The 72,089-nt window shown below is 35.6% G+C and overlaps 3 protein-coding genes across 5 annotated transcripts; 1 reads left to right on the top strand and 2 right to left on the bottom strand.

Moving 5' to 3' along the window:
• Positions 1 to 31,886: 31,886 nt before the first annotated feature.
• On the bottom strand, positions 31,887 to 36,290 carry LOC136200736 (14-3-3 protein 7). 2 transcript variants are annotated; one of them, XM_065991164.1, is made up of 7 exons: positions 35,995 to 36,290; positions 34,701 to 35,007; positions 34,466 to 34,553; positions 34,234 to 34,343; positions 33,979 to 34,127; positions 32,970 to 33,004; positions 31,887 to 32,198 (listed from the first exon to the last, which is right to left on the bottom strand). In XM_065991164.1, exons 1-7 carry the CDS (start codon positions 36,059 to 36,061, stop codon positions 32,193 to 32,195), a joined length of 762 nt encoding a protein of 253 aa, XP_065847236.1. In that variant the 5' UTR covers positions 36,062 to 36,290; the 3' UTR covers positions 31,887 to 32,192. The 2 variants fall into 2 exon arrangements, with proteins under 2 accessions (XP_065847236.1, XP_065847235.1); XM_065991163.1 differs by having other exon boundaries at positions 31,887 to 32,184; positions 35,995 to 36,287.
• An 18,986-nt stretch (positions 36,291 to 55,276) lies between these two features.
• On the top strand, positions 55,277 to 58,254 carry LOC136236086 (uncharacterized). Of its 2 annotated transcripts, none has more exons than XM_066026191.1 (6): positions 55,277 to 55,465; positions 55,591 to 55,871; positions 56,894 to 57,046; positions 57,162 to 57,267; positions 57,383 to 57,497; positions 57,810 to 58,254. In XM_066026191.1, exons 2-6 carry the CDS (start codon positions 55,592 to 55,594, stop codon positions 57,846 to 57,848), a joined length of 693 nt encoding a protein of 230 aa, XP_065882263.1. In that variant the 5' UTR covers positions 55,277 to 55,465; position 55,591; the 3' UTR covers positions 57,849 to 58,254. The 2 variants fall into 2 exon arrangements, with proteins under 2 accessions (XP_065882263.1, XP_065882262.1); XM_066026190.1 differs by having other exon boundaries at positions 55,278 to 55,465; positions 55,588 to 55,871.
• A 671-nt stretch (positions 58,255 to 58,925) lies between these two features.
• LOC136236072 (5'-adenylylsulfate reductase-like 4) lies at positions 58,926 to 62,136 on the bottom strand. Its single transcript, XM_066026180.1, has 4 exons — positions 61,690 to 62,136; positions 60,433 to 60,620; positions 60,193 to 60,317; positions 58,926 to 59,710 (listed from the first exon to the last, which is right to left on the bottom strand). Exons 1-4 carry the CDS (start codon positions 61,903 to 61,905, stop codon positions 59,256 to 59,258), a joined length of 984 nt encoding a protein of 327 aa, XP_065882252.1. The 5' UTR covers positions 61,906 to 62,136; the 3' UTR covers positions 58,926 to 59,255.
• Positions 62,137 to 72,089: the final 9,953 nt, after the last annotated feature.

Raw genomic sequence — 72,089 nt, 5'->3', positions numbered from 1 at the left:
TCAGGTGATAAGGTTTCCATTGGAGCAGAGGGTTGCGTGTTCAAGAGTTGCGTGTTCAAGAGTTGCGTGTTCATTGCTGAAACATTCATCTTTCCCATTGTTTTGACCAGCTGTTCCATTTGTGAAGATAATTTGCTGATCGCCTCGCTATTTGCGGTATTCGTGATTCTCTTGCTGTCGGCTCTTACCGAATGCCAGTTGTAACTAGTGTTGACCACTCTCTCTATTAATTCGTACATGGCTTGAGGTTCCAGTTCCTCCGGATTTCCATTGGCAACTAATTCAATTTGTATCTTGTAGGCATTGGTCACTCCATTATAAAAGTTCTGCACCTACATCCACATGGGTATGCCATGATTCGACACTCTTCGCAATAATTCTTTATATCTTTCCCACGCTTCAGATAGTGATTCGTCCTCTTCTTGAACGAAGTGTGAAACCTCATTCCTCAACTTGATTGCCTGTCTAGGCGGGAAATATTTCATCAGAAATAGGGTAGCCATTTCCTCCCAGCTCGTGATAGATCCTGGTTGTAAGTTCTTCAACCAGTTATTTGCCTTGTCTTTCAAAGAGAAGGGAAACAGCTTGAGCCGCATGACCTCGTCATCGTCATTTCTATGGGATCGAAAAGTGTTGCACATTGTGATGAAATCTTGAATATGAGCATTAGGATCTTCATTTGGGTATCCCCCAAACTGCACAGTTGTTTGTAACATCTGAATCATCGGGGCTTTCACTTCGAACATGCGGTTTCCATCGTTTGGTATGATAATGCATGACGAATGCCCTTCGGTGGATGGTTTGGAGTAATCCTTCATCCTCAACCTCGGGTTGACATTATTGTTGTTATTTTCGTTTTCACCATGACCTTCCTCATGGTTCTCACCGTGTATTGGGCCAGGTATCTCAACTTCACGGTCCATTCTGTTGCGTCGAGCTTGTCTAAACAGTCTTCTCCTTCTTCTGTACGTTCTTTCTATCTCAACGTCTATAGGAAGGATAGGAACACCTGCTCTTCGCATACAAAACTAACAATCAAAATGCACAAACTGGACAAACAGGTGGTTATCAGGTAACAAAATAAGCATACAAATTCTTCGATATTTCAGTTTAAACAATCCCCGGCAACGGCGCCAAAAACTTGGTGTATGGAATAAGGACGCTAGCAAGTGTACTAGGTCGTGTGTAATATTGGCAAGACCAAGTGTCGTATTCCACAGGGATTGAACTTAAACAAGAAGAATAAGTTACCTTAAGTGTTAGATGTAAATTCTGAAGAGTGATAGTGACTTAAATCATAAACAAATATCAAACAGGCAGGTAAAATGTGCAATCAAAATAAACAAACACAGGCCTAACCATGCGCCTAACGAACAACTGTGCCTATCCTTATTATATGAAGAAGTGAATCAATATTCCTGAGTTGGGTCTTTCCCTCATTGGTCACTAAGGTCAGGTATCCCATTTCCAAAGTTCCTAAGTAAATGATATTAACCAAGTCTCCTTGTGCTAACTCAAGAACAAGCATTAGGCCTAGGGGAACATTCATAAAGAAACCCTAATATGTGGTGGTTTTTATCTCCATCCACCACAACATATGTCGATTAACTGTTTCCATCATATCGGAGCACTCTCGTGTCATCCTCAATAACTATCAAATAGACTCGATCATAATCTATTCTTAAAGCAAGTTAATAACACTCAATCATGGATAAAACACTTCATTCATTTAGATAAAGATACTTACAGTTGCCGTTTAAATGGCTGGCTAGGCCTACTGAAGAACTACTCACCCATTACTATGAGTGAACAGCTTCTTCCCAAAAGCATCATCGTTCCAAATAAAAAACATAGAAATTAAAAGCTAAAGGTGGCGCTAAAGTCGAGAGATCCTTCTTCCTAAAACATTCTTCCTATTTATACTCTTACATCAACCCTAATTACAAGGGCAAAGAGTCACAAAAAGGTACAAAACAAGGACAATGTGATCTTCATACACTTGGCGCGAGATGGAGGACTGACTTGCCTTCCATATCTTTCTCCCTTTCTCTCTCATGTGACTTGCTCGACCCGCGCTATTATCCGTTTTCTTCCAACTGACCCGAAAAAGCTGCATTTTAAGCTGTTCTGTTCTACCGAGAGGTTGTTGTTGAAGATTCCTGCTTGAACTGTAATTTCTGGCTGTTTCTTCCATTACTGGTTGAAAACTGGTACTTTAAGGCTCTTTTCCATGAATGCTTGTCTTCAAAAGTCTGCTCTTTTCACTCGCATCAATTTCACTTACAACATGAATTCTAATCATAAAAATTTATACTCTAAGATATAATCTTGACTCAAGCTTGTATTGAAATAACGCAAGATCCTATTTCAAGAAACCAGCAAAAACTCGAAATTTTTTGGGAAACAATTGGGGAGATATTCAAACAAAAATGCAATAGGGGCATCAAGTGTACCATAAGATCGCTTCAGTGTAGAATGAGTCTGATTAAATTAGAGGTTAAGAAGCTGAAATGTTGCATAAAACGAGTTGAACTTTTCACTCCTAGTGGGGCAGCAGACTTGGATATGGTTAGTATTTCTATTACTTTTTTTTTATCATATATCATTGTTAAAATAGTAATCTAATTGTCTATTTAATTTTATTTCAAATTGAGCGTGCAAAAGAATTATTTGCTCAAGTTAACAATGACAAGAGTTTCAAATTTGATCATGTGTGGAATATGTTAAAGGATTTTGAAAAATTTATAAATAATGAACTAGTTCGAAAACATAAGGTTGCGAATAAGCACTCTACATCTATGTTTCATCAGGATCTGCTAATCTACCTTTTGAGATCCCTGAACTGGAATCTCCTGGTTTGTCTTCTTTTTCATTAAACTTAAATGATAATTTTTTTTGTTGGAAACTCTTCTGAACGATCTATTAGGATTAAAAAAGCTAAGCTGAAAATGAAAAGTAATACAAACATAAGTGACGTTAAAAATATTGTGAAAGAGGACCATACTGAAATCATTAAGTTATTAAAGGGCACAATGGGAGTGGAGAAAGAGAAACTTCAACTTCAAAAGGAAAAATTTGACCTGTGGAAATGTCGTTTAGCCATGCAAAAAAACAATATATTGATGCAAGATCCAAATTAAATCCCGGACCCAATTTTACGTGTTCATCTTCTCCAAAGTAAAAATGATATTTATGCAAGAAGATTGGCGGCAATGTAAGATATTCAATCACAACCACCACCTACCTCATCTCATTTCGAATTTTTCAGGGTTTTCAACAATCTTGGTGGAATTGGAAATGATTTAGCACCTTATTGAGTAGTATATCATCTATGTTATTTTATGTCTTTGTTGTTATTCTAGTTCGTTTTTGTTTTTTTTCTAATTTGTGTAATGTTTTTATAGTCAGTGTAATGTTTTTATAATTCATGTAATATTTGAACTACAAATCATGTCCATTTTTTAATTCGTGTCCATTTTCTAATTCGTATTTTGTAATTCGTGTCCATTTTCTCTAGTTTGTTTGAGCTACAAAATAATAAATATACATGAAATTAAAACAAATGCTACAAAAAATTAAAATGAAGGCCATAATAAATAAATAATTAACATACTTTATAATGCAAAAACAAATAATATAAAATAAAACAAAAGGTTAAGATTTAAAATAATAATAATTATTATTATTATTAGAATAAATATGATTATTTGCCCTGCGACAAAGAAGCGTAACGCAAAGTGGTCCTTTATCTTTAGAGTACCACAAACCTTACATCATCTTTGTTGTAAGGTTATCCAGCTCCATTAGAGCTGGATTTTTCAAGGGCTCTCTATGTTTAGAGAGCCTCGGAGACGGTCTTAATACTCATTTCTTTCAAATTATTATTGTATGGCTCCAGATATAAAGAACATGACTATTATACTTTTCATCATTGTCATACCCGATCCTAAACGATATCGGTATGAAGGAAAGACGATAACAGACGGATAAGTCTAGAAGGCGAACCAATTTTCTAATAGATAAAAATTTATTCGGACTAAAAAAATTATTTATTTATTTGGAAAATTGGTTCGCCTTCTAGACTTATATGTCTGTTATCTTGTCTTCCCTTCAGACCCGGTGTCGTTTAGGGTCGGGTGTTGTTGAGCGATTTCTGCAAGTGCACGGTATACGCTTGTAGTAGTAAAAGATATCGAACCCACAGGGAACGCTTTTTAACTAAAAACTTATTTAATTCAGTTTTATTCTCATCTTTAGGTTTAACTAAAGAAAATCGTTTAATTAATTGTATTGGTTTGGATTAATTAGGATTAGATGATAATATTATATTGAACTTAGAGTACAACTCTGTCTTGAGAATTAATTATAAGACAGAAGCTTTCGTGTTTAGAATAAAAAATGTATAAAACTTATTCGCATTAAGCAAAGAAAGCAACTATAACTTTGGTAAGATTATGAACATGTAATAATTCAAGAATTTATGCAATTAAATGGCTTTGAACCGTAGAAATCCCCCTGATGTTGAGTAGATTTCTACCTTAATCAAATTGGTATTTTATATCCGATAAGCCGCGCTAACGATCATATCATCCATAAAAACTAATTCTTTCAAGTGTTCAACAAAGTTTCCTTGTAAATATATTTGTATAAAACGTTTTAATGAAAACACCAGTTTATTACTTTGAAAATCATTTTGTCAGAACAACATCAAAATAACAACAGAAAGAATATATTGAATAAGATAAATGTATTATTAGTGAATTGTGAATCTTCATAAGTTAACAAAGAGGAAGAAACATGGATAGCATTTTAACGAAAACTTTGAGATCCGGGTTGTCAATCTTTCCCTCAAACTCCGTAGGTTTGTCAAACCTCTTTGCGCTTCAGCCGTTAGTTCTTCTCGCTGAATCTCCGGAATAGAGACTAGTCAGTCCACTACCAGAATGAAAACTTGTTTCTGAACAATCTTTAAAACTAAACTAATCACTACTGTGTTTATAACTAATCTAAGAACAACTTGTGTACAGCAAGTTTGCTTTTACAGAAATGTAAACTAATCTGACTCATCTCTGAGTCAGAGTTTCTTCAACATAACAACTCTCATAACCCTTAATCCACATTGATTTCTTGAAATGGATCACTTATTTATAGTTGGTGAAGGGTTGTAAATGAAGGGTCGTGTCTGCTGGTGAAGGGTCGCTTTTATCCAAACGAACAGACGCGTTTTTTGGATTAAAACATGTGAAAACTGTGCAGAATTCTTCGCTGTCACATATGAGATTTCGAGAATCTCAACTGAGACAGGGGGCGCAGAAAAAGGCTGAAAAACTTCAACTTTGGTGTTTGAGATTTAGCATGTCGCGACTGAGATTTTGAGAATCTCAGTCGCGACAAGGATGTTTTCCCTTGTCTCTCGGCTGCTTCTTGGCTCCTTGAGTCGGTCTTCTGATTGGTACATATTTTTGGCACGTAATTTAGGTTTTTCCTCCGTTTTAGCTCCTATTTGGATTTAACCAAATAATTAAGTACCTTGCATCAAAGAAGTAAATAAAGACGTAAAAGTACTCTAAATGAATATAATTAGCACGATTTCAATGTAAATTTAACGTATTTATATATGATATTTTAGGTATATTTTGGGCTTAACAAACTCCCACACTTAAGCTTTTGCTAGTCCCGAGCAAAATTTCACTGAATTTATTCTTTAATCAATCTCTTTATAAATAGAACATATATCCATATATTCCTCTTTAAATTAGTTAAACCGAAAGAAAAACTTTTCATGGTACATTTATACGCAAAGTATCAAACTAGCTAGTGTAAAAGAGATATATCATTCGTCTTGTATCTCAATTTTTATATTGAAGTATTCGGGACGGTGTAAGCACGCATGTTTTTGAATCTTTCGTCTCAAGGCATTTAAAAGCACAAAATTTCCTTTCCCAAACCTAAACAATTACAAATATAGATTTATTAAGGACTGTAGGTTTAATATATTTACTTAGTCACGCTCGTGATAAGGGTGGTCTCGTCCGTGACTTTATATGAATTAATTTGCTTTTGTGTTCGTTTAAGAGGTACCGACCATGCCATGGGTGGACGCAATCGTTACTTAAAACTTGATAACATTGGGATATTATCCAAAGGATCAAAGCAGATATTCGCCCTGAACGGCCGTGTATTGATCACCTGATATCGGAATGCCATGGCGTATCAAGCGAGGAGATCCGACAGGCGGATCACCAAGACGCTGCCACGTGAGATCCGCAGTCAAACCTATGTGGAGATCCGCCATAACCCCTCGGTCCGCCAGCTGAGCAGAGGAGCCGATTCCATAATAAAGGCCATTAATGAGCTATTAATAAGCTAACAGACACACCTAAAGGAAACCAGTAACCGCCATTAACGAAGCATTAATGGAGACTTTCTAGTTACTAAAGGTTACAACTTCATGACTATATATAGCTTGCATCTCAAGCTATCAAGGTACACATTCACACAATCCTAGAAACCCTACTTTGTCAATTTAGTTTACTCTTTCATACTTTATACTAACTTTGGCATCGGAGCTTCCCCCATCGAACCCAACGACGCCCCCACAGAGACGGAAGCTAATCGGAAATTCTCCACAAGTCATCAAAACTTTAAACACGTTTAATTTTGCTTTAATTTCTAACGTTCCTTTCATACCTCGACCGTGATAAGGGTGGTCGCAATCGTGCCCAAAGTAAACGGTACTTAATGTTCTTCCCTTTCATACCTCGATTGTGATAAGGTTGGTCTCAATCGTGGCCAAAAGTTAAGAATACGACTACTTGATTAAATTAACACGAAAATAAAATTGGGAAAGAAAAATAGCACATTCATCCTATATTGACTTGAAATTCAACATGTATTATGGCTAAAGTTTCCTTAAAAACTTCAATTGGTTTTTAATGTAAGACGAAAAATCATACCGAGCTAAAAAGCTAAAGTTGTTAGTTCGATTTATGCCTATAAACCTAATTGAAAATTGAAAATAAGATTTATATTTATCATGAATTCATGATATAAAATAGAGATTTGAAACTAAAGAAATTTTACTTATATACATTTACTCGAGACGTTTTTGATAAAATCGTATCGGAGATTTGTAAAAATATTTGTAAAAATATTGCCCATATAGAAATATTATTTCTAACAATAATGATAACCTTAAAATATGCTTAAACATTATTTTGAAAGTTAAATTGTTTGAAACATATGAAATATATAGTTAACAAAAAATTTACGTTTATGAAAAATTGCTATTATTTTTGAAAAATGTTGCACTTTATAAAAAAATGTTGCATTTCTGTTTTGAAAATGTTGCATTATATATTTTACTTAAACAACATGCATTTATACTTAAATAAACAACATTCATTCTCATTCGTTGCATTCATTCGTACTTAAAATTAAAACGAATATGAAATATCTCCTCCCACACTTAATTTGGACCATGTCCTCATTGGTGCAAAAAGCGATAAAACACGAAAAATAGTATGAAAGTAAATCATACGAATGTGAACTAAAAATATGGTACGATAACATTCAAACATAATAATAAAGATAATGGTACGAAACAAAATCAAACTTGAACAAAACATAATAACGAAAATAAGTGAAAGATAGAAAGGATAAAACCTATCAAGGTGAACTCGGTGGTGATGGCGTAGTCTCAACTCCTTGGCGGCGGAAGAAAGATAGCAACCGGCGATGAGTAGATTTGTGCTCACATCTCAAAGTAGTGATATTGGCATCCACCGTGTTTATCCTCGAACTCATTTCGAAATTGTTGGCAACGACTTCATCTAACCGCAAATTCATGTGACGGTTATGCTCGTTCATTTGTGTCAAAACACGTTGCCATCCAACTTGTTCTTCAACATTTGGTTCCACATTTGCTTGCTCATTGGTATTAACATCAACATTCTCCTCCTCTTCCTCTTCATCAAATTCCTCATCATCCTCTTCATCATCATCTTGGGCACCTAAACCTTGAGAACTTGAAGCTTCACCACCCAAGGTAGCAAAAACACGTCTTGTACGATCTTCATAGGAGATAAATGAGGCTGGTCCCAATTTCTTCAATAAATTGGCTCTTTGAAGTGCCGTGATATTCAATGAAGGTAAACCAACATGAGGCATATTTTGATAATCCGCTAATTCACCCCGAGCACCCAAAATAATGCCGGTAATTAAATTACCCATTGGCACTTGCTTATTGCGGGACTTGGAAGCTCGAACTAAATTAGTAAATATCATCTCAATACTATCAATGGTCAAATTCTTAAAAATACTATCCAACACAAACAAATCACGGACTTACACCTTTGAACTTTCAACCCGACCAAATAAAGAAAAGGATAAAAATTTGTGAAAGAAAAAGATACAATTATCCTTAATTAATTTGCTAGACGTGTTCTTTGGACGAAAAACATCTAGGTCGGTCAAAGATTGCCAAACCGTGTGTGCATTAAACTTCTTTGGTTTAGAGTAAAAATCGTTAGTAGGAAAACCAAACCAACGGCCCATTGCCGCATACCCGACTTCAAAACGAACTCCATTATTTCGAAAAGAAATAATACCTTTCTTCTTATCATAAGTTAGAATGACCAAAAATTCAATAATATGCGATTTATTACTAGGAAAACGCATACTAGCAAATCTTGTCCAACCAAGAACGGATAAATATTCATCAATACGTTCGGTAAAAGAAAAGACGTTTACCGTGTCAGTATCGAGAAAAGGCATGTCGACGAACTCTATTTGGGTATGTGAAAAGTGGCGAAATTTACGTCCTTCGGCCTCCGTTGCAATATCAAACGGTGCTCCATATTGAACCCGTAATCTATTGACTTCAGTGGCTTTGGTTTTGTTAGCAACTTTCTTTGTCTAGGCATTTTTTTTGTGAAATTTGGTGAAAGAGATGAAGAAATTTGAAAGAGATAAATTGTGGAGTAAAGATAATGGTGGTGATTTAGGGAAGAAGAAGATGAATAGGGTAAAGATTTATGGGGAAGGTGAGTGAATCTTTGTGTTGGGAAGAGTAAAAGATGATTGATTGGTGTAAATAGAGGTGATATAAATAGGTGTAAGTAATAGGTATTGAAGTAGAGTAGGAATAGGATTAAATGCAAAAAACCGTCCAAATCCCGTCTTAGCATCCGCGTGTCGCGACTGAGATTTTCAAAATCTCAGTCGCGACAGCAAGCTTGCTAGGGGGCGGATTTTTCCTAAAAATTGCTCTTTTGCTGTCTCAACTGAGATTTTAGAATCTCAACTGAGAATCTGGAATTTCTAGGTAAAAATTGGACTGTTTTTTACAATTTTAACATGACTAATTCAACTCCTCTTGTAATTAAGTGACATTAATGCTAATTTTAATTCCTGAAACTGAGATAAACAAAACTGAAACATTAAATTAAAGGAAAACCAAAGGTTTTGCCTTAATAAATAAGAAATTAATGAAAGATTTAATGCACTTTATTAATCATAATGACCTATTAATTACTTATCAAACATATGTACACAAAAACAGAAATAAATCTATATACATGAACATCAAACATATGTACAGTATATATATTTAAAATCAATCAAAGACCATAAATGAAATTTAAATGGTATCCCGGTGAATTGGAATACGTCGTGCATTGGCCCTGTTAATCTTCACTTGTATGAAGATTTGTCTTTCTTCAGGAGAAAGAAATTGTGGACCAGAACGAAAAACTCTTTTTACAAGACCCTCATTTTCCAAAAACTCGTAATTAAGAATAGGGAAATGGTTCCTTATCAGTCCAAGGAACAGAAACCGATCCCTTGGTTCCTAGGATTATTCCATATATAATATTCCCAAACCCTATTGTCCGATTCTTCGAACGGGAAGCGGCAACTAATCCCTCCATTAAAATCTTTGAGGAATTAACTATGTTGCCTTGAAAAATATCCCCTAAAACATACAAATTTGTATCTTGGACGACACTGCTTCTGACTCGACCAAACAAACTATGACAGAGAAATTTGTGAAGATACAACATGGAGTTAGAATTTATTGATTTGTTGTAGGCAAGACTTGGATTGAATCTCCAAAATCCCGTCAACATTCTCCAGATATCTGTAGAAGTGATATCTCTGCCAGGATGGTGCGGAGTGGTGTCCCGTGGTGGAAAACCAAACCAAGCATGAAGTTCAGGATATCCAAAAGTGAACATCTTACCCTCACATCGAAAACTGAGACAAACACGCCTCTTATTGACGAAACGAACGGTAGACAGAAACTCTAGTACCCAGTTTCCAATAATAGGAAACTTCATGGAAGAAAACTTGGTCCATCCCAAATTTGTCAGATAGCGATTCATGTCATCGCTTATCCCGAGTTCTTCGTTCACGAACTCGTCCAGATACAGCATGCCACAAAATTGTGCATATTTAAACTGCAAATATCGTTTCCCCTCATCATGATTGTAGATTGGAAACCATGCTCCATAGCGTGAAGAGATATCAACTCACTTGCTTCGAGCAGAAGTGTTCTTCCTAGCATTTTTTAGAGATTCGATCATGTTTATGAAATAAAATTGTGTCTGTAGGATTTAGAATTGAAGAAAGAAATTCAGAAATCTGAAAGAGATGAAATGAAATGGAAGAATTCTGAACATACAAGAATATATAGGTTACATAAGTGAAAAGTTGTGTCTGTTTAAGAATTAAAGATGTCTAACTGATACCTTTTGGATAAAACTGACTGAATTTCTTTGAAATGAGATGTCTGCAATCTCTTACAGTTAATTTCAAAATGTTTAAAATACTGAAAATCTCAACTGAGATTTCCGGAATCTCAACTGAGAATTTCCAAATCCTGAAACATGGAAAATCTCAACTGAGATTTCTGGATATATTTTCTCAAAAACACTTAACACTTTATGAAAATTTTCAAAACATGACTAGATTAGAATTTAATTTTACAAAAACTTATTTGTACACAAATTCAAAAATAAAGATAAAAATAAAAATAAACAAAAATAAAAACAAAAATAAATTAACCTAAAAATTAAAATAAAAATAGATTAATTTAAAAGGAAATAAAAATAAAAATTATGAACAAAAGATATGAAAAACTAAAAATTAAAAATATGAAAACTAAATAAATTAATCTTCATAGAATTCGTCCATGAATTCAATTGCTTGAATTGGAGCTCCTACGTAATAAATTTTGCATCGATTACCGTTAACCTTAAATCGATCGCCTTTGGAATTTTCTAACTCTAAAGCTCCATAATCAAACGTTTTATTAACCACAAACGGTCCATTCCATCTAGACCTGAGCTTACCTGGGAATAATTTCAAGCAGGAATAAAAGAAAGTAGAACTGTATCCCAAACTCTGAAATTATTATTTTTTTTTTTCTTTTTTTTAGCATTTTTTTAAGCGCTTTCTTTTTAGCGTTTTCTCAATTTAAGAATCTAATGATTTCGGTTGAATGTCCGAACTTCTGGTTCTGGCCTCGAACAAAAACTACGCACATTAACTGAAACTTTCAAAACAATATTAAAAGTATACAATTCCTTCCTGACGGATAAGGTAATTTCATCCTACTTCTCATATATCTTTCTTTGATTAGCTATTTCTTAGAGAGATAAATGTAGGTGTTTGTAAGGAAATGATAAAAAGGGAAATTATTTGGGTTTAGTGTAGGAATTGAATAAATTTCTTAACAAAGAGATATGATGTTTTGGTGAAGGACTAAGTGTATAGAAAATAGGTAAAGGTTTCTGGGAAGATTTTTTTTCCTGGGAAAAATTATCTGTCTTGTTCCTGATACTGCAGTTGCGGAACCCGATATGCAATTTGAAAAATTTCCATTCCCTTCTGATGTATTTGCTAGCCGAATTTCTTTTCTGTAGACTCCTTCTGTGAATTTCATTGATAATCAAATCTCCAGTCTATCTTTGAAAAAAACTTGAATTTTTTTTTATCTGCAAACATCTAATTGCAAACGTTAAATAACAACGAGGATTTAGTCTTAGCGACCATCCTCAAAAATAAAAAACTATAAAATAAATAAATACATATATTATAAACCAAGGTTCGGAATAAAACACGAAAAATATAAATTTTTGTTAAGAATTAGGCGTTCCCTAGCAACGGCGCCAAAAAACTTGTTAAGGCGTTGTTGCAGGAATGGCACCATATACCGTATACTTAATCATTGTATCCCCGGCAACGGCGCCAAAAACTTGTTGAGCGATTTCCGCAAGTGCACGGTATACGCTTGTAGAACTTAGGATTAGATGATAATATTATATTGAACTTAGAGTACAACTCTGTCTTGAGAATTAATTATAAGACAGAAGCTTTCATGTTTAGAATAAAAAATGTATAAAACTTATTCGCATTAAGCAAAGAAAGCAACTATAACTTTGGTAAGATCATGAACATGTAATAATTCAAGAATTTATGCAATTAAATGGCTTTGAATCGTAGAAATCCCCCTGATGTTGAGTAGATTTCTACCTTAATCAAATTGGTATTTTATATCCGATAAGCCGCGCTAACGATCATATCATCCATAAAAACTAATTCTTTCAAGTGTTCAACAAAGTTTCCTTGTAAATATATTTGTATAAAACGTTTTAATGAAAACACCAGTTTATTACTTTGAAAATCATTTTGTCAGAATAACATCAAAATAACAACAGAAAGAATATATTGAATAAGATAAATGTATTATTAGTGAATTGTGAATCTTCACAAGTTAACAGAGAGGAAGAAACATGGATAGCATTTTAATGAAAACTTTGAGATCCGGGTTGTCAATCTTTCCCTCAAACTCCGTAGGTTTGTCAGATCTCTTTGCGCTTCAGCCGTTAGTTCTTCTCGCTGAATCTCCGGAATAGAGACTGGTCAGTCCACTACCAGAATGAAAACTTGTTTCTGAACAATCTTTAAAACTAAACTAATCACTACTGTGTTTATAACTAATCTAAGAACAACTTGTGTACAGCAAGTTTGCTTTTACAGAAATGTAAACTAATCTGACTCATCTCTGAGTCAGAGTTTCTTCAACATAACAACTCTCATAACCCTTAATCCACATTGATTTCTTGAAATGGATCACTTATTTATAGTTGGTGAAGGGTTGTAAATGAAGGGTCGTGTCTGCTGGTGAAGGGTCGCTTTTATCCAAACGAACAGACGCGTTTTTTGGATTAAAACATGTGAAAACTATGCAGAATTCTTCGCTGTCTCATATGAGATTCCGAGAATCTCAACTGAGACAGGGGGTGCAGAAAAAGGCTGAAAAACTTCAACTTTGCTGTTTGAGATTTAGCATGTCGCGACTAAGATTTTGAGAATCTTAGTCGCGACAGGGATGTTTTCCCTTGTCTCTCGGCTGCTTCTTGGCTCCTTGAGTCGATCTTCTGATTGATACGTATTTTTGGCACGTAATTTAGGTTTTTCCTCCGTTTTAGCTCCTATTTGGATTTAACCAAATAATTAAGTACCTTGCATCAAAGAAGTAAATAAAGACGTAAAAGTACTCTAAATGAATATAATTAGCACGATTTCAATGTAAATTTAACGTATTTATATATGATATTTTAGGTATATTTTGGGCTTAACAGGTGTGATAATCATTCTGTGGTTTCAACACCTTCCCTGTTCCTAATTCTCTGGTGTTTTAGTCTTCTTTTGGTGCCTAGAGAGGGGTTGAATTGCTGGAAGCAACATTAGACTCAGTAACCGAATCCTTTCTTTGTCTTTATAATGTTGTGGGTCCTACCGAGCATACATACAAATAGGTAAGTCCTTTAAATTATTGATTTTGATAAGTCTCTCATCATAATGAATTAAATATGGTTGAGTTGTTAATTGTTGATTTAATTAGATTTATTTTATTCTAGTTAGAAACAAAATGCTTACAAAATTTTAAAAAATGAATTCATTTGCTAAAAATGAGTTATAATTCTTATATTTTGTGGTTTTGTTAAAAAAAATAGCTTACATTAAATTGTCATTAATTTTTTTTCTATATAAGTTAAGCCTAGCCGAGTTTTGGGTCATTACTCCTCTATTGTCGTCTCATGAATATATGCAAAATAATTTATTTTTCATATATCAAGAAATATACATTTCTCTTTTAACTACAAATACTCACAATTTCCTCCTATAATCATATTTATGTTGCAAAATTACTGAATATCGAATAAACTAAATGATTTTTTCATTAAAACACTTCATTAATTAAGGATATATATGAAAAATTTAATGTTTTCTTATTCTATATATCCGCTTTTTTGCATATATTTATAGGACAGGTGAAATAGTTAGTAATCACATAAGAGGGTTTAGGACCCATTCCATGGCACAAAGATGCAAGCATAGACGAATCTAGGATTTTTAACTAGTAAAGGTAAACTATATAGGTAAAATAATAAATTCACAAAAATAAATTCAATAACAATAACTGTTGACATATAAGTTGTTAGTTAGTGCTAGAAGTCTTGCTTGGTTCCTTTTCCTATTTAGTCTCTTGTATAGCTATCCTACCACATATAGGAATTTGTTCTGTATAACACTTCTACTTCACATAGGATTCTGTAATGTGTATAAATATTCTTCAAAGGTTAATAGAACATTCATTCCGCCTAATTATTTTCTACTTGGTATCAGAGCAAGGTTCAACCTAGCCGCACTATCTTTTTTTTCAAAACCCTAGCCGCATAACCTACTCTACTCTGGCATAACCTAGCCGCATATCAGAGAAAGGTTTAACCTAGCCGCATAACCCTATTCCTTTTTCTTTCAAAACCCTAGCCTCATAACCTACTCTACTCTGGCATAACCTAGCCGCATATCAGAGAAAGGTTTAACCTAATTATTTTCCTCTTTCCTTTTCAAAACCCTAGCCGCACCATCCAATATGCCTCCTAAAACTGATAGTGAAAATTCTACTAGCAAGAAATTCTCCTCTGTCACCATTCAAGATATTCCTTCATCCATTCATGTAAAATTGGATGGCTCTAATTATCGGGTTTGGTAAAAAAAAATTGGAGATGCACGTCGCTGGAAGAAAAAAAATGGGATACATCAATGGGAAAGTCGATGTACCAGCCACCGATAGTGTTGAACATGATGAATGGGAGGCTGAAAACGCATTAGTTAAGTCATGGCTCATTAATTCAATGAGCGACAATCTGATGTCACACTTTGTCCAGTTTGGGACAGCCAAGGAAGTGTGGGATGCAATCAAAAGGAGCTATTTGGATGTGTCTGATTCTTCTCAAACCTATGAAATGATGAAGAAATCCTTTCAATTGAACCAAAATGGCAAATCTCTTACTGAATACTACAACGAACTGAAGTCAATCTTCATGGAACTCGATTATCGACGGCCAATTGAGATGACCTGCACTGCTGATATCGAAAAACAAAGGAAGCGTATTGCTGAAGATAGAGTCTACATCTTCCTTGCAGGACTAGATCACAACCTAGACCAAGTCAGTAGCAGAATATTGGCTACTTCTCCTTTGCCGAGTGTTGAAGAAGCTTATTCTATGGTTCATTGTGAAGTACAAAGACAGCTTACTATGGGGGTAGAAATATACACCTAAACTAGAATCCTCAAATGCTCAAGAACGTTTTTGCACTTATTGTCACAAGAGCAACCATACTGAAGACATTTGTTGGAAGAAGCATGGTTATCCAGAATGGTACAAACTCAAACAAGTTGAGAGAAAGAACAGGAAGACTGCACAGAATGTCGTTACAAGCAACTCGTTGCCTTTCGTTTTGCTGCCTTCTGATGCGCCTTCAGAGAAGACTCACTAAGGGATAAGTGTACCCCGTCGTTATCAAGTAATAAAATTCTGGAAAAGTCCAGGTATCGTCCACAGGATTTATTTCTGCAAGTATCAAGCTACTTGGTCTCAGGTGTTATCTAGGCCTTGGGGGTTTTGAGTTTGGTTTTGCTTAAATTAATCTACTCCTATGTTGAATTATACTACTCCTAGCTAAGTTATCTAATTCTAACTGAGTTATTCTATGCCTAATTAAGTTACTCTACCCCTAATTAAGTTAAACTACTCCTAGGTGATCTTTTCCCAATGTAATTATCCGAAGGAACATGAAGGGATACGATGATAATGAAAATAGATTGTTTAGACAACGGAATTAAAACCTAATCTAAGTCACTTGTGTCCGAGGCGATTAACCCTACCTATCCTCCTGAGGTCCCTAGTTCATGATTCCCTTGTAAGGCCGAAACTAGCTCTAAGGCTCAGCAATTTGGGCTTAATCTTCTATAGGGTCGTCAATCCTATAGGCACTGACTAGGTCAGATTCAGCTCGCAATATGTGCCAACTTAATTTTGGGATTATCGAATGAGTTAAACCAATCAGACAAAGCGTAAGACAAAGATTAAAGCAATAAAACAATTGAATAAACAAAACTATAATATATATCAAAGATGAAAAGTATTGTCACGAAGATACAATGAGCCTAGGATTCATAACATGGATCAGAGGCTAGACAGAATATAAAAGAAGAAAAATCTCTTTCAGGGAACCTGTCTGCCAATGCAGGCATCTTCCTAGGACTTAAGGATGGAGCTTGAGCAATCCTCGGTGAGCGGAGCTTCGGAGGTGTCTTCAATGGAGGTTTGAAGGATATGGAGGAGGTGGAGAGGATTTCTCAAGGTGAAAGCTAAGAAAATTACAAAGATAAAAAGATGACCATAATTCCTAACAAATGGAACTATTTATAATAAAAAACTAAAACCTATTCCTAATGAAAGGCTAATTAATAAAAAGCTTTCCTAATGAAAGACTAATTAATAAAAAGCTTTCCTAACGAATGACTAATTAATAAAGAGCTATTCTAATGGAAAAATAACTCTTCCATTATTATCTAATAAAAACTAATTTATCTTTGGGGATAAAAAAATCTAATTATTTAAATACAAAAAGCCCAAAGATAATCCCTAAAAATCTGCCAAAATATTCTGCATGACTTTTATTTGCATTTGATGCGCCGAGTGGGTCCTTGATTCTGATCTTTAAAAATCTCCACATTTATTTCTAAAAATCTGCACATAATCTCATAAAATATTATTTAGATAATTCACCCAAAATTAATTAATTATCCTACCAAAAATCCTTTTTTAATTACCAAGTCAAATTTGATTTATTTTTGGTAGGTTAATTTCTTAATTTTGGGTACAGATAAAACTCAAAATAATAAATAGAGATTAATTTACTAAAAGTGACAAAATACTTGACAAAAGTTAAGAATATTTAATAAAAAGCTAAAAAGTAATTTAAAAACATAAAATTGACAAAACAATAATAAATTGCTATTAAAGTAAATAAAAAGAAAATAAAAGATACAAAATCGTCCCTAAAACCGTACTAAAAGATAGGGGTTTTTGACCCCTATCAAACCTCCTCACACTTTAAAGTTTTACTTGTCCCCAAGTAAACTAAAAAACTAAACCCGCAATCACAAGCCAAGCTAGAAAACCTCCTGGTTTTACTAGGTGCCTGACACAATTTCGAGCATCTGTAATTACATGCATTCGGAAGTACAAAATAGAGACACGATATCCAAAAGCCGCATTTCAATTATCATAGGTCATATTTTTAAGAAAAGGATACATGTTTAATTAAACGAGCTTAAGGGGATAGCTAAGTAAAACACCTCACCATAGGTAGTTCACTCAATTCACACAATTTTGGTGGCTAAAGTGTTTACTCTCGGCTTATGTTCTTGCTTAGGATTACGTTGACTTTGCACGTTCATCCAAGTTCCTCTACTATGCTACATGACTCTGATGATATCAAATACAGCCTCGAATTGGGGTTGTAATGTGGTTAGAGGGTTAAAGGTACAACAAGGGTTTAGGAGTTCTAGCGCTAGAAAAACAAAGTTAAAGATGGCTTTAGCAAATATGAAGTGATTGAGCTTTTTATTTCTTTTATTTATTTATTTTTCTTGAGACGTTTTGATTTTAAGATCTGAGGAATGAAGTTCTCCCCTTTTTGTTCGTCTCTTTTCTTTTCCTTTTCTTTTTTTTTTCTTTTTGTTTTTTTTTCTTTTGGATAATAATGCTCATTCACTTCTTAGCCTTTTAGCTTGCTACTATGGTGCCATAAACAAACATAAAGCGCTAGAAGAAAGCAAAGGCTCAATGTGAGCTTTGCAAAAAAAACTCGGGTTAAGTAACAAACCAAGTGATGGTTTGCAAAAATTGGGTTAGAACGAAAGAAAAATCTACAAGATACAAAAATATAGGCTCAAAGGGGCTTCCTAGAGTAGATGAAAAAGATAAAATAAGGTAAAGAAAAAGGTTAATTCTAATGAGGCTGATTCATCGTTTAACATCTCAAATCATCGCATGTAGGTTCAACTCAGTATTAGGTGCAAAATTTGTAATCTTTCCACAAGTCAAAGCATTTGCACAAAAATGTCAAGAAAAAGAGCTTTTTGATGTTCGCTCTTAGGCTCAAATTCAACTCACAATTCTATGGGTTTCAATTTTGTGCTTACTAGTTCTCCCCAAACTCAAGTTTAATATCACATGCCTTCAATTCTTAAGTTGTCTACCTAAGTAATGATTTTGGCATTTCTTCAAAAGTAGGGTCTAAATGCAAACTTTAGCTCATGTTTTTACAGATACAAGGATTATGTCCTACACCTAAACTAGTTGTCATGCAATCTTAGATTCGGTTTTCAGTCCTCAAAAACAAATAACGAAACTTTAACTTCGGATAGAGTGTATAATTCTTGGGATTATAACGTACTAAAACAAATTAAAATAAAACAACGCGACACGAAATTTATTTATTATTTTATTTATTTATTTATTTGTTATTTTTTATTTATTTATTTTTTCAGCTCCGTTCGGGATTTAAAAATCCCGAACTGTTGCTTATTTCGGCCGAGCAGCGGGCTGGGCGGCAGTGCCCAGCTCGCCCGAGCTGGGGGGGCCCAGCTCGGCGAGCTGGGCCTCCCGGGGCGAAATTACACTTTTTTTTCTACCAGCTCGTCGCGAGCTGGCCGAGCCAGCTCGGCGAGCTGGCAGGCAGAAGCTCGAAATTTTTGTTTTTTTTTTCGGGGTAAAATTTTTTTTTTTTCAGCTCGTCGCAAACTGGCAGGTAGAAGGTCCGAAAAAAAAATATTTTTTTTTATTTTAAACCCAAACACTTAAAAAAACGTAAAAGAAAACTAAACAACTAAACTAAAAGATCAATGTATAATCTAAATAAAATAAACCTGAAAAGTTTTATTAAAACTTGGGTTGCCTCCCAAGAAGCGCTACGTTATAGTCGGTGAGCTCGACATAGAATTCCCGCCTAGGTGTATGCTGACATTCGCGTTAGGAATTCAAATTCCTGAATAAATAATCCGTACCTGCAAAACGGATTATCAGTTTCAAAGAATTTTAATAAAAACAAAGGACAAAATTTAAATAAGTTATGAAAAAATTTAGTTTGCTCCCTTTTTGATTCCCTTGGTAAATCAAAGAGAATGAAAATTTCTGAACTTGGAGCAAAACCGAACTCTTCTATTTTTGGATTCTTCTCTAGAGGCTCAATTTCAACTGATTCCTCAATTAATATTGAAACTTTTGGTTTCTCATAATTAGGGATCAGTTCTTCATTGTTAATGGGAAAAGATAATACCTTATCAACCTGACCTACCAAATTGGGTTCTTTAATTGATTCGTCCGCGGTTGAATCAACTAAGATCCCTTTTTCTATGCATAAATTTTTAATTGAGGCATACAAATCGTTAGTTTGATCTTCGTGGGTAGATAGAAAGTTAAGCAAATGCGTAATAGACTCCTTATTTCCATTGTTTCTAGCCATTTTCTCAAAAAAGAAGAATCATTAAAAATAACAATAAAAATTAAAAACAAATATTCACAAAAAGTATAAAGAATTATATATGAACAAGTATAAGCGATATAAACAAGGAATATTCACAAAAGAATGCCTAAACTAACAAATCAACCTTTGGTTCGATATTGCAGAAGAAATAAATCCCCGGCAACGGCGCCAAAAACTTGATTATTGGCGGTTGTCGGGTATTTATAGAATTAATCTACTTTCCCCGGCAACGGCGCTAAAAACTTGATGCGCCTTCAGAGAAGACTCACTAAGGGATAAGTGTACCCCGTCGTTATCAAGTAATAAAATTCTGGAAAAGTCCAGGTATCGTCCACAGGATTTATTTCTGCAAGTATCAAGCTACTTGGTCTCAGGTGTTATCTAGGCTTTGGGGGTTTTGAGTTTGGTTTTGCTTAAATTAATCTATTCCTAGGTTGAATTATACTACTCCTAGCTAAGTTATCTAATTCTAACTGAGTTATTCTACGCCTAATTAAGTTACTCTACCCCTAATTAAGTTAAACTACTCCTAGGTGATCTTTTACCAATGTAATTATCCGAAGGAACATGAAGGGATACGATGATAATAAAAATAGATTCTTTAGACAACGGAATTAAAACCTAATCTAAGTCACTTGTGTCCGAGGCGATTAACCCTACCTATCCTCCTGAGGTCCCTAGTTCGTGATTCCCTTGTAAGACCGAAACTAGCTCTAAGGCTCAGCAATTTGGGCTTAATCTTCTATAGGGTCGTCAATCCTATAGGCACTGACTAGGTCAGATTCAGCTCACAATATGTGCCAACTTAATTTTGGGATTATCGAATGAGTTAAACCAATCAGACAAAGCGTAAGACAAAGATTAAAGCAATAAAACAATTGAATAAACAAAACTATAATATATATCAAAGATGAAAAGTATTGTCACGAAGATACAATGAGCCTAGGATTCATAACATGGATCAGAGGCTGGACAGAATATTAAAGAAGAAAAATCCCTTTTAGGGAACCTGTCTACCAATGCAGGCATCTTCCTAGGACTTAAGGATGGAGCTTGAGCAATCCTCGGTGAGCGGAGCTTCGGAGGTGTCTTCAATGGAGGTTTGAAGGATATGGAGGAGGTGGAGAGAATTTCTCAAGGTGAAAGCTAAGAAAATTACAAAGATAAAAAGATGACCATAATTCCTAACAAATGGAACTATTTATAATGAAAAACTAAAACCTATTCCTAATGAAAGGCTAATTAATAAAAAGCTTTCCTAATGAAAGACTAATTAATAAAAAGCTTTCCTAACGAAAGACTAATTAATAAAGAGCTATTCTAATGGAAAAATAACTCTTCCATTATTATCTAATAAAAACTAATTTATCTTTGGGGATAAAAAATCTAATTATTTAAAGGGAAAATTACACAAAAATTCATCTTTCAAAAATTATTTACAACTATGTCAAGTCATAATTTTGGATTAGATCAAATTAGTAAAATCAGTACTTTTAATATATTTTAAGGATTAGAATTTATAAATTAGAAGTCTAGAATATATTTTATAGGGTTTATAATTTATGAATTGGAGTCTAGATTTCTTAAATTATGGTGTAAAATCATAATATATAGAAAATAATGATATATTAAGAATTAAGTTTGGTGATATGACTTAATTGTAATTTTATACTTAATTATGATATTAATGTATTTGACCCTTATTTAAATACAAAAAGCCCAAAGATAATCCCTAAAAATCTGCCAAAATATTCTGCATGACTTTTATTTGCATTTGATACGCCGAGTGGGTCCTTGATTCTGATCTTTAAAAATCCCCACCTTTATCTCTAAAAATCTGCACATAATCTCATAAAATATTATTTAGATAATTCACCCAAAATTAATTAATTATCCTACCAAAAATCCTTTTTTAATTACCAAGTCAAATTTGATTTATTTTTGGTAGGTTAATTTCTTAATTTTGGGTACAGATAAAGCTCAAAATAATAAATAGAGATTAATTTACTAAAAGTGATAAAATACTTGACAAAAGTTAGGAATATTTAATAAAAAGCTAAAAAGTAATTTAAAAACATAAAATTGACAAAACAATAATAAATTGCAATCAAAGTAAATAAAAAGAAAATAAAAGATACAAAATTGTCCCTAAAACCGTACTAAAAGATAGGGGTTTTTGACCCCTATCACCTTCCGCCTCTCATGTTTCTAGGATGTCACCTCAAGAAGGTAATTCTTGTATGTCTTGTGTTTTAGCCACCTCAAATGATTGGGTTATTGATTCAGGGGCGTCTGATCACATGACTAATAACTCTTGTATCCTTAGCTCTCTAACACCTCCATCTGTGAAGTCTGTCCAGGTTGCTAATGGAAGTGTCATGCCTATTACAAAGGCTGGGACAGTTTCTCTTTCTCCAAATCTTTCTATGTCAATCGTATTATTTGCTCCAGATCTCTCAAATAACCTTCTTTCTATTAGTAAGATTACAAAGACTCTTAATTGTTCTATAATTTTTACCTCTACGCATTGTGTATTTCAGGACAATCTTACGAAGATGACGATTGGCATTGGTAAGGAGAGAGGAGGAATCTACTACCTAGAGGGTAATAAAATGGAGATGTCTACTGGTACCCATAGTCTTCATGGGGAAAGTGGGAATTCTGATAGAGAGAAAATTGTACTCTGGCATTATCGTTTAGGCCATTCATCCTTTTCATATTTAGAACACTTGTTCCCTCATTTATTTAAGAATGTTTCAGTTGCAAGTTTGCGATATGAACAATGCATTTATGCCAAAAATCACCGCGTTCCTTTCAAAGTCAGCTCTAATAAAAGTACTGCTCCTTTTTCATATGTTCATACAGATGTTTGTGGGCCTTTTTCTACTACATCTGCTTTGGGTTACAAATATTTTGTCTCTTTTATTGATGATTACACTAGAGTAACGTGGGTATATTTGATGAAATCTAAGAATGATGTTATACAGCTTATTCCTCAATTTTATAAAATGATTCTTACTCAATTTGGTGTCCAAATCAAAGTGTTTCATTCTGATAATGGTCGTGAGTTTGTGAATCAATCTCTTCTTGCTTTCATGACACATCATGGCATACTTCACCAAACCACATGTCCTTACACACCACAATAAAATGGTATAGAAGAACGTAAGAATAGACATATTCTTAAAATAGCAAGAGCCTTATGTTTCACTATGCATGTTCTAAAAACCTTTTGGGCTGATGCTGTCATGACTGCTGTTTTCCTTCTTAATCGCATGCCTTCTCGTCGTCTTGACTTCCAAACTCCTTTAAGGATGCTCTCTAGATTTCACTCTATACCAGCTTGTTTAAATATTTGTCCTAAAATCTTTGGTTGTGTCTGTTATGTTCATGTTCACTCCACACATCATGATAAACTTGATCCACGGGCACTCAAATGTGTTTTTTTAGGCTATTCCAACACTCAAAAGGGATATAAATGCTTTCATCCACCTACAAACAAATACTACATTTCCATGGATGTAGAGTTTAGTGAAAAAGAGTCATACTTTTCTAGGGATGTGTCACTTATTCCTCTTCAGGGGGAGATTAATAGTAAGGAAGAGGAACAGTTATGGTTAGCAGAAAAGAGGTTTTGGCAGTATGATGAACAAAATGGTGATGACAAGGTGACTGAATCTGAGGGAGAGAGATCAGCTAGGCTATTTCAACAAAAGTATTCTCGTAGAAATGGGACAGATCCTCCTCTCAATGATAATACCATGCCATCGGATGACTCTTCAAAGATTGACTCTGAGGTAAATCTCCAGTTCCCTGAAAACCAAAACTCTTGTTTGGATCAATCTGTTGTTCCGATTCCTTCTTCTAATAATGATCAGGTTATCCTACTCGTGAGTGAAAAGAACCAGATAGGTTTGGGTTCTTTAACTCTTCTAATATTGCCTATCCAATATCCAACTTTGTATCATATCATCGCCTATCTCAAGCAAATCTAACCTTTGCTCTCCAGTTATCTTCGGATTCAATACCTAATAATTTTCAAGAAGCCTTAGCTGACCCCAAATGGAAGGCAGCGATGGAAGAAGAGATGACAACTCTTTAGAAAAATGCTACTTGGGAGATGTCGAATCTGCCTGAAGAAAAACAAACTGTGGGATGTAAGTGGGTATTTACAGTGAAATACAGATCAGATGGAACAGTAGAAAGGTATAAGGCCAGTTTAGTTGCCAAAGGTTATACACAAACCTATGGCATCGATTACCAATAGACTTTTGCTCCAGTGGCAAAAATGAATACTGTTCGAGTTGTACTATCACTTGCAGCCAATTTAGATTGGTCATTGAGGCAATTTGACGTAAAAAAATGCCTTTCTCCATGGTTACTTAATTAAGGAAGTTTATATAGATCCTCCCCCAGGATTTGATTTAGAAGATGGCAAGGTGTGTAGGTTGAGGAAGGCATTGTATGGGCTGAAACAATCACCTAGACCATGGTTTGGGAGATTAAGTTACGCCATGAAGAAGTATGGATTCAAACAAGCTCTTGGCGATCATACTTTGTTTTTTAGAAGAGACCATGAGAATATTACCATACTTCTTGTCTATGTTGATGACATGATTGTTACAGGTAATAATGATAATGAAATCGAGAAGCTTCAGAATTACTTGGCTAAGGAGTTCAATATGAAGGATCTCGGAGCTCTAAAATACTTCTTAGGTATAGAAGTATCTCGGTCAAAGCAAGGAGTGTTCCTCTCTCAACGGAAGCATGTTTTTGATCTTTTGGCTGAAACCGGATATTCGGCATGCAAGCCAATAGATACTCTTATTGAAGTTAATCATGGGTTGTCCATCTATCCAAATCAAGTTCCAACCAACAAAGAAAGGTACCAGAGAATTGTGGGAGAATTGATTTATTTGACTCACACTAGACCTGATTTGACATATGCAGTTGGCGTTGTGAGCCAGTTTATGCATAATCCGAGCGAGTGTCACATGAATGCAATAAATCGGATTTTGGCCTATCTCAAGTCTTCTCCAGGAAAAGGTGTCATATTCACTAAGAATGATCATCTAGATATTGTGGCATATACAGATTCTGATTTTGCTGAAGACAAAACAGACAAATATCTACTTCAGGCTACTTATCATTTGTGGGAGGAAACTTGGTAACTTGGAGAAGCAAGAAACAAAATGTTGTAGCATTATCAAGTGCTGAAGCAGAGTATCGTGCAATGCATCATGGAGCAACCGAACTCACTTGGTTGAAGATTCTCTTACAAGAACTTGGGTATGGATCAAAAAAACATATGGTTTTGTTCTGCGACAATATAGCAGCCATTGAGATTGCAAACAATCCAATTCAACATGACAGAACTAAACATGTAGAACTTGACAGGAACTACATTAAAGACAATTTGGATTCTGGTGAGATTGAAATTCCACACAGGAAAAGTTCAGACCAGCTAGCAGATATAATGACTCACGCCGTCTCAAATGGTCAGTTCTATGAAACATTATCCAAGTTGGGCATGTGTAATATCTATGCACCAACTTGAGGGGGAGTGTTGACATATAAGTTGTTAGTTAGTGCTAGAAGTCTTGCTTGGTTCCTTTTCCTATTTAGTCTCTTGTATAGCTATCCTACCACATATAGGAATCTGTTCTGTATAACACTTCTACTTCACATAGGATTCTGTAATGTGTATAAATATTCTTCAAAGGTTAATAGAACATTCATTCCGCCTAATTATTTTCTACTATAACAATTCAGCACACTCACTGAAAGATATATGCAAGAAGTGTAGAGCATATACAATTTACAACTATGGTACCTGAACTTTTCCTCTTTTATATTGTAGTATCTATACTTAATTTTTTCATGCAAAAATAAATGAATTTAAGATGATTAAACAATATAGTATTACCGGTTAACCATTAAAAATATGGATAAATTGCAACTATGGTACATAAACTTTATCTTTTTTCACATTTTGGTATCCATACTTTATTTTTGCACAAGAAAACATTTGAACTTAAGATGACCAGACAGTATAGTACTTATGACCTAATACAACTATTAAAAATATTGATGTGATATAGTTTGACCAACTCTTTGACTTTACTTAGGACCCACTTAAGTTGTAAAGTCAATTTAGCCATGTCTTTCCATTTATAATCTCTCATTTCTCCCTCCTTCATTTCATTCTTCTCATCCTAAAAAAAATTATTATGTCTTTGAATTTGTAAAATTTAAAAAATATTAGAGTCGTTAAACTATTAGGCATTTTTTCAACTTAAGATAACGGAAGTAACATTTGCTTCAATTTCAATCTAGCCATACATAATGATGAGGCCTAACTTGCGGTAAGTACGGAGAATAGCGGGAGAGGTGATGTGGTTATGAAATTCCTTTGATTCTTCCTCCATCTTAGCCAAGAAATAATCAACAATAGGATCGTTGTAGTCTTCAACGATATAGAGGAGCTGCGGTTTGGAGACAATGTCAGTAGCGGAACCAGAACCCAAACTAAACCGGAGCTTAAATATTTAATAATAAATTTTTATAACGTTAAAAATATTATATCACGTAAAATTCAATAATTTTTAACACAATAATTTGGGAGGCTAATTTTAATTGTGCGGTTGACAGTAAATTTTCAAAGTCCAGCCCTTTAGTGCTGGGAAAAATTTTTTTAGCCTCTAACGTGTTTAAACTGTAAAAATGTTATCATTTGTTAGAAATTAGCATTGAACTAATAGAAAATTAAACATGTTTACTTTTTTTAATGGTAAAGACATAATAAAAATGAATATTAAATATGTGTACTTTTTTTTAATGGTAAAGAAATATTAAAAATGAATTCAAAAGTGTTATCAAAATAAAAATAAAGAGTCCATTTAAATAATAATGGTAACATGTTTTTATAATTATTGAAAAATAAAATTAAAATAAATAAAACTTTTTAAAAGAAAATAAAATTGGAAGGAGTTGAACATGAGACCTCTCAAATAGAAGTAAGCATCCTTAACCATCTCATCTGCATTTAAACATTGAAATAATAATACATAGAGTCAATATAATTCTCTCCAAAATATTATCAGACATCATTATTAAAAAAAAATTCTCAACCATCTTTGCAACTAAAGTTGTTTCTAAAGTTGATTCAGGAAATAACATTTAGAAGTCTATTCCTGAACTCAGCACCAGATCACACAACTCAGTAGGCTTAAGTTAAACGTTTACTTGGCCAAAATAAAAGCAAGCAGATAAGGAGATAAGGGATAGAAAATGTTACTCAGCAGTTTATCCTGGTTCGGCCTCCTGCCTACATCCAGTCACCAAAATTCCTTTTCGGAGCTTTAATCCACTACTGAGCTCTTTTGGGTAGAGTACAAACCTCTTACAATAGTCTGCGAGCAGTTACAGAGTACATTCCTCTATAAACCTATACTCAACACTATCTAACTCTGAGTGCTAAATAATGAGCAACTCAGAGTCTCCTAACAATTTAGTGATTGATAAAGTTGTGTTCTATAATAAAGAACACTTGAAAGATCTAATCTATTTGTTTACACAGAAAAATAAGAGTTTGTGTAAATGTCTTTGCTTTGCTTTCAGAGGGAACTTCAAGTAAGAATTTTCTCAGAGTTTTGGCTTGTTGAAGATCAAGTTCCAATGAAGCAAATGCCATGCCTTTTATAGTGACACTTGAAGGCATCGGTCATTTCAAATTTTAAAATAACCGTTGGAGGGAAACGGGTCTGTTGTCCCTTTCATCCTCAGTGCTCAGTGTCACAGCCAATAAGAACGAAGTCTTCTCTGTCGTTGATCAGTGCTTCAGTTGCTTTACTCAGCAAGTGTCAGATTGTCTCTCCATTTTAGGCAAAGATTCATGGACAGCACAACGACATCTCCTCTGTTGCATCTGAAACTTTCCTCAATTGGATAGCCTTTGTCCGCAAGTTAGGAAGTCAACTTTCACCTTGTCTGCTTTCCTTTTTGCCCTTCTAACTCATCAGCTTCGTGATGAAGGAGTTGGCCTTCCTTCTGGATCCTTCTTCCTGCTGGGCTGAGTGGATCAAAAGCCTTTGATTCGTTTGACTTTCTTTGGGTCTTGACTTAGCTTATGGACTTGGGCTTTGTCTTTAATATCTTTTTGCACTTATAATTTTAATTACTACAAAAACACTCGACAAACACATTAGTGATAATAAATCAAAGCATTTAAATTTAATGTGTTGGAAATTTATCTTAGGGATTTAGTTCTAATTTAAATAGATTTGTCAAATCAAAATCGGTGTGGAAATGTGTTTCAACATCTTCCTCACTCTATTCTTTTCTTCCCTATCTCCTAAAATTCTCATTTCGCCACATACATGTCAATGGTATCAGAGACTATCCTTCCTCTAGCCATTCTATGAATGATAAGTACCCTTTATAGAAAAACTCGTGCAGCAACAAAAAAACGACCATCGAAGCCTTAACAAATCCACTCAAAGAACTTATTACTCAATTTCATGATCGCTCTAAGTCCACCACAGAGCAACTAGAGGATATCTAGGGTCAGCAGGCATCACAACAACAGTGATTTGAGAACCTTCTCGCAGAACATAACACCCTTCGAAGAGACTAGATGAACTCTCATCAATCCTTGGAAAATCCATTCAAGCCCTTTCTGAAATCATTCAAGCCTATCATGGAACCTCCACATAACTCCTCCACTTTCAATGCCCAACACTCCAAAAGAACTAAATAGGGGCCTTTTAGGGAAATATCCTGGTTCTTCACAAATAGAAGGACCTTCACAAAAGGTCTTTCCCTAGAACAAGCTTTTTCTCAAGTGTGAATTTACCATCCTTTGATGGGACAGATGTTGAGATGTGGGTCAGTAAATGCCACAAATACTTTTAGTTATTTGAAGTTCAAGAAGATCCATTTGGTGGTCTTATATTTGCAAAGTAGGACAAAAAAAATTGTTTAAAAACTAGCGGTCATGCAACTCACTTATTTCTTGGCAAGGTTTTATAGCGAGGATTAAAAAGAGGTTTCAGAAAATGGAAGTTGTGGATATGGTGAAGCATCTCACCTTAATCAAATTGGTTATGTGTTGAATACCAAGACCAATTTGAGGCCATCAAGCTCAAGATGGAAAAGGTACATATTGATAATTCTAATTCATTTTATCTTTCAGCTTTTACCACTGGCCTTAAACTTGAAATTGAGTCTGCCATCAAATCTACCCACCCTATTGACTTGTATGTTGCCATTAAGCAAGCTAAGTTGGAAGAAATCCATCTTAAACATGTGGTAGAATTGCTTAAGCCTAAACCTACATTCGGATCTCCTAATCCAATTAGATCCTTCACACCCTATTCCAACTCCAACTTAGAAACCTATTCAACATCCAACCAAACACCCACTTTTTCCACTAAAATACCTGAACCCAAAAATACTACTAATAATACACCCCCCACTGATCAAAAAAGCTCCTAGTTCATGTTGGAGATGTGGGGAAAAATATTTTCCAAGCCATAAATGCACGGCCAAGAAGCTAAATATGTTGCAAATGGAGGAGGGAGTACAAGAAGTAGGTGAGAAAACAGTAGTGGGAGGAAATGAGGAGATTGAGGAAGTTGTGAATGTAAAAGCATAACATATTGAGTTATCACTTAATGCCTTGAGAGGAGGCATTAAAGATGGCACAATAAAGTTGAAAGGAGTCCTAAGCAGGAAGACCATCATAATCATTGATAGTGTAAGTACCCCAAGTTTTGTGGATATTACACTTGCTAAGGAGGCTAAGCTACCCCTAGAGAGTATTCAACTAGTAGCGGTGTCTATAGCAAATGGCAGGCAAGTGACAGTTAATTCAAAATGCAATGATTGTACATGGTCAATGCAGGATGCAAAGTTCAAATTCACTATTAGGGTTTTAAAATTGGGAGATGATGACTTAATTCTTGGCGTAGACTGGATGAGAAGCCACTCTCTAGTGACCTTTGATTTTGGTGAAAACAAACTATTGATCAAAAAGGATAACAAGCAGTTTGGCATTGAAAGCAATGACATATGAAATCGCTATTTGATTAATGACTCTTAAATCAGTCAACAAAATGGTAGTCAAATGATGGAGGGTGTTACTTCAAAACTCTTTCTCATAACAGTAACTGATACAGTCCAAAATGCCCAAATCCCAGTTTCAAACATCTCTAATCAACCTAATCCTACCTTACAACCCTTCTTAAAGCAAGACCAACATTTGTTTCAAAACCTACTACATTACCTCTTGGTAGGACTCATGACTATGCAATACCATTAAAAAAAAGGCACTGGATCAATCAAGGTCCGACTTTAGAGATACTCTCATCACCAAAAGAATGAGATTGAGAAACTTGTTAAGGAGATGTTGACCAATGGAATAATTTGACATAACAATATCCATTTTGCTTCCTATGTGCTACTAGTGAAGAAGAAACATGGTTCTGGATATTATCTCGATTACAAAGAGCTTAACAAGGCAACAAATAAATATAAAATCCCAATTCCAGATATTTAAGAGTTAATTGATGAACTCAAAGGAGGTAAATTTTTTACTAAGCTCGATTTGAAGACAGACTACCACCAAATTAAGATGGAGTAGAATGTTGAGGAAATTGCCTTTAGAACCCACTTACGACATTTTGAATTCCTAGTTATGCCTTTTGGCATTACTAATACCCTAACTTTAAGCCTCGTCTTAGGAGATTTGTCCTTGTTTTTTTTATGACATCCCCATCTAGAGCCCTTCTCCACCCATTTGCATCACCTTCCACTAGTGTCAAGTTAACTGATGGGTCTCACAATTCATTTTTTAGGAGTTCAAAAAGTTAACATGTCAAGTTGACTTATTAACCAGTTATTGTTTCAAGATAAACACCATAGTGTAGTTATCTATAATGTTGTACAAATTAGTGTACAAAATTAAAAAATTATAAACCAAAATGTGAAATTAAACAAAAATTATACCACATTTATGATTTACCCCAGATATATACCTCAAAAGGGAGTGCTTTATGCAAATTGACTAACTTTGTTAATTGCCTTATATATAAAGTGTGACCTTGTAAACTAAATGAACCATAAGTATTTTTTAACCGTCAAATTGACTCAACTACATACACCACATACTACACAAGTTCTTTTATATATACTTTTTTCCTATAAAGGAGGGTAATATATATATATATATATATATATATATATATGACATTTGATTTGTAAGTGCATCTTCATGAAATGGTACCACCTTTAACATTCTGAGTAGGATTGTAAATGAGCAGAACTGCTCTCAATCATATTCGACCCAATTTATAAAAGAATCGAGCTTAAGCACGACAAAGCTCCGCACAAAAACTCTCGAGCAGACTCAATTGTACACTTGTAGGTTCATAAACAAGCTCAATTATATGTTCATGAACACAACCATGAGCAAGTTTGATTCAATTATTTTTATAATATAATATTTCTAGAGCAAGAAATGTCAAACTACATAATTTTGTGTAAAACTTTAATTTTGCATGTTTCAAAACTATATATTGGTGTTAAAAAAATTTCAAATAAGCTATGCTCGACTAAAAAATCGGGGATCGATGGAATTGAGCTAGCCCATTAGCTAGAGATTCCATCAGGTAACTATTACCGAGTTGTTCGCAAGCAAAGTTCATAAATAGAATTAATGAATTGCTCGCGAGCAAAGCTCATGACAAAATTCACGAGCAGCTCATGAACATGATTTTGTGTTCGGGCTCGAACTCGTCAATTTTCTAATGAACCAAGCATGAACAGGCCATTACAGCCCTATATCTGAATGATTTGCCTTCAACAACTGCTATGATGACAAGTGCAACCTCCTATCCTATTTAGGTAACAAGTTTGAAAAGAGATAACAACTGATCTTTCATTGAAGAACAGGCAGAGATCTGGGCATTCAAAGAGAAAAGAAAATAGGAACAATATCATATGATACTCAAAATAGCAGCTTGTAGACAAACTCAAGATGCAAAATTGACAGGCCTAAAACTTTGGATTTAAATTAGCAAGTTGTGATCATGTTCTAGAAAGCAAGAAAAAAAAAACATAATAATGGTCTAGAAATCTGTTCAGAGCAAATAGATATAACAAGCCAAATGGTTCGGAATTCCCAGCACTACTACTACTACTACTAATACTTACCACTCTACTTCATCCTTTCCTCTCCAATCAACCCACATCTTCCCTCCCTGCCAACTATTTCTGCAACATCAACACTATCAAGTGTTCAAACATCACATAAAATATATAGATCACATAACACGATTATGATATGATAACCCATTATAACATCCCTATTAGAGGTAAAATAATGTTTCACTTTATTTTATGTTGACATGAATCATAATATATTGATCAAATGTTGCAAATTGTTGTTTATTTTAACATTCTTCGGTTATATTACACTTTGATGAGTAAGTTTTTTTTTTTTGTACAAAATCAAGTTGAAGAGATAAATGGTGAAAATGGCCCGAGTTAGAGGGTCATGGGTGTAGTTTACTTATAAATATACTTATAATGGTAAAGAACCTATCTTACCACATTAGATTTTATTGAAACTCCTTGACTGACTATTTATTCCAAATTCATATCCTACATGAATTACACAAGTCCATGTCTTCAAGTCTAATGTGTTCGGATGACTAAATTACATTCATAGTTCCTAAACTATAAAGTTACTAGTTTTATAGCCATAAACTTCATTTATTGACATAAAAATCCATGAAATTTACATTCTGTAACATTAAAGTCCAAATCAATAAAATTCATTAAGAAATTAACGAAACGATGAGGGTAAAATAAATATTTGACCATAATGTTAGTAACGCTATAATTGAGGGGCCATGGATGTATTTTGCCCTCTGTTTGGATTGGAGGAGCATCTTAAATATTGGACCATATTGCTCTTTACGCTGGTTCAACTTGATTTTTTTATCTAATACAAGTACTCACATCATGTACAAAAATATTTGTAAATTTTAGCTTACCTCTGCTTGAGGTTCGTCACCTTTAGAGTGCTCACCTGCCAAAATAAAGTCCCATTTAGTAGAACATAAAGCATCAATAGCAATTATGAGATTAAAACTCCAAGAGAAACTACATATTTCCATCATCAATGTAGCCCACAAAAATATAACACAACCATTAAGATCCCCATGGAACAGTATATAAAGTAGAAAAGTAGGCTAAGTATCTAGCATGGGAAAAAGCACCACAGAAAGCACCACACAAAACCATAACTACTCAAAAAAATTTACATAAACCATAGTTATTAAAGGCGCAAGGCGCACTAAGGCGCAAGGGGGTCCTGGAGCCTTGGCGCAAGGGGGTCCTGGAGCCTTGGCGCAAGGGGGTCCTGGAGCCTTGGCGCAAGGCGCAACTTAAGGCGCGCGCCCGAGAGACTCGAGGCGCACCAAAAAAATATTCAGAAATTCATAATACTAGTCACAAATAGTCAAATACCAACAATAAAACCATAAAATGCATGAGTTAAGTTCTAGTTAACTACTAAGGCATATTGTCTGCTGTGATATGTGTAGTAAAAACTTTCGATCTTTGTCTGTCTCCGTTTTTCTTTTATTTTTTGAACTTAAAAAACCCTAAAATACCCTAACCCTAAAACACCCTCAAAACCCTAAAATACCCTCAGCCCTAAAATACCCTAAATTACCCTAAGGTAGCCAAGGCGCGCGCCTTACTGACCAAGGCGCTAAGGCTGGAGCCTTAGCCGAGGCGCGCCTCAGGCGCACCTGAGGCGTGCCTTTAATAACTATGACATAAACTGATCCTAAATGCTACATGGTGCTCCAATAACTGTCAGCTAAGGAGCTCAAAAAGGACATCTAAGAGGTGTATTGTCATACTTTAAGCAAGATCCTCTAGTACTGTTCAAATATACTAATGTAGTAAACCTTCAAAATTCGTAAAAGAAAATTTCCGGAACTCAAGTTCAACAAAATGCTAATTCCACTCAAGGAAGATAGGGACTGTGTTTACCTCCCTCCTCTGGCAGATCTGATGTCCATAGAGTGAGATTATCCCTCAGAAGCTGCATAATAAGGGTACTGTCCTTATAGGATTCTTCATTGAGGCTATCAAGTTCTGCTATTGCTTCATCAAATGCTTGTTTGGCTAGGTGGCAGGCTCTACATAACACGTATGATAGTTTCAAAAAATGTAACAGAATTTGCACCTGCTACAAGAAGTATAGTATCGGTATCCCGAGAGAGAGATACAGCAACATGTACTGACCTTTCAGGGGAGTTTAAGATCTCATAATAGAAAACAGAAAAGTTCAAAGCTAGGCCGAGTCTGATTGGATGAGTAGGAGCCAAATCAGTGGATGCAGTAGAGGTGGCGGCCTGCAGCACAAGAAATAGAAGCAGTAATCTTACTAAACAATAACGGGCTTCATACTTGAGCAATTGAAAGGGCAGAATGATATGGAAGAAAGTTCCAAAAGTAAGAAGTGTAATGCAAATACCTCATAAGCCTTAAGAGACTGTTCTGCATCTTCTTTACGACCTTCAGCACCTTTAAACTCGGCCAAATATCGATAATAGTCTCCTTTCCTACCCATGAAGAAAAGAAAAATGATGCACACACATCAAAAACACATTGAGGAAGCTCAAGAACTACAAAAATGTAAGAATAAACGCAACTAGAAGATAATAGATGAAACATATTTGATGCAAACAATGTGTTAATGAACATCTCACATCTTATAGTAAAAAACAGTTGATTCCCCTGAGGCGGAGGATGGAATAAGATGCTCATCAATTACTGATAATATATCACTACAGATCTTTGCGAGCTCATCTTCAACTCTCTGCCTGTACTCTTTTATCCTCTTCACATTTTGATCATTCCCCTTCCCTTCCTCCTTTTGTTCAATAGAAGAAAGTATCCGCCAAGATGCCCTTCTTGCTCCAATAACATTTTTGTAACCCACAGACACCAGGTTTCTCTCTTCCACTGTCAGTTCCACATCCAACTTAGCAACTTTCTTCATTGCTTCAACCATCTCTGCAAGAATTCCAAATGAAATACGACATCAAATCTAATGCCTATGCAATATATCTTCATAATCATTAGAATAAAGAACTAATACCAATTAAATTAATGCCAAATTTCCCAAATAAACGCCTACGGTATAAGAAACCAACCATGAAAACAAGCAGTACTCAAAGACACTAGAACAAGAAACATTCTATGCATTTGACCTTTTACGACTAGACTCCAAAGACTTGCTCGAAAACATTGGCTGATTTATTTCAATTGATGCATGAAACACATTAGTAATCAAACAAGTCCACCAGAACTATTACTATAAGTTATCTCATGTAGATTATCCCTTAAACCTCCATATAATTGGGGTTGGCTATGTGATCATTTCCATTTCCTTCAATTAAAATTTGGCATAGGGCCATGTATATGGAACGATCCAGGACCTCCATGTTCTTTTCAACTGCATCACTTCATTGTAAGATTTCCAGTTTTCTTCTTTCGTGCAACTTCAATATGCTCTAACTTCTATGCTTTTGCTTTCTTTCTTTTTTTACACATCATCATTACTTTAAAATTTACAATTCCGTATATACTCAACCAGGTTCATATACATACCTGGTCATCAAAGATCCCTAAAGGTGAAAACATTGCAAAACTAAGTTATCCCGTAAAAAGATCATATCAAGCACAGACGAACACCTAAATCTTCAGTTCCTCACTAAAATTAAACTTAAAATATAAAATCGGCAGTCTGCATTAATTAGAAAGCAATTGATACTTAAACCAGGGACAAAACCACTAATTGTGCAATCTAATCCCATAAATCAGAAAAAAAAAATATGCATCGTGTTTCACGCTTGAAATTTCAGAACTCCGCAACAAACTCAAAATTAACAAAAACAGTGAAAACAAAATCAGAAACAAGAACAAAAAGCGAGAGATCCAACAACGGAGGTATATACAGATTGATACATCATAAGATTAAAAAAATTGGGCATAGCATACCATCGTATCTCTCAGCTTGCTCAGCAAGTCTAGCTGAGTAAACCAGTTGCTCTCTCTCCTTCTCCATTGTCTATCGTCGCCGTTTGTGTCTCTCTGTGTGACTGTGTAGGGGTGAGATCTTCGGTTGTAGCGGTTTATGGTGGTGGCTGTGAGGAGGGTAACTGTTATGAGAAAAGGCAGTAGGAGGCGAAATGGATGGTTGGATTAGGAAACCGTGAAAAATGGAGGGTGGAGATTGGGCAATGAAAATGTGTGGTTGGATGGAGGAAATGTGAGCCGCTAGTGTTAGGGTTAGGGAGAAGAATGACCGTTGGATGTGAAATGTAGGTGAATATTATGGGGAGGATCGAAGTTTGACCATAAAGACGACTGACTAAATTGTCTGGCTACCCTGTGTGTCTGTTTGTACTGTATCTGTCGTGGGTGGGGTAAAGATTTTATGACCTATACTATACATTCTTAGATTTTAATCAAGTTGTTGAAAAACCAGGGTACATCATTTATTATTCGGTATATTTTTGTATATTATTATATTAAGAGTGTTTATTATTTACTTGATTGTTTTCCGCATGGGAGGCCAACAATGCATCTTATAGGTGAAAAACAAAGGAATGTTATATGGAAAAGAAGATGAGTTAAATAATGTTGATTAAATAGGAAATTTGGAGTTCTTTTATATCCGTTGCTGTTCAACGGATATGAATCTTATCATCTGACAAGTTTGTTTTTGTTTTGTCCTTTGACAAGTTTGTTTTTGTTTTGTCCTTTGACAAGTTTCTACTTTTCTTTTCAATTCTTGTATCAAAAGTTCTTTTTCCATCTATGAGATCATCAAGTAATTACTCTGGAAAATGCATTCTAGTTAAGGTGGGAGCTTTTCAATGGAATCTCAGTCCTCAGCTAGTCGAGACCATGATTATCAAAGAAGTTTTAAGTTGGATTAAGAAGTATCGCCCCAGTGAGAAAATTCAAATTCAGTCGGATTGTCTCATCATAGTCAAGGCAATTCAAATGGATTTAGAAGGTCATTCATATTTAGTTGACATTATTTCTAATTATATTCATTTATTATGAGGTTTAGAGTTGTGTTATATCTTCTTTATTAAGCATTCAGCAAATTCGGTTGTCATGCTCTAGCAAAAACGGTCAATTCTGTATCTGTTCATAGTGAATGGGCATGTCCACCACCATTTATTAGCAATAGTTTTTTATCTGATTTAAGTTAATAAAACTTGGTATTTTTTCAAAGAAATGAGTGTTTGTTTACTTTATTTTCACTTTATTTTTACCTTTTCATTTAGAAAATAAGAGTTTTAAGTATTTGGTTAAGAAATCATGTTTAACTTTTACATATAAAAAGTATCACTTTATAAAAGGAAATCTTTAGTTTTCAAAAAATAGTTTTTTCCAATAGCAAACAACAATTAAATCAAACGAATCCATTAGTTTTTATATTTTTTAAAATAATTATATAACTTCTTTTTCAGAAATAAAAAAAAAATTATATAACTTTAACATCCAAGTCTATCATCATTAAAAATAGGTAAGTTTAAAAAAAAATTATGATTTTAGGTGTTAGCAGATCAATATCTATGAGTTTTTTTTTCTCCAAAACAAACTTTGTGATTTCTATCGTTAGTAAATCCGCGACAAATTCCTTAACACCGTTAAAAATAATGGATATTTTCGGAAAATAAATTTTTTAGAACTTTTTTTTTACTTTTTGAATGACTTTTCTCTCTATTGCCTTTCTATTAAAAGTTGAAAAGGTTGAAAAAAAAAACATTTTTCGAAAATATCCATACTTTTAATGATGTTAATGAATTTATCGTGAATTTGCTAACGACAGAACCCACATGGTGTGTTTTGAGGGAAGAATAAAAAGAAGTGAGAGAGAGAAAAAAAAATTTAAAAAAAAAACAGAAAATATCCCTACTTTTTAATGGTGTTAATGAATTTGCTAACTACAAAAACCACATGGTTTATTTTGAGATAAAAAAACATCTACGTGTATCGATCTGCGAAAACGTGAAACCATAAGAGTTTTTTTTAAATCAACCCTTAAAAATAAACTTGATTTCTAAAAAATCTAGATTAAATACTAACGTTTTATTTATTTTTTTATCATATTTTGTAAATATAAAATATTTACTCTTTATATTTTAAATTAATTTATTATTTTTTATATAAGGGTTAATTACATATTGATGTCATGTGGTTTTGCAATGGTTTCACTGATTTGCAGATTGATACCTGTGATATTTGTTTTTTTTACAAATACAACCCTGTGATTTGTAAAATTTCGTATTTGGGCTCACTTTGTCAAAATTTGGCCGATAACGATCTCGAAATAAAAAATTTAAAGAGTTAATGATATTTTAAGCAACTTTAATTCTTTAATTTTTTATGTTTGAGGCCATTTAGGTGTTGTTTTTTATGAGAGAGAAAATTAATGTTTAGAGAGAGAAAACTCAAAAAATAATGATTTTGAAATATGGTTCCATAGTAAATATGATACTAAACAACTTTAATTCTTGAAAATTTGCATTTTGATGTTGTTATCGGCCAAATTTGAAAAAGTAAAAATAAATGTAAAATTTTGCAAACCACATGATTGCGTTTATAAAGAAAAATTGTAGGTTTTTTGCTATCTTATGTCGTCCATGGGTAGGCCCAAGAAAAGTAGTTTGGTCCGATTTGCTTTTAGACATGTTTACTTAAAAAAAATATATATAAATTTAGACAAAGGAGAGGTTTGAACCTTAGACCTTCGATCTATAAACTCTAATGCTTACCACTACAATACCATTTTACTTATGTCTATTATTAACTATTAAGAATAAATAATAATGTTATAACTTAAATAATTAAAATATGATTTAGTATTATCTTTTTCTATTTAAATGAATATTATTAAAAAATTATTATATTTTCTCAATATTAATAAAGTTTAATTAGTATTTAAATTTTAAATATATATAAATAAATTTTAAAAATCTAATAAATTTAATTTTCAGTTGAATTATAAAATACATATCCTATTAGCATATTTACATGTTAGTTATTAGTAAAAAGAAGATTTTAAAAAAATAAAAATAAAAAGTAATCACTATTAATTTTTAAAGTATATATTTTCTTTAATTTTTATATTTATTTGTCATATTAAAATTTATGAATTTGATATCATGTTTTGATATTAAATAAATGTTATTATATTAGTATAACTTTTATGAATATAGTTGATATTATACTATGTTATAAGATTAAATATGAATAGAAATATAATTTGCACATGATTTTTGAATACCGGTTGAACCCCGATTGGATCCTGGTTAAACCTCAAACCCTTAACCCTATGCCTTTTCCGGTTATTTGACCGGTCCAGTTTTGACAACCATGGTTCCGAGTAATTCGTTGTTAAAGGAAAACGATGACTACAATTTAGATTTGGGTTCTTTTAAAGATCAATGTGCGGATTCGATCACACTAGTGCATCCCGATGCGATTTTTGAAGGGGGTCTGGAGCAAAGTGAACCTTTTAGAGAAGAAGTAAGGTGAATGGGTGGAGCTGCTATCTAATAATCGTTTTTATTTACTTGATAACTTATTGCAATATATTCATCCGACAACTGCAGATGGAAAATTCATAGTCCAATTTCTAAGGAATTACAATTGGAATTTGAGTGATGGAAGTTTGCGATTGTTGGTTGTGTGGTGGATGCTCTCCTTGCTTTCATCAAATTGAGAAGTATTGTTGAAAGTATAAACTTATATTTATTGAAGCCTTAATCATGATACAAAATTCTAAGGGTTGTGTTGTTTCTTAAGAGTCATTTGTATTTCCTAAACGTTGTGTTGTTTCCTACGAGTCTTCTTGTAACTTATATATACCTATAGTATGAATATAAAAAGTAGGATAAGAGGGTTTTTACAACAATTATACTATTCCTACGTACATTTGAAACTTTATTTTTTGATCCAACAATCTAGTATCAGAGCCTGAAAATTCAGAATCATGATGATGGAATGATCCATTACAAATATCTGCAACTCTCTAAATGACAACTAGTTATTAGAACAAATGCTCTGCTGGAATCCCAAGATGCACGGGACATGATAGAAAATGGATATGTACAATCAATGAATGAGGAGAAATTGACGGCTGCACAAAGGGAGAATTTAAAGAAGTTAAATAAGAAGACCAGCAATCACTGTCGCTTTTCTATATGTGTATGGATGAGAATATGTTCCTGAAAGTCTCTACTACAACAAAAAAGAAGGAAGCATGAGAGATTCTTGAGAGTTTCTTTAAGGGGAAATATAAGGTGATCAAATGTGTTTGCAAACCTTGAGAGGTGAGTATGAGAAACTCAAAATGAAGGAGTCAGAATCGATTAAGGAACAACAAGTATTTGGAGATCGACTTTTATTTTGTTCGCGATAAGGTTCGTTATAAGGCACTAGTGGTACATCATATCTCCACCATTGACCAAACAATAGATGTGTTCACTAGACCATTGCATAGGGGGCGATTTCAGTTGCTTAGATACAAGCTTACAATGTGGTCCCGTATCTTACAACTTGAGGGGGAGTCATAGAAGTACACTCCTTATTAGATAAGGAAATCCTTTTCTAGTGTAAATAGACTGCACTACATGGGTGGAATCATAGAATTGGTATAGGTTTCCATTATAGAGTTTGTATACGTTTCCACTACTAATTCAACCATTATTATGTATATATATTTGCACTCTTTGTTAGTAAAAGTTGAGGAAATAATTATTTTCATTATCTCAATTGTTTCACCTTATACTAAATATGTGACTGGTTAATCCAATTACGGGCAGTTTTTTGGGATAATTGATGAGGGTGTAAGAGGAAGAAATAATGTGGATCCTCCTAATAAGTGCTAGATTTTTGGAAAATTAAGGGTCTTAATGACCTTATTAAACAGCATGAGGTAAGGTCTCTTGTCTCGCGAAGCTTTATAAAGCTTTAAGAGAGAATATGGAGTAAGGCATAAGACCTGCTTTCACTGTAGGCCTGACATACCAGAGTTTCCAAAAATTTGTTTGCTACAAGAGTTTTGGAAGCTAGAGTACAAGAGGAAAATAAAACTAAAGTTTGGAAAGGCTTATGTCTCTAAAGTTGGAAGTTTATTTGTAATTCTTGCTCTCCCTTTAGTCGTATTTGGATCCTATATGATCCAACTACTGTTCATGTTTCTATGTTGCTGGACCATCCTCAATTTCTACATTGTTTGCTTGTATATGGAGGTTTATCTTTTCATTGGACAACTGGGTATGCTATGTGATATGTTATTGAATACCGTCATGGGCTTAACCGAACAAGCCTAGGCCCATTGAATGCCATAACATTAAGCCAACCCATCCATCAAGAAGGACCGGAAGGAATGATGGAAATGAGCTTCGGATGTCAATACACACGCTCAACTCTGTACATTATAGAATTATAGGGTTTGAACCAATGATAAGTTGACATGTATACAAAGGCACAAACCAAGAGGTAAACAATTATCTATAAAATAGTGTGGAAATTATCATCACATGTACACAACTTTTTACAATACATTACTGCCAAACTGCTTTCAAGTTAAGTATTCTCATCACTGACTTAAGCATCAGAGAGGGTTCACCGGATTCCGGCCGATGTCTGACCGTGTTCTTCCTTTCTCAGGTGACCTGAAGTAAGCAAACAGAGAGTAATTGGATATTCTGATATCAATTGGTGCGGTGAGCGTGGATTGCATCTCGTAGCAAAATGGTATATGTTCATTCTTCTATTGTCGTCCCTCCATTGAGCATGTTCTTTAGTAGGTTACTCTGTAAATCGTTCAGTCGGTTGTTCATTCACCAGCTCCGCTCAGTCAGAGAATGGATGACTTGCTTAGTTCTTCAGCTACTCATGATCATGGCTTGCTTGATTCCAGCAATCAGCCGATTCCGCCTATTTTTGTTACAACAGCTTTGGATCAATGAATTGAGGCTTGTTTAGGATCATTGGATTCGGAGCTGTGTTGTTTTATGGATAATCTTACGAAGTAGTTGATTTATAACATGGGCTCTGTATAAGAGTCAATGAATATTCTTCGCATCGAGCATACTTCATAAATGGAGGTTATACGTTTGGAGGTGTTGGAGGCAAAGAAGGCTGGGAGATATGAAGAATGAGGCAGATCCGTTGCCTATTACTGGACATCACACAATGAAAACATGTCCTAATAAGAGAAATATTTCCAAAGAATCTCATCCAGAAGTTGGAAGGGTCAGGTCTAGAGAGAGGTCTGGTGGTCCTCAATATCGAGGACTGCATCATACACCTTCTCTAGTCAGGCCGAAGCTGGTGTCAAGAATAGGAAATTCAAGGTCCCCGAAGCGATGAAGGAATGATCATCATGATTCTACCGAATCTTTGATTCGTCGCTATGAGGCACACAAGAAATTTAGGAGTGTCTAAATCTCGTGATCGTCGTGGTTTAGAACGATCGAAGCAAAAGGAAAAGGAGTTTGTTGGTCCCTTATAACGTTACAAGTATAGTTCCAAGGGGGGGGGTTAGGAACTATTTAAGCTTTTTTTTTTACTTTAGGGCATACTTCTTTTCTTAAGAGAAAATGTTTTAACAGCGGCGCTGAGTAATCAGCAAGATACTGGCTTAGTCAACTGGTGACTAGGTCAGTTTCTTAACTTGAGTCAGGAGATAACACTTAAAGTCTATTCCTGAGCTCAGATGTTCGATGTGCACAACTCAGCTTGACCTCTTTACTTGGTCAGTTTTTGGTTATTTAAGCAAGCAATATATATAAGGAGTTTAAGGTAAGAAATACGTTACTCAGCAGATTTATCCAGGTTCGGCTTCTAAGCCTACGTCCTGTCCCCGGAACACATTCCGAGATTTCGAATCCTCTACTGAGCTCTTTAAAGGTAGAGCCTCAAACCTTTTACAATCTTAGCAACTGAGTATAACAAGAGTACCTTCCTCTATACCTCTACTCAATCTTAATCTCTCGTTGAGTTACTATAACCGAGTACTCAGCCTCTCCTTTCTAATCTATAGAAATGATAAGTGTTTGTCCTAAACAATGATTGCTAAGACACCTTAGATGATTGAATAATCACTCTAGACTTTTACACAAAAGATATGAAATTTAGTGTAAGATTGATTTGCTTTTTGCTTGCAGAACTTGCATAGAAATTTGGTCAGCGTAATGGCTTGATCAAGTTCTGTGTTAAATGAAGCTTCTGATGGCACTATTTATAGAGACGTCTTGAGGCATCGGTCATTTCGAATTTCGAAATAACCGTTGGAAGGAAACGGCTTCCTGTCGTTGTCATCCTGACTTGCTCAGAGCTCTCGGCCAATCAGATTTGAGTATCTTCTGTCCTCGGTCAGCTTTTGGTCAGCTCGGCAGAATGTCTCTCCTTTTATGGTAAAGTCAACTGGACAGCATACTATGTCGTCTGAACTTTACCCAAAGTGGAAACACTTTGTCTGAAAGTTTTCCTTAGCCAGCTGCTTTCTTGTACGCTTTGTCGAATAAACTCAGCAGCTTCGTTCCGAAGTTGTTCCCTGAAGGTCTTCTAGATCCTTCTTCCGCTGAGTTGCGTTTTGTCCATAACGACAACGTTTTGACAAACGCGGGCCGAGTTGTCTTGAATTGTTTGACTTGGGCTTTGACTCTTGTATTGTGCTTGGGCCTTTTAATCCTTATGTTTTATAAGCAATTTAACTCAACATTGAACAAACACATTAGTAGAATAAATCAAAGCATTTAAATTTAGTGTGTTTAGAATATGTTTTTAATTATACTTAAACAATTTTGTCAAATCAAAATTATGTGGAAAGGTGTTTCAACAAACTCCCCCATTTTGATGTTGGCAAAACTATTCAGCGAGGAACTCAGTGTTGAGCTCCCCCATGATAGTTGACCTAATATAACTTAGCAAACTCCCCCGTAAGGGTTGAGCTACTGACTTAGTTTTGCTCTAAACAATTGAAGGTTTAATCGAGTAAGTCTAGGGTCAGTTTTCAGATATAGGTCAGCTCATAGAACATATTCTATTTTACTCAGTATTAAGCGGAAGGTTTTAATATTCAGAGGGCGCTGAGTAATTTGTTGTTCAATGAGTTTTATAAGACAATGTTACAAGTCAATGTCAAACATGTTATCAGCATTGGGTTCAATCAATAAATTTTATAAGCCTTTAAACATAGCTGATTTAATTGAAGATACATAATGACATAATACACAGCATCGTATAAAAATAATTCATAACTCAGAGTTTGAACAGAAGATGCAAGTATTGATATTTAAATATAGGTAGTCAGCGTTTACAAACAAAAGTTCAAGACAGGCATAGAGACTACATACTTAGCCTATACTGAGCTAGCCTATATCTATTTCTTTCTCTTCTGTCTGGACTGACTAGACTCATGCTGTGTTCTCGCTTGTTCTTTCTCCCCCGTTTTGTCAGCATCGGGAGGAGGAATCCTAAAGGTGTCGGTTAAGACGGCTTTGGTCAGTTATGTGGAGAGCTTTAAGTCTATCGGCGCTTTCATTGACACCATCAAAGATAGCCACTCCATTATCTGAGACCTCGGAGGGTATATTAAGTTCAGCAGCGCTGATCATGCTGACTATGAAGGCTGGAGATTTACCGACCCAAGTAAGTGCATCGGTCAGACCATCAATGACTTGATGGAATGTTTTGAGTAAGTAGGTGTCATAGTATTGACGCTGAACATTGATGTGACGTATGTGGTTGAAGGTTTGTCTGGTGATAGACAGCATTTCATTTTGCTTCATAGCGTCAGTATCCATCTCTTGCTTGTTCAGATTCAGCAATCGAACGACCTCACCAATTTGCTCTACTGAGCACTGAGAATAGGAGACCATTTGCTCGTTGGTTTTGATTTGCTCGGTGTGAAGCTGAGCAAAGAGCATTTTAACTTCATCAGAAGTAGCATAACGTGTGTTCGCAGCTGACAAAGTCTAAACTTGTTCTTGAAGAGCGTTGAGATGTTGAACTGTTGTCAGCTGGATCTCAGCCAGCTTTGCAATGGAATCCTGCTTTGCTTGCTGTGCTTGAAAGGTAATGATGACATTCAGCAAATCCTTGAATCCCTTAACTTCGTTGAGAAGCTGAGTGACTTGGGAAAGCTGAGTTGTCTCAATAGTGGAAGACCCAGCAGCAGGAGTAGTAGTTTGTTGAAGGTCTTTGATCAATGCTTGCACTGAGTCGATTATTCTTTTGCTAGACTCAGTGGCATTTAAGTAGTTTTGAGATCCTTCATTAGGTTGTCCAGTGACATCAGTATGACCGGTTGAAAGAAGAGTGAGAGGAATGACATGGTCAGTGACTGGGGTTGTGTTTTCAATCTGCACTTGATTAGATTGAGAAAGAGTTTGATCGGCAGAGATGTTGAGTGGAGAGGAAGTAATCCGGATGCTGTCGGTGCTAACTGAGGCAGGAATGTTCTGAGTCAGCACAGTACTTGGATTGACAGTATCGACGGGAATTGATTCTACTTGACTCGTAGAATTTGCGGAAGCATTCAAGTCGGCATGTTCCTTTTGTGAAGAAATAGAGGCTTGCTTTTCTAGAGAAGCTGGTGGAGTAGAGGATGGTTGCTTTCTGAAAAATTTCAGCTTAACTGCAGAAGGGTCCTTGGTCGGCTTCTGAATAACAAAGTCAGGAAGAGTTGGTTGTTGAACAGGAATGTCACTGACTGTCTTCTGACTTGCCTTAACCAATCTTCTTCTGCGAGGAGGAGTGTCAGCTTGAATAGACTCTCCTGAGTGAGATGGAGAAGTTTCTTCTTGTTCAGCATTAAGCTGGTCAGCTTGCTCATGTACTTGATCAACATTGTGTTGGTCATGTTCTTATTCTTCTCCAGCAGCCAACTCAGTATTGGCTTGCTCAGCTTCAACCTCACTGGTTGTCTCCTCATTATCCTCAGCGTCATCCTGACCGTTGGCCTCTTCTTCTTCTTCTTCATCTTCTGAACTGTCACCATCTAACTCTTCCTCAACTTGTGCAATGAACTGATCATCCAGATGCACCTCATCTTCTTGATGCTCAGCTACAGTTCCTAGACACTGTGTGTAGTGAGAGTCACCAGGCACAACAACGTTAGTAGGGATAACATCAATGGGAGTCAGTGTAGAAGACTTCTGCTTCTTTTGAGGCTGCACATCAGCATCTGTTCTGTCCTCAGTTTCAGGCTCATCTTGCCTGCTTCTTTTATCAGTTGACTTAGGTCTCTCCTGACCTGGTTCAGTAACTGACTTAGGCTTCTTTGCCTTAGGCTCAGCCTTCTTTGAAGGAGTCTCAATAGCTTTTCTCTTACGAGTAGCTGGAGACTTGGTCCTTCTCCCTTTCTTCGGGACAGTTGTTTCCTCAACTTGTTGTTCAGTAGCAGCCGCAGTTTTTCCTTTCTTCAGAGGCTGATTGAACTTCAAAGCCCTCAGCGAAGCTGCTGTGATTTCAGATCCTCTAGCTTTAACTTCATCAGTTAGGTCTATTTGATGATCAATGAGAATCCTAGTGATGAGCGAGCCCAGCCTTAGAGTTCCGGTGCTCCTTAGGAAGCCAGCAATGAGGAATACTGACATGTTGATCGGTTTGTATGTCAGCATATGCCATATGAAGCATTGCTCAAAGTTCGTTGCTGAGGTGGTGCAGTTAATCTTTGGATAAATGAAGTAGGACAGCAGATAGTGAGCCATCTTTTGATGCTGACCCATAGAGGAACTGGAGACTTCTCCTGAGTGGCCTTCAGGTTTACAGAAGGTGACTTCGTACCCAGTACCGTCATGATCTCCAGATCTTCTCAGCTTTGCTCCTTCATTTTTCAACTTCAGCAAATTCACGAAATAGGTGGGATTGATGAAAATCGTTTTCCCCCTTACTACTGTTGCCAGATAGTCCTGGTTATCATCAGCGACTTGGAGGTTCTTGTAGAATTCCCTTACTAGGTCAGGATAGGTGTGATCCCTAATAGAGAACAGCTCGGTCCATCCATTTTGCGATATCCATTCGCAGAAGGGTTGCTTGGAAGTCACGAAGGACTCAGAGACCCATCGTGAGAAGTCCACCTTCCATTCGCTAATGTTATCAAAAACCTTGGTATAGGTTCTGATTTTGGTCGGTTTTCCTTTGGAGGAGGTAGATTGCCCAGTTTTTCCTTTACTCGGCGTAGTGACCTTGGTAGTTTTAGGCACAGAAGTTTGCCTGGAGGGTTCATCGGAGCTGGTCTTAGGGTGACCGGCACCGGAGATATTGACGGAAACTTGAGTCATAGTTTCAGAACAAGTTTGGGAAGCTTTGAGAGTTTTTAGAGAGAAAGCTTTTGCCTTAGAATTCGGTAGATGTAAAGAAAATAAAGAATGGGGATTTACCCATTATTTATAGCGCTGAAGTGTGGATCTTATCGAATCCATGTGTCAGTTTTGCCTTGGGATTGTCAACCGACAAAGATCCTGGCTTTTATGACACAATCGGCGCATACGTCATCCTAGGTGGCTATTCGCGTGCTTAAGCATTTAATGCAATGGATCTAACACTCAGTGTTTAGAATACTAAGCGTTTTGGATTCTGAGTGGTCAGTAGTATATGACAGGATGATTTCTCAGTTTACGATTTACTACTCGGTGTGCATATTGACTCAGTATTGATGTGTATTTTGTGTTAAGTGCTCAGCATAACAATTACTCAGCATGCATTTGTGTAGATCATTCAACATAGTAATTCACTCAACATAAATTTATGTTTTAGAACAGGAATTTACTGAAGAGGATTAAACATACCAATGACTTCTCTGAGTATACTGAACTGTTCACGAGCCAGTGGCTTTGTGAAGATATCCGTAAGCTGCTCATCCGTTGGGACGTAGGTCAGCTTTATCTCACCTTTGAGTACATGGTCTCTAATGAAGTGATGCCTTATGCTGACATGCTTCATTCTGCTGTGTTGAATTGGGTTCTTTGATAGATCAATTGCACTTTTGTTGTCGCATTTGACCTCAATTGTCTTTGTTTGAACACCATAGTCTTCAAGCTGTTGCTTAATCCATAGGACTTGAGCAACACAGTGACCAGCAACAATATACTCAGCTTCAGTGGTAGACAAGGCTACTGACGCCTACTTCTTACTGAACCAAGATACAAGACAGCTTCCTAAGAAATGACATCCTCTAGAGGTGCTTTTCCGTTCTAGCTTGTCTCGACCATAGTCAGCGTCAGTGTATCCAACGAGTGTAAAGCCATGTGTGTTGGGATACCATAAACCTGCGTTCACTGAGCTTTGCAAGTATCTAAGGATTCTTTTTACAGCTATGTAATGAGATTCCTTAGGGTTAGATTGATATCTAGCACAGTAGCATACTGAGAACTGAATGTCCGGTCTACTGGCTGTTAAGTAAAGTAGAAAGCCTATCATACCTCGATACAATTTGCTGTCTACTGACTTACCATTCTCGTCAGCGCAGAGAACAGTTTCAGTGCCCATAGGAGTGGATATTGGCTTGCAATTTTCCAAGTCATATTTCTTTAATATCTCCTTGGCATATTTGATGAAGATGCCATTCTTTCCTTGTTTTATTTGAAGTCCGATGAAGAAGTTGAGTTCTCCCATCATCGACATTTCAAACTCAGTCTGCATTTGTTTGCTAAATTCCTTGCACATTGATTCGTTAGTTGCACCAAATATTATATCATCAACATAAATTTGAGCCAGCAGGGTATCTTTACCCTTTCTCTTAATGAATAAGGTTGTATCAGCTTTGCCTCTGACATAATTTCTAGTCAGCAGGAAACTGGTCAGTCTCTCATACCAAGCACGTGGTGCTTGCTTGAGGCCGTACAGAGCCTTTTTGAGTTTATAAACGTGGTTTGGGAATTTTGGATCCTCAAACCCTGGAGGTTGATTAACATAAACTTCCTCGTTTATAACTCCATTAAGAAATGCACTCTTAACATCCATTTGGAATAATTTAAAGTTCATGTAAGATGCATATGCACATAAGATCCTAATAGCTTCTAGCCTTGCCACTGGGGCAAAGGTCTCACCGTGGTCAATACCTTCTTGCTGACTGTAGCCCTGAGCTACAAGCCTTGCTTTGTTCCTGACTACATTTCCTTGCTCAGCCAGTTTGTTGCGAAAGACCCATCTTGTTCCAATGGTCTTCTGACTCCTTGGATGTGGCACTAGCTCCCATACATCGTTTCTTCTGAATTGGTCGAGTTCCTCTTGCATTGCGCTCATCCAGAATTCATCTTCCTCAGCATCAGCGAAGTTCTTAGGTTCCTGAACTGAGACGAAGGCTACATTGCTGAGGTACCTCTTGAGTTGATTCCTCGTCATCAGGGTATTCCCAGCAGAATCAAGGATTGCACTCTCCGAGTGCCCTCTTGGAATCCTTATCTCTTTAGGTAGATTTATGTCTTGTGCTGTCTGTGTTTCAACAATCTCTGCAGAAGTAGACTGGTCAGTGGAAACAATCTTAGGTTCACTCTTACTCTTGGTCAGCCTTTTAGTGAATGACTCAGCAGCTGGTTCTTGGTCAGCGGTTACTGAGTGTGGATCATCCTCAGTCAGTGGCTGGTATCTACCTGCAGGGTTAGTCTCATCGAACTCAACATGTACTGACTCTTCTAAAGTTTGAGTTCGTTTATTGAAAACTCTGTATGCTTTGCTGTTTGTTGAGTAGCCTAAAAAGATAGCCTCATCAGCTTTTGAGTCAAACTTTGCTAAGCTATCTTTGGTATTCAAAATAAAACATTTATAGCCAAAGGCACGAAAGTATCCAATGTTTGGCTTTCGTCCTTTCCAAAGTTTATAGGGGGTTTTCTTTAATATAGGAATGACTAGAGCCCTATTAAGAATATAGCACGCGTGTGTTAACAGCCTCTCCCCAAAAATACTTTGGAAGCCTATGCTCATCCAGCATTGTCCTGGCTATTTCAACCAGAGTTCTATTCTTCCGTTCAACAACCCCATTTTGTTGAGGTGTTCTAGGAGCAGAGAAATTGTAGTCAATGCCGCTGGCTTCACAGAATTCAACAAACTTTTGGTTTTTAAATTCTCCACCATTATCACTTCGGATGTGAGCCAATTTTAGGTCTTTATCATTTTCAATTTTTCTAACCAAATTTGAAAATGTCTCAAAGGTCTCATCCTTGCTACTCAGCAAGATGACCCAAGTGTACCGAGAGAAGTCATCTACAATGACCAAGGAAAATCTTCTTCCACCCAGACTCAGCGGCTGGACTGGACTGGACCGAAGAGATCCAAGTGTAGTAACTCTAACGGACGCTTAGTTGAGACAATATTTTTGCTGTGAAAAGATTGTTTGGTTTGTTTTCCAGCTTGGCAAGCGTGGCATAATTGATCTTTTTCAAATTTAAGTTCAGGCAGTCCCTCAACCAATTGCTTTCTTGCTAATTTGGCCAGGAGGTCCATGCTTACATAACCAAGTCTCCTATGCCATAGCCAGGAATTTTCTTCCTTTGATACTAAGCATACAGTTTTTGAAAACTTTTTCTCTAAGTCTAGCATAAAGACATTATCTATGCGAGGGGCAGTTAAAATTAACTCATTTGATTCACCCTCGTATATTTTACATCCAGTAGCATCAAATATAACTTTTCTCCCATTGTCACATAGTTGAGCTACGCTGAGTAAGTTATATTTGAGTCCGCTGACTAGGGAGACAGATTCAATAGTAGGATTACCTCCAATGGTTCCTGACCCTACTATCTTACCCTTCTTTTTGTCTCCAAAACTTACGCTTCCTCCTCGTTTACGCTTAAACGTGATGAACTGAGTTTCATCACCAGTCATATGCCTCGAGCATGCGCTGTCAATATACCACATCTTTGACTTCTCAGCACATCTCAGGCTTACCTGCATTGTAACTAGTTACTTTTAGGTACCCAATTCTTTTTGGGTCCTTGCTTGTTAGGTGCAACAGGTAAAGCATCATATTTTATTTTATGGCGACATACATGGATAGTATGGCCATTCTTTCCACAGAAGTCACAGCTGACCTTCTGTTTAGGTTGTCTCACTGACTGGTCAGCACCCCAGTGCTGAGCATGCCAGCACACCTTTGTGGTGTGACCTTTCTTCCCACAGAAGTCACACTGGACATTCCGCTGGGGATTCCATCTCTGCTGAGTACCTTGCTACTGAGTTCTCAGAGGAATGTTTCTTTTATTTGGAACCTTTAATTGGTTCTGGATAGTTGTGACGTTCTTTCTCAGTTTCTTCGAAACTGATTGGATTTCAGAGACAGACTCATATATGATCTTCATGTTATCATGCAAAGTTGAGTTGTCCTGAAGAAGGTATCTGAGGTCACTCAGCTTGACCTCTTCAACCTCATCACAACGCCTGCTGAGTGCTCTAATTTTCTTATTACACTTTTTGACAAGTGTATAGAGATCACTCAGGGCATTACCCATTTCGTTTCTGAGTTAGGAAAGTGACATTACCTCATTTGATTGCTCCTCATCGTCAGATGCAACGGAGGGGTCAGCACGCTCAGAGACGCATGGCTCAGCAAGTTCGTCAGCCATGAAGCATATCTTCGCTGACTCGGTCGCCTCAGCTTCTGTTGATGAAGACTCATCACTGTCGCTCCATGTAGCCACCATTGCCTTTTTGCCGTTCTTCTTATCTTTCCTCAGCGTGGGGCAGCTTGACTTTATATGGCCAGTTTGATGACATTCAAAGCATGTAATGGGCTTTGAGTTGTCTTTCTTGTATTTGCTGTCACTGGAGTCAGCTTTATACTTATCAAACTTTCTGTAAGGCTTCTTAGAATATTTGTCATTCTTCTTGAAGAGCATTTTCATCTTCCTTGTGAACATAGCCATCTCCTCATCATCTGTTGAGCTTCCATCAGTGGAGTCAGCTTTCATGACAAGAGACTTCTGCTTCTTGTCTTCAGATTTTTCCTTCACCTCGAAGTTTTTCATAGATATCTCATGGGTCAGCAACGAGCCGATGAGTTCGTCATATTTGTAGGTGGTTAAATCCTGAGCTTCCTCAACAACAGTCTTCTTTGCTTGCCAGTCTTTAGGAAGACTCCTGAGTATCTTTTTGACTTGTTCTTCCTCAGTGAAGATCTTCCTAAGTCTCTTGAGCTCATTTACGATGTTGGTAAACCTTGCATTCATGTCAGATATGCCCTCATCATTGTTCATCTCGAACAACTCGTACAGTCTCATCTGTTGGTTCACCTTGGACTCCTTTACTTTATTGGTTCCTTCGTAGGTGACCTCCAGCTTCTTCCAGATCTCTTACGCCGACTCACAACCTGAAATTTTATTATATTCTGCAGCATCGAGTGCACAGTGAAGCATATTAATAGCCGAAGCGTGATTTTGAAGCTTCTTGAGATCATCCTCTGTCCATTTGGCCTCAGCTTTTACAACTGTTAGGCCAGCCACAACTTCGACAGGTACAAATGGGCCTTGCACTATAGATAGCCAAGCACTCATATTTGTAGCCTGAATGAAATTTTTCATCCTATTCTTCCAGAAGGTATAGTTAGACCCGAAGAATAGGGGAGGCCGAGTGATGGACAGCCCCTCAGGCAATATCTGAGTTGTTTGGTTTCCTGGGAGAAACCGAGTACTGTTTTCGCCCATAGTGGGGATCAGCTCAAGGTTGTTAAACCTTTTACAGTGAGCTTTTAAGCTCTGATACCACTTGTTGGTCCCTTATAACGTTACAAGTATAGTTCCAAGGGGGGGGGGTTAGGAACTATTTAAGCTTTTTTTTACTTTAGGGCAGACTTCTTTTCTTAAGAGGAAATGTTTTAACAGCGGCGCTGAGTAATCAGCAAGATACTGGCTTAGTCAACTGGTGACTAGGTCAGTTTCTTAACTTGAGTCAGGAGATAGCACTTAAAGTCTATTCCTGAGCTCAAATGTTCGATGCGCACAACTCAGCTTGACCTCTTTACTTGGTCAGTTTTTGGTTATTTAAGCAAGCAATATATATAAGGAGTTTAAGGTAAGAAATACGTTACTCAGCAGATTTATCCAGGTTCGGCTTCTAAGCATACGTCCTGTCCCCGGAACACGTTCCGAGATTTCGAATCCTCTACTGAGCTCTTTAAAGGTAGAGCCTCAAACCTTTTACAATCTTAGCAACTGAGTATAACAAGAGTATCTTCCTCTATACCTCTACTCAATCCTAATCTCTCGCTGAGTTACTATAACCGAGTACTCAGCCTCTCCTTTCTAATCTCTGGAAATGATAAGTGTTTGTCCTAAACAATGATTGCTAAGACACCTTAGATGATTGAATAATCACTCTAGACTTTTACACAAAAGATATGAAATTTAGTGTAAGATTGCTTTGCTTTTTGCTTGCAGAACTTGCGTAGAAATTTGGTCAGCGTAATGGCTTGATCAAGTTTTGTGTTAAATGAAGCTTCTGATGGCACTATTTATAGAGACGTCTTGAGGCATCGGTCATTTCGAATTTCGAAATAACCGTTAGAGGGAAACGGCTTCCTGTCGTTGTCATCCTAACTTGCTCAGAGCTCTCGGCCAATCAGATTTGAGTATCTTCTGTCCTCGGTCAGCTTTTGGTCAGCTCGGCAGAATGTCTCTCCTTTTATGGTAAAGTCAACTGGACAGCATACTGTGTCGTTTGAACTTTACCCAAAGTGGAAACACTTTGTCTGAAAGTTTTCCTTAGCCAGCTGCTGTCTTGTACGCTTTGTCGAATAAACTCAGCAGCTTCGTTCTGAAGTTGTTCCCTGAAGGTCTTCTAGATCCTTCTTCCGCTGAGTTGCGTTTTGTCCATAACGACAATGTTTTGACAAACGCGGACCGAGTTGTCTTGAACTGTTTGACTTGGGCTTTGACTCTTGTATTGGGCTTGGGCCTTTTAATCCTTATGTTTTATAAACAATTTAACTCAACATTGAACAAACACATTAGTAGAATAAATCAAAGCATTTAAACTTAGTGTGTTTAGAATATGTTTTTAATTATACTTAAACAATTTTGTCAAATCAAAATTATGTGGAAAGGTGTTTCAACAGAGTTTTCACTAAAGATGAGGTTTTGAGTCTCGTCAAAGGAGAGCTTCGGCATGCAATGAAGGATGAAGGATTTCAGACTAAAGGTTCAGCAGCAATAGAGACCGAAACTCCGTTAAGTGCTGACATCATAGGCCAACCAATGCCCAAGGGGTTTAAATATCCACTGTTGAAAGATTATAATGGTATGACCGATCCTACTCTTCACGTCAAGAATTTCCAAAGAGCACTCTAGACCACTACTGCCACTGAAGCACTCATGTGCAAACTCTTTTCAACAACCTTGAAAGATTCGACTACTTATTGGTATGATCAGCTCTTGCCTGGATCTACTCGGTGCATCAGCCGAAGGAAGGGAAGAGCGACAGGGGTAAGGAGGAACATAAGCGGTCCAAATAACACATGGATCACAACTATGCACCTTTGAATGCCCTAGAAAGGAAGTTTTGTACTGGGTAGAGACCAACATGCAACACATTCAATATCCACCGAAGCTCAAAACTTCAGACCGAAGACACAATGGCCTATTTTGTGAATTCCACATGAGTGAAGGGCATGATACTGAAAATTGCAGGTAGTTGGCGGCCGAATTAAACAAAATGGCCGAAGCAGGCAAAATGGATAGATTTCTAAGAAATGTCATCAAGATTAAGGAGCCTAAGGACAAGCAACATGTTGAGCGAGCTCCTAGATGAGTTATAAATGTTACAGCAGGAGGATCTGTTGAGGATCGTTATGCTAAAAGACGAAGGATGGACAAGGGCAAGGAAAGAATCTCCAGTTCTAAGACTGAGTTTTCATTCGGCAGTTTCAATCGACAAGCACATAATGATGCTTTGGTAATTGAGATTACTGTGGAGGAGTACAAGGTTCCCATGGTATTCATTGACACAGGCAGTTCTACGAACATCATTACCAGAAAGACATACGAAGTATTAAAGCTTGAGCACGATCGATTGATTCTCACTTTATCACTGTTGGTGGAGATTCTGGTCACTCCGTACCTTTAATGGGCAGTGCATATTTACAAGTTTCTATTGGTGGTGGGCTCGTAAAGTGACATTCCAAAACCGAGTTTTGGTAATTGGTTCAGTATTGCCATACAATGTGAAAAAAATCGAATTGTATTAATACTCTCATTAAATATAAGTTTGGAGATTTGGATGTCACCCTAGTGTTAAGGGCTACAAAGATAAAGAAGAACGACAAGTCGTATTCTGGTTGCACCAGGTCGACCATATAAGATTCCCTCCGCTTCCTTCCCGCCATTTCACCTCTAATTTAACAATTTTTGCAATTTTCCCTTTCCCTTACCTTCCAAAACATCTCCTTCATCCAGACAGAAAAATTAGGGTTTTCGATTTCCGTTCCCTATTCTGCCAAAACAGAGTAAGTATCTCAGAAAATCCTTTTCCTGTTTCTTTCAATTTTAATTTTCATGAGTTTTAGGGCTTTAATTAAATCAATTGACAATTTTTTTTTTTTCAATTTTATGTTAATTTTGAATTCAGCAGGATGGGAGATTCCACTCAAGATTTCTCTCAACTGAACATTTCAGAAGAAGAAAAGGACAAGCTTGTAGCAGAAGTGATTCGCTATGTGCTTTTTAAGACGCGCCAGAACAGTGGCTGCCCGATCAAGAGAGATGAACTTACTCAGATAGTCACCAAAAATTATCGCCAACGTTTGCTTCCTTCTTTTGTGATCAATGAAGCCATAGCCAAGCTTTCTAGCATTTTTGGATTGGAGGTGAGGGAGCTTCAAAGAGCTCGTCCTTCCTCCGCAAATCATCAAAGTAAACAACTTTATCTCTTCCTTTAATTTTGTCATGTATTAATTACTAATTAGCAATTTTAAGTGGCTTTCTATTTTTGGTATAATCTAAATTAAAGGTCAAAGAGGTCACTTGTTGTGATTTTGACATTGAATGTGAGTTCTATAATCAGTAATACCAAAGGAAAAGAAGTACATTACTTTCTTATTGATGGAGGAATGTGGTGCTTCAATTTGGTATCCAATGGAAAGTTTTATACAATCAATTTAATGTGCAAAATTCTAGTTATGGTTGTATGCTTGGGATAAAGGATTCTTTAATTGATGCCGAAGGGAATGCTTCAGATGTATTCAGTAAGGTTTACTTATATGTTAATGTGTTCTTGGATTAATTTCTCAAGAACAAATTCTTCTATGCACTAGCTATAAGATAGTTCAAATTTTTGGACAATTAAATCATGATTAGTTGCCCGATGTTTCTGCTTTTGCTATGAGTTGCTGCATTTTCTTATTGTCAGAGAGAATATATAGAAACTATTCTTCGATCTTACCTACGAGTTAAAGCTTTTTGGTCATTGGGTTCCTTGATATGGTATCTGAGCCTCTTAATGAGGGGTTCAAATTCTAGCAACTTCATTTATTGTTTGAAATTCAACACATGGTAAGATGTGCTTTTATTGTATATGTTTCAAGCCCAACGCATTCGTGGGCAGGGATGTGTTAGAGATTATATATGAAAGCTATTTGTCGGCCTTACCTATCTTCATTGTACATCCAAAACCATTAAAATTCATGTATGTTGATATTGTTTCCAAAAAAACTTATAGGTTATGTTTAAGCTGGGTGTAGGGGGCAATAACAGTGCCACATGTTATATAAGAACATTGAATTTCATTGTATTTTTGCTTACATATTGCCAAGAAAGCATTTTTTGGATCAAGGGGAGCACGGACTTTCCCCCAATTTACAATTGTTTGGAGCCTGTGGTAGAACAGTGTTCCTTTTTTCGAGTTTAACATGGTTTCTATAATGCACCATTTGTAGGTGGTGCTGATGCTAAATCCTATGTTCTCATCAGTCAATTACCGGCTGATTTGTACCGGAAGTATGTTGAAGATGTTGATACAGCACATCTGACTGGCTTTACATTTGTTGTGATTAGTATTGTTCACCTTGCCGGAGGCAAAATACCAGAAGGTATCTTCGTTTTACAATATATAAACTTGTAGACATAAACAGTGGTCGACTGTGGCGATTTTTTTTCCTTCTTCTGGCCATATAACATCAACTCATAAGACCTTATGTGGATCAGAGAATCTTTGGCAACATTTGAGGCGAATGGGATTGAACGAAGCTGATGAAAGCCATCCCGTTCTTGGAAACATTAAGCAGGCACTAGAGACAATTGTCCAACAAAGGTTAAAATCGTGCAATTAGGACCTTTCCTTTTATGTATATCATGATTTTTAGGTAACAAGTATTTATTTTCTATTTGATAGATGATTTATATTGTACTTCTGTATATTTATGCAGATACTTGCAGAAAGACAAAGTTAATGGACCTGAAGGTAATACTTTAGTCTATGAGCTTGCTGAGAGAGCTTTAGATGGTCCAGTTCATGGGAGAATCAAAGAGTACGTAACACAGGTACGAATGAACTGAACATGATTTTGACATCTTATTGTTTCTTCATTTCATATTTTGTGATGCCAATATTTCGTTCCTTATTGAAGTCCAGATCAACAAAAATCCGTTAAAAAATAAACGAATTGATGAGGGTAAACTAGGTATTTGTCCATATTTTACCCTTTACTCCAGGCATAAACGCTCTGATACTTGCTGACAGCAGAAAAACCAATCAATTTGTTGCATTTTGTATGTTCTGATATATGATAATTGTGCTTTATCAATTAGAGCATGACTTAAGTTTTGAAAGGGTTGATAATGGTATATTGTCAGATTGTGAACAAGGACCTTGGAACTGTGGAAATCGACTAGTGTCGTAAAGCTAACTTTTTATCCCAACTACATGGGAGGTAAGAAACCTGGATTACATCTGATGCTTCTCAAATATTTAACCTACTTGTGGAGATGGTCATTTTGCACATTAGCTGTTTATTATTTACAGTAAGTGATCTGAAGAAGTTTTCTTCACAACCAGGAGTCTGATATCTATATATACATATGTGGATTATCTTTTTCCCCTTTCTTGCAAGCTTGTTAGGAGATTAGTTTAGATTGTGAATTTTGTTTAACTTCTTCACTCAGTAGGTTTGTAAAATGTATCCACTGTACTCTTACTCTGTTATAAACAGTGTAAAAATTGGTTGGTGGGTCGTAAACATCATGTTGATCTATTCTGATGATCTGTTAAGGGTCAACTTTGGTATGACACATTTAATTAACGGGTTGACACAATCAATTAAACGAATTGAATATGGGTAAAAAATAACATGATCCGTTTAACTTGTTACAATATTGTAATTAACTAAATGGATTATAAAATCCGCCAACCTATTTACTCTATTACAGAATTTATGATAAATTAGGAATTTTGGGGGAAAAGAAGAAGATGAGAAATATGCAGCAGGATGAAATGACTTATAAATCCATAATAATATGTACTATTGCATATCATACAAAATTATGTGTCGTAAAGAGTTGATGAATCAATCTGCAACATGATTCATATATGTTGCAGGTTAAACGTGTCAATCTACATTAATCGATTGGTTTTGATTTGATTGCTGAGGGGATGAAACTGATTTGTGAATAGTGGAAAGTAGGAGACAATTTAGTTTCAAATTTCATTAAATTGGTACCATTTCACAAACGTTGACATTATTTCGTATGTTGAAGTTAAATTAATTGATACCATCTCATAAACGTTGAAACTAAAATGATATTATTTTGTATGTTTGAAGGTAAATTAATACTTCCGAGAAAACCTAAGTCATAGGCAGCAAGCAAATCTATTCTGGTTTAAAAAATAAATAAAATGTCAAGCTTTTTAATGTGGCATCTAATAACAATATTTTCTTCAAAATGTAATTTCAACAGCTATTCTACAAAACATTGAACAGCAATTAAAGAATAAAGGATAGGCCTGTGCTTATCAAGTCTGTTACTTATATAAAATACATATACACAAATTGGATTTAAATTATTGCTTTCTTAATGGCAAAATTAATTGCATACTAAACCATATGAACAAATGAAAAATAAAAGCTACAATGTCAATCATATTTCACATTTCAGTCACAGAAATTGGATCTCCAGATCCCACTATAATTAGGGTGTCAAGATGATTCTGAACAATGAATTCAACGAATAGAGAATTTGCAGCCAAATCCTCCACTGGAATACATCAAATATCCCTAGTTTGAGAAATGTCCATGTTGACGTTCAGCGGCATTCACTTATTGATGAACCCCTGCTGGTGCTTGCATCACCTATCGACACTGTTGCAAGCGATTTCGATGCCCATGCCCTGGCGTTAATTGCTCCTTCCTGTAAATTCCTTTTCCTGTAAGGCTCCTTGAGGGAATTGAATACATGTATCACTCCGTTCAGATATGCTCGAGGATGCTCCAACAAGCTCTCCAGTCTCAAGTTTTGCATCCGCCTCAACCAAGTGAACTGAACAAAGGCAAGCAGCGCAGGGAAAAATACATAAATCGATCTCACAAGCACAAACGCAGTCGCAAGAGCTAAGTATGTCTCCTGTCTAAATAAGTTCTCTGGAGATCTTGCCCATGTGAATGGGCAGCTTTCATCCTCGTTCTTATTGTGCTTTTCACGGTTTGATGGGAGCACCATTTTGTCTAGGGACCCTCTATCCAGTGCAGCAGTCTTTACGCCTAAATAAAAGAACACAACGTTTTAATTAGACAGCTAAGGAGACACGAGAAATATTCTCCAGATGAAACCCAGTCAGAACAGAAGGTACAACATATTTCCTGGCAGAAAAATATAATTGGGGATGCAATTTTTCATACACTGTAGGGGTGTACATCGGCTCAAAACCAAACTGGGAAAACCGAATACCATAACACCAAAATAATTAACACCGACACCGAATTGAATAGCATAAAAACCGAAACATAATCAAACCGAATATTCGGTTTATTAGTTCGGTTTTTACCGAAGAAAGAAAGCAATCTTAGCAGTTATGTTCAATTAAATATACTCAAAAGGAGAATATCTAATGCAAAATTCGTCGCGGTGACAACAAAATATCCAAGAATTAATTAAATATCAGGAGGAAGCCATAGGCTTTTGAATCCTTGTTGTCCAAATAAATATGGAAACAAAAGCCTCCAACTAAGAAGAAAAGGCTTACCTGTAATGTCAGTATAAAAAGCAACAAGAGAACCCAGAGTTCGGGAACCATGATATCGCACACGCATAGTAGAATTCAGAAGGAACAGAGTTGGAAATCCATGAACCCCATACTTCGAGAGGATGCTGCAGAAATCAATCAATTAATTTTACAGTCACGACAACAAAATGCATTCCCAAGCCACATCTTTCTGAAAGAATAAAACAGTAACATAATGATCGGCGATATTAAATTACAAACCTTGGTCTGATTGATGACTCTTCAATTGCAAAATGGTGGATGGAGGGATATAAAGAAGAAAGGAGGGAGAAGCTTGGTCTAAAAGTCCTAGAGAAAGGGCACCAAGATGCATAGAAGAGCACAGCTACATATTTGTGACTGTCCTTATGAACTATATTCAATGCATTTTGCAATGAAACTTCATCACCCTTCACGTAAAAGAAATCAAATTCCGTCAATAATATTGAAAAAAAGACACAATCAATAGAACACAGCCTTTTAAAACTAGGAAGTGTCAATATGAGTTGTGTCATAATTGTGTTGTATGATCTATAATACGACTTTATATGAAATAAATGCAACAAAAAATGATAATCGTGTTAAAAGGGTCGTGTCAGGCAGATATGATCAATGTATGAAATAAATGCAACAGAAAACAATGATTGTGTTAAATGGGGTAGTGTCGTAAAATCGTGTCAGAAATTATCAGCTCAGATTATCTTTATAATTTATCATGTCAGAAACAAACAGTACGGATTGTCCCTATAGTTTACGGCGTCAGAAATTAACAGCACGGAAACGGTGATCGTGTTAAAAGGGGGTAGTGTCGTACGGATTGTCTCTATAATTTATTGTGTCAGAAATTATCAGCTCGGATTGTCTTTATAGTTTATCGTGTCAGAAATGAACAGCTCCGATTGTCTCTATAATTTATCGTGTCAGATATTAACAGCACGGATTGTCTATATAATTATCGTGTCAGAAATTAACAGCCGTATTGGCCAAGACTTCCATCACCAATGGCAAGCATTCAATAAATAAGTAAAAACATAAATAAATCCAGTAAGTTCATACAATCATATTAACAGCTAATTCCAATTTACAATCTTTATGCACCATATCTCCATCCCCACAACAATCTCAACCCAAGTTAAAGTTGCTAATGAAATAAGTGAAACCTGCAGTTCAAGGGAATAAAAAGTAATGAAGGCAAGGCATTCAATTTGGAAAGGTCTTTGCTTCCAGAATCAAACTACATCAATTTTGTTACCATTTCGGTTAAACATAACCATGCCAAACATCTGGTATGAGAAGAAATTCCTAACTGAAGTAAGCATATCATTTTTATAAAGCCTATCAAAGAACACAAACAACGAGACAGCACAGGAACAGGGTCCACCATTCAAATCCTTTGCAATCATGAGCGAAGAGGAGAAAAGCAATTAAATATGAACCCATATAAAAGGGGGAATCTGAAAAGAACATAAATCAAATTACCTCGGTAACACCAAAGAGACCGGGAGAATCATCACTGCAATCCAGAAAGCAGCTTCGATCTAGAAACCCAAAGATCGAATCTGTTACGGACTCTCTTGGACACATCGAAACCCGACTAGGGCTGGCGGAGGCGGCGGAGAATAACAAGTTCCCCCAAATCATAACGATTAAGCAGAGTATCGAGATCCGCCTTTGCCAAACCCTAGCTCCCATCATTAAAAAAAATCCAAACAAAAACCTAACTCAAAAAACTGAAAACCCCTAAGAAAAAAGGTAATCAGAAGAGTCGAGAAAAGCAAAGAAGAAGCGAGTCAGATGAAGGAAGGAGGCACATTTTAGCTTCGAAGGGGCAACTAGTAAATGGGGAAAGAAAATCAGATACTAAAAGAATAGGATTACGATTTAATATAGTATCAGTCTATTTCTCTGGTTTTGGAAAGGTGAAAGATGATGAAGAGGAAGGTGAGGTGAAGATAACGAAGGAGAGGAAACGGTAGCGTTTTGGTAGGGACGAAGGAAAGGGTAATAAGGTAAATGGACCGTTTTCAATTTGTACGAACGAACTCCTTTCTGTGGTCTTTCACTGGCTATTAAGTGTCTAAATGACTTTGTACCTTCTAAACGGTAACATTTTAGGCTATGTTTACTTTGTTTTTAATTAAAATGTGTTTAATTAAAAATATTAAATGATGTAATTATTTAATAAATATTATAAATAATTAAAATTTTAAAATATTAATTGATAATATTTAATTTATTGAAATATTTTTTTTGAAGCAACTTACTAGAATAAGTTAATTTTAACTATTTGAATAATTGGAATTGCTCTTGATGAGAGCCGTCCTTCCTTGTGAGGGTGTTAGGGTTTAACGTTTTCTTCTCTTTTCGATTGGCTTATTCGCCTGTTGATTCACCATGGAAGATCAGATTCAAAACCTGCACATAGTCGACGATGGCTTTGAGTTCCCCGAAGCGAAAATCCAGCCGGTAACAAATCCATACCATTTATGTCTCGTGGGCACTATCGTTACCGATCGCATATTTAATTTTAATATTTTCAAAAGTAGAATTGCAAGTATTTGGCGCCCGGGTAGGGGTATCACGATTACTGACCTAGGTGGAAAATTGATCTTATTCAGATTCTACCATGAACATGATTTGAATTGGGTTATGGAGGGAGGACCATGGACGTTTGATAGCAACTTGCTTGCGTTACAAGTAATCGCACCAGAGGCAAATCCGAGTAATATTCCATTGCACTGGATGAACATTTGGGTACATGTACACGGGCTTACGGCTCCTTTCTTTACAGAAGTGGTAGGAAAAGCGCTAGGGGACTTCATAGGCACTTTTGTGTCTTTTGATCCCAAAAACAAATGGTCTGCAAACAAGATGTATTTTCGTATTCGAGTATGTATTGATATCAGAAAGTTGTTAAAAAAAGAAAAGAAGGTCAGAAGATCGGGAGGAACGTGGTTGGTTGGGGACTTCAAATACGAAAGGCTTCCTACTTTCTATTTCATTTGCGGTTTAGTCGGACGCATTGATCGTCACTGTGAGAAGTATTTTGCACAACCAATTACAGAAATCGTTAGAGGATGGGATGCATCTATCCGAGCACCAAATCGCAGAACAAATGTCTTGGAGGGGGAGAGATGGCTAAGGGAGGACTCGGAGGAGTGGTCTAGTTGGCAAGAGAGAGCAGGCGGGAGAGGCTTTGAACTGAAAAATATCTCGCAGCTAGGACCAAATTTGGGTAAAGGCAGGGAGGAGGAAATTGTAATACAACAGAATGGTAAGGAGAAAGGAACCGATGAGGGTCTTGTATTCCACAAAGAGCGCAAACGATGCAGAGATGAGGGACCAGATAGCCGGGTTGTACATCGACCTGATCAAGCTAGTTCTATGGTTTATGAGGACCAGATGATGACTGAGGGACAGAATTCTGAGGCAGGTTTTACTAAGGAGTCCGATCCAAAAAACGGAACACAGGCAGGCCCAATTGGAGGGGTCTGCCCAGGTATATGAAGATCCTGAGTTGGAACTGCCGGGGACTGGGAAGTGTCAGGGTAGTTCCAGTTTTCTGTGAGCTCATTCGAGCTCACAGACCTGATGTCATTTTTCTTTTTGAAACACTTGTGTGCAAGTCCAGAATCGAGTTTTTGAAGAATAAAATAAAATTTGAATGTTGTTACAATGTGGATAGTGTTGGTCGAAGTGGAGGGGTCTGTGTGTTATGGAAAGATACTAACTGTTGTTCGCTATTATCTTTCTCAAATCATCATATTGATATGGAAGTTGTGGACCCGGCAAATGGTAATTGGCATGTTACTGGCTTTTATGGTTGTCCGGAAGAAACAGAAGGAGAGAATCTTGGGAGCTGCTGCGTTCTTTAGCATCACAATCCCAATTACCTTGGCTCTCTTAGGAGACTTTAATGATTTACTTGTTCCGGAAGATAAGTAGGGGCTTCATGAGTGTTGAGCGATTTCCGCAAGTGCACGGTATACGCTTGTAGTAATAAAAGATATCGATCCCACAGGGAACGTTTTTTAACAAAACTTATTTACAATCGGTTAAATTTACTTTAAGGTTTATAATATGGGAAAATTGTTTAATCGGTTTTGGTTTTGAAATTGCTAGAATGAGAATTAGGTTAGATTATGAAAACGTTAGAAAATATTCTGATTTAAGAATGAATTTGCAAGATAGGAACTTTTAGTACTTCTTAGAAAAGTAAACGAATGTATTCGTTTGCATTAAGCAAAGAAAACAACTTTAAACTTTGTATGAATTATAAAGATGAAATAAATGACGGAACCTCTAATTAATTGGCTTTGAACGCGACAAAACCCTTTCGGGATAGTTGCCCTTAATCAAATTAAAACTCTTTCGAGATAATGATTTGCCTAAGTGTTCAACAAAGTTTCCTTGTAAAGATTTTGGATTAAATACGTTTTAATGAAAACACCAGCAATCACTTTAGTGGATTGGTTACCATAAGTGCTGCATAAAGATCTATCGAATAGAACGGACTTTATTAGATGAAATATAAATTGATACAAGTTTACAGAGAACATGGAGCATTGAATTCTTCGACGGCGTGCAAGTGAACGGGTTGATCAATCCTTTCTTTGGGTTTCGTTAGAGTTTAATCCTCTACTCAATCTTCTCGTTGAATCTTCGTAATAGAGACTGGGTCGGTCCACTACCAAAATGAAAACTAAACTGGAACAATGTCTAAACGCTACTAAACTTGTTATTATTAAATAAACAATGTGTGTACAGCATACTGCTTTTTACAGAATTGAACTTTCTAATCTCTGACTCATTTCTGAGTCAGAGTTTCTGCATAACTCTTGCACTAATCTCTTTCTTCTACATATCTTCAACTCTCCATCAACTCTTTATTTATAGATGTTGAAGAGTCGTGATTGAAGTGTCGTGTCCGCTGTGAAAGGACGTCTTTATCCACCCGAACGAACGCGTTTCTTGGATTTTAACATGTGTTCATTGTACTTGGCAGAATTTCTGCTCTTACCGAGAATGGAAATTCTCTACCGAGAATGAGGAAGTGATTTTTCAGCCTTCGAACGAAAGGGCGTTTCACGACCAAGAATTTGAAATTCCCTGTCGCGGCCCCAAATTCTCTACCGAGAATTTTGGATTCTCTGCCGAGAATTTGCATTTTTCTCTGTTTCTGACTTCGTCTTTGTCCTCGTTTTGGTGTAATTGATCTTTGTTGTTTTTGACTCCTTTTGTAAGGTTTTTCTTCTGTTTTTGAGCTCTTTTCATTCCTATTTGGATTTTACCAAATATTTATGTACCTTACAAGAAAGAAACATATTCGAGAGTAAAAGCTTTCTAAACAGTTATAAATAACATAAATTCGTAGCAATATTGATGTAATTTAGGTATATTTTGGGCTTAACAAATCTCCACACTTAATCTTTTGCTAGTCCCGAGCAAAATTTCACTGAATTTATTCTTTAACTAATCTCTTTATAAAAATAAAACATATATCTCTGCATTACCTTTTGAATTAGTTAAGCCGAAAAGACTTACTTCGCATGGCAAATTTATACACAAAATATCAAACTAACTTAGTATAATATACGATATATCATTCGTCTTGTATTTCCAATTTTGAATTGAAGCATTCGAGACGATATAAGCATGCATGTTATTGAGTCTTTCATCTCAAAGCATTTCAAAGCACAAAATTTCTTTCCCAAACCTAAACTAATATATGAGATATATTAAATTAAAATAAGTACTTGGGTTAATTATTTACTTAGTTACGCCCGAGATAAGGGTGGTCTTGATTGTAACTTTATACGTATTTTATTGCTTGGTGTTTGCTTAAGAGGTACCGACTATGCCATGAGTGGACGCAATCGTTACTTTAAACTTATACACGCTTATAATTTTGTTGCTTTTAACGTTCCTTCCATACATCGATTGTGATAAGGGTGGTCGTAACCGTGGCCAAAAATAAACGGTACTTAATTTTCTTCCCTTTCATACCTCGATTGTGATAAGGTTGGTCTCAATCGTGGCCAAAAGTTAAGAATTCTAACTAATTGATTAATTAATATGAATTATGAAATTTAAATTGTAACTTGGGAAAAAGAAAGATAGCACATTCATCCTATATTGACTTAAAATTCAACATGTATTATGGCTAAAGTTTCCTTAAAAACTTCAATTGGTGTTAATGTAAGACGAAATCAAACCGAGGTAAAATTGTTAGTTTAATTTAATGCCTATAAACCTAATTGAAAATTTAAAATAAGATTTATTGTATCATGAATTGCATGATATAAAATAGAGATTGAAATAAAGAATTTATTTACTTAAATACATTTACTCGAGACGTTTTATTAAAAATCGTATCAGAGATTTGTGAAAAATTTGAAAATATTACCCGTATAGAAATATCATTTCTAACGATAATGATAACCTAAAATAATCATATGTTAAATATAGTTTAAACATATAAAAATATATGGTATATAAAATAATGTTTAAATAAATTGTGTTGCAATATATGTTGCATTTGCATAAAATATATGTTGCGTTATTCTTAAAAAATTATTCGTTGCATTTATTCGTACTAAAAATAAAATGATATATGCAATATCTCCTCCCACACTTAAATTGGACCATGTCCTCATTGGTGCAAAAATGATAAAACACGAAAAATTGTACGAAATAAAGCATACGAAAAGAAAATAGAGAAATATGAAATGGATTTTATCCAACAGAAATAGAAATGAAAATTGAACCAAACATAATTAAAAAGGCAAAAAGCATCATGAGGCCCCTGATCTTTCATTGTTTGGTGTATTAAGCCCTCGATCTTTTATTTAGACACATTGAGCCCCTCATCTTTCACCATTTGGTGCATTAAGCCCTCGATCTTTCATTTAGACACATTGAGCCCTTGATCTTTCATATATGGGTGTATTAGGTCCTTCCATAAATCAATTAATATATAGGTTTATTAAGGGCATGTTTGGTGTGACAACAAATGATGTTCTAAAAATAACAAATTCTAAAATAAAAAATATATTATACAAATTAATAAAAATAATTTAAATAAAAAATAAAAAATTTATTGAACACAATAAAACCTTGTTTTTCGATAATTATGTTCTAAAAATAAAAATAATGTTAAAATTAAAGAACATTTTGTCGAAATAAGAAGGGTAATTTTATCAATAACAAGTAACTACAAACAACTGTTCATGAAAAGAGCTTTTCATGAAAAGCTCCAAAATGTTGCAGTCTCCAGAGAAAATGCGAAACGCTGCAGTTATATAAACCTAACCAAACATGCCCTTAATAAACCTATATATTAATTGATTTATGGAAGGACCTAATACACCCATATATGAAAGATCAAGGGTTCAATGTGTCTAAATGAAAGATCGAGGGCTTAATGCACCAAATGGTGAAAGATGAGGGGCTCAATGTGTCTAAATAAAAGATCGAGGGCTTAATGCACCAAACAATGAAAGATCAGGGGCCTCAGGATGCTTTTTGCCAATTAAAAACAACATAAGAGAAAAATGAGTGGAGAAAAGATAAGATAAAACCTATTCTTGTGAAAGTGAACTCGGTGGAGACGGTGCGGTCACTACGTTTTGACGACGGAAAAATGATAATAACTGGCGTCATGGTTGACGTGTGCTCGCTCCGCAAAGTATGTATATTTGCATCCACCGCGTAAATTCTGGAACTCATTTCTTTATTGTTTTCAACAATATCATATAACCGCAAATTCATTTGACGGTTTGGTGCATTCATATGGTTCAAAATTTGTTCGCAAATGAACTTGATCAACACTGTGCTCATCACCAACATTGTGCTCGTTAATGCATATCGTCACCCCCACCAAAATGTGTCTGCTTATTACCACCCCCTTGAATACCATTACCATGTGAACTTGGAATTCCAACATCGGAAAATAAGTAGGAGTAACTGACGGAAAACCAGGCCAAAATACTCGTAGCATCCAAAACAAGACCCATAATCAAAGGACACGAAATCCTTGAAGATGTAATCCAAAATGAACAAATAAATCCTGACTTGAAATCCTTTACCAGATTGTTGTGAAAATTGATGGGCTTAACAATAAATTGTGTTGTAAGATATCCAAACCAAATACTCATCTCGTCATCCCCAATCTTCATAAAATTAACCGAAACCATAAATGTAATCCTCTCATTCTCTGTCCTAATCTGAAATAATGTTGAATGGATCCATATTCAACATGCAAACAATTTATTAGAGGTAGAGGAAACCTGGTTAGTAACCTGCTGATGTTTAGGCATGGTGTGGAAAAAGGGTTAAGATACGGAGGTGGTGTTTGGGAAAGATGTATTTTGGAGAAGTAAAAATTGGTAAAAAGTAAAGGTGATATGGTGTGGAATTGAGTTGTACTGGGAAGAGTTTGGATTGTGTAATTTCGGAAAAATAGGAGGTGATGTAAAGTTTGTGTAAGGGATAGGTAAATAGAGGTATGAATATAGGTGTGGGGAAGTAGTGTAAGAATAGGAAAAGGTTGCAAAATTGGATAAATGTGTACCTATACCCATCCTACAGGTCGCGGGTCGCGACCGAGAATTGCCTAGCCGCGGTCGCGGCACGCGAAATTCAGAGAATTTTTCACTCTGATTTCGACCTGTTTTTGCTGTACTTGCCGAGAATAATAAATTCTCGGTAGAGAATTGGTCAAAAGTGCCTGATTTTGTGCATTTGGACTTGGTTTGTGCAATTTTGTTGATTAATTGTGTCCTGAACGTAATATAAACTGTACCTGCACTTGAGAACTTAATTGAAAAACATTAAATGCAAGGAAAACCAAGGGTTTATCCTTATTAAATTTTTAGTAATGAAACATTAAAATCCTAATTAGAGTTAATGTGGAATCAATGTGCATTAAGTCACATAAGGTAAATTATTCATCTAAAAGATAATGAACGTAAGTTCATGTAGGTATTTATTCATGCTTAAAACTTAAACATGATCTTTAATCAAATTAACTAAACATTCAGATAAAGAAACATTTAACCCTAAACATTAACCTTATTCTAATAGATACAGATTCATATGAAAAATTGTATGTTTTATTTTAATAAGTTCATACTGATATATGCAATAATCAACACGATATAAGTTCATAATTTCATAATTAAAATTAAACTCAATGATTGCATGAAAAGGAAAATTTATTATTATGTTCAATAGTTAATAATGATAATAACGTATTAGCATTAAAATGATTCATACAGATTCAGGTGCTATCAGTGTAAAATCTGAACAGACATAAATCAGAATGAAAAATTTGATATATGAAATGAAATGAAGTTTTATTGCATAACACATGTGTACATAAATGAACAAGAACATATGTACTAAAAAAATAAAAAACGATCCTATATACAATAACAAACAAATGAAAATTAAACAAATATTAATCACTTATTCATATTAAATCTGAAACGTTGAAACTGATACAGATTAATTAAATTATTGACAGAGGCATTTTATTATTATAGAAAAATTCATGGTGAAGGTGATACTGTTCCATATTAACATATATATAGGTTCATTCTAATAACTTGCATAGTTAACAGATACTAATAAAAAATAACCAAAGAATCAAAGTTGATATGTTATCAAAATTGAAAAACATATGTACATAACAAAATTTAGAATTTATCATATAAAATGAATGTTCATGAACTTGTTCAATATTTGCTAATGATTATAATTTAGGGAAAAATACAAAAATAAACCTTGTGGTTACACCCATTTTTGAACAACACCCATGTGGTTTAAAAGTTTACAAAGTGGTACAATGTACTTCATTCCGTTAGCAAACACATACCAAATTGACTAACGGTGTTAAAAGTCAAAGGAAAAAGAGTTAATTTGGTCCTTATACTTATTTATTTTTATAAATTGACCCCCTTATTATCTAATCATCACAAACAAACCTCAAAATAAAAAATAAAAATCAAATTTACTATCTTCTCCATGTCTCCTTTATTTTTTTTCTTTCTCTCTCCTCTCTCTTAATTTCTCTCTCTAAAATTCAATGTGTTGATGAATAATCTATGAATTTATATAAATTCCCCCAAATTCATCGATCCAAAAATCAGAACTTCATCATCATGTCTTCTTTACAAACTTCATCTCTTCTCTTCCCTTCAACAATTGTAAAATCCTCCATTTCTGTTCCTAAACTTCCTTCAATTCATCTCCCAATTCCCAAATCAAAATCATCAAAATTGGTCGAACAACTCAAGTTCAACCATGGAAATGGAAGAAAACTCCCACAAAAGAATGAAAGTTTCATCAATCCCACATCGAATAACTCAAATCAAACACTCCAACTCTATGCTATTTTAGAAGTTGTATCAGACAAAATAGAGATGCACCAAAATGTCGCCGTACAACGAGATAACTGGAACAAACTCCTCTTAAACTCCACCAACATGATCATTCTATCCGCCACCACTATGGCCGGAGTTGCATCAACTTCCACTGGAGATTCTTCTCATCTTGTTTTAAACCTATCTTCAACTCTTCTATTCACTGCTGCTACCGGAATGCTCCTCCATCGATCTAAAGCCGGCAGCCATACGATTGAGCACTCGTGGTGGTCATGTGCACGAGCAGCATCTGGGATTGTAGGGATTTGGGAACTATGGTGTTAAATAACAGTGACTGGTTATTATTTGTTTCTATTAGCAGTGTTAAATAGCCCAATGGGATTTGGAAACTATGGTGTTTTTTTTTAATTAGAAAATCATAGATTATTGATCAACACATTGAATTTTAGAGAGAGAAATTAAGAGAGAGGAGAGAGAAAGAAAAAAAAAATTAAGGAGGGATGGAGAAGATGGTATATTTGATTTTTATTTTTTATTTTGGGATTTGTTTGTGATGATTAGATAATAAGAGGGTTAATTTATAAAAATAAATAAATATAAGGACCAAATTAACTCTTTTTCCTTTGACTTTTAACACCGTTAGTCAATTTGGTATGTGTTTGCTAACGGAATGAAGTACATGGTACCACTTTGCAAACTTTTAAACCACATGGGTGTTGTTCGAAAATTGGTGTAAACACAAGGTTTATTTTTGTACTTTTCCCTATAATTTATGAGCATGTAACATATATGAAAAGTCAGATGTTCAGAAACAGTTCTGAAATGAATACAGATTCATTAAAAATAATTACAGATGCATTTTAAAAGTCATACTGTATCATTTAAACTTAGATTCAGATGTATTCGTATAACTTGTATGGTTAACGTATATTTAAACAAAAAGAATCAAAGAATCAAACTTGATACTTCTATTAAAATTAGAAGAACACATGTACATAAGAACACAAAGAACATACATATAAAAATGAAAACAAACCTATGTACAAACTATACACACAGAAAGTAAAATTAAACAGAACAAAACAAAGTAAACTAATTTCTCATCCCGTTGAATTGGAATTCACATAGCCTGGTAACGAGAAATCTTCGCTTGCACGAAGATCTGTCTTTCTTCCGCAGAAAGAAATCGTGGGCCAACTCGGAAAATTCTCTGGACAAATCCCTCAGGAATTCATAGTCAATGATAGGGAATGGTATGGAACCGAAATAATGTGTTTGGATTTTGCTTTCCATGGAACATGAAGTGACAACTAATTCCTCCATTAAGATTTTTGAGAAATGGTGTTGTCTGAAATATGTCTCCTAACATATACATTTCTTCATCCTGATTAGAAATAGGAAATGGTTCTCCAAACTCAGAAGCTATACATTTCTTCATTATGTTTGGTGAATAAAAAGAAAGAAAAAAAATATGTCTGTAACTTTTTGGAAAAG

Source organism: Euphorbia lathyris, chromosome 7, assembly GCF_963576675.1.
Source record: "Euphorbia lathyris chromosome 7, ddEupLath1.1, whole genome shotgun sequence".
NCBI classification, from domain to species: Eukaryota; Viridiplantae; Streptophyta; class Magnoliopsida; order Malpighiales; family Euphorbiaceae; genus Euphorbia; species Euphorbia lathyris.
This window is presented reverse-complemented; position numbering and strand designations above follow the sequence as displayed.

What these genes read in the sequence shown, in the direction of transcription:
- LOC136200736 (XM_065991164.1), bottom strand. Translation starts at nt 36,061, where the DNA reads ATGGAGAAGGAGAGAGAGCAACTGGTTTACTCAGCTAGACTTGCTGAG. An exon ending in AGTCTCTTAAGGCTTATGAG is followed by an intron (nt 34,344 to 34,465) that starts GTATTTGCATTA and finishes CTTGTGCTGCAG; the next exon opens with GCCGCCACCTCTACTGCATC. An exon ending in AGATCTGCCAGAGGAGGGAG is followed by an intron (nt 33,005 to 33,978) that starts GTAAACACAGTC and finishes TTATTTTGGCAG; the next exon opens with GTGAGCACTCTAAAGGTGAC.
- LOC136236086 (XM_066026191.1), top strand. Translation starts at nt 55,592, where the DNA reads ATGGGAGATTCCACTCAAGATTTCTCTCAACTGAACATTTCAGAAGAA. An exon ending in GAGACAATTGTCCAACAAAG is followed by an intron (nt 57,268 to 57,382) that starts GTTAAAATCGTG and finishes ATATTTATGCAG; the next exon opens with ATACTTGCAGAAAGACAAAG. An exon ending in TCAAAGAGTACGTAACACAG is followed by an intron (nt 57,498 to 57,809) that starts GTACGAATGAAC and finishes GTATATTGTCAG; the next exon opens with ATTGTGAACAAGGACCTTGG.
- LOC136236072 (XM_066026180.1), bottom strand. Translation starts at nt 61,905, where the DNA reads ATGATGGGAGCTAGGGTTTGGCAAAGGCGGATCTCGATACTCTGCTTA. An exon ending in GTCTCTTTGGTGTTACCGAG is followed by an intron (nt 60,621 to 61,689) that starts GTAATTTGATTT and finishes TTTTACGTGAAG; the next exon opens with GGTGATGAAGTTTCATTGCA. An exon ending in GAGTCATCAATCAGACCAAG is followed by an intron (nt 60,318 to 60,432) that starts GTTTGTAATTTA and finishes TGATTTCTGCAG; the next exon opens with CATCCTCTCGAAGTATGGGG.